Here is a 72,089-nt window from a genome sequence, read left to right as displayed (position 1 = left end):
ATTTAATCATTATTCTAATACAATATCCCTATACATTCCTATTTATTGAACGCACCCCTTAGAAGAATATTCCCCACTCGCAGAAATCACCATAACTTTTTCTTGTAGTCTACTTCCCCTATCAATATTTCTTATTACTTAACACCTACTGCAGAGTGGCCTACAGTAACCATTCTCACCTATATCTAATAGCCTACTTCCCTAACTTCCGTGTTTTGACTAAACATGTGACTGAATGGGACCAATAAAAATAAAGAATAACCTCAGCAGTTGTTGCATTTACCCTCTGGCACACTGTAATCTATCAGTTATTAAATGATATCCACACAAGCTGTACGTAGTACTGTTATTTATTCAGCCATCTTGAAGTCAGACAAAGTCACGTTAACTCTCGCGAGACTTGACACTAAACTACGGTGTCCTGTATAGCACATTCCATTTTAGCTTCGCATGAATCAGGATGTTACACCAGTAACCCCAGAAAGTTGAATTCAGCAGTGTATTATAAACATGTAAATAAGTAAATAAACCCCAACATAAACTGTTGTATACGTGGCCTAACTACACAACTAGACATTAATCAAAAGACTTCAGTTTAAGTCAGAATAACCGCCGCCCACAGAGCTTATGACGGAAACCTCTCTTTTCCCTCTCCTAGCTAAGTGATGTCACAAATTTGTATAGAACTCCAGGCTATCGAGTGGACTACAACTTACACACACTTCTTGATTAGACAACTCATTCAACACCAATCAGGCACCCAATCGACTTTATAAATGAATATTCACGGATCATTGCACACATTCACATCATCATATAGGCTACCACTTCACAGCCTCTCTCTCAAGACACAAACCAGCCATCTCATCCTCCACACACACACGCTATAGCCTATCTGTAAAAAACATCTTTGACCAATATTTATTTAGCTTGATAAATGATTATTCCCCGAAATCTTCATTCACACACTAAAGTCATTCTTTTTCACTAAGACAAACTATAATGCATCTCACACCCGCTCAACTCTCCACAGCCGTCCCATATCCTGCCCAACCTTTCCTAACAATGAATCAACCAAACAAACACACCCACACAAAGTCCTGTAAGTCCCCCGCGTAACTCATCATTTAATAGATTACTCCCATATGCCTATTTTATTCCAATCCACTCTTATTCTTACTTAGACTGGCTATTTGAGGTCTGCTTATTCACGCTTTGTTAAAATAATACACACAGACGCTCCTTCGATCACACAGCCGCGCACGCACCATCACAGCTGTTCCATCCAGAATCACAATAGACACGTCACCACGCTCCACTCTCCACACACCAGTCCCTCATAAAACCATCAGCTCCCCTGCCTATGAATGACAGATATAATGCGCTATTCTATTATATTCATTACCTAGTCGGTTCCATAATCAGTTTCCTATTGGTCCGGTCACCACAAATTATAAAACCCATTTATTATATTCTAGCAAGATCCCCCGCTAAACTTATACTCTTATTGCTTATTTTGAAAATCTCAAAGGAAATACACACTCGTATACTCTCGCCAACTTGCAACCAGCCATAAACAACCAACACTCCCTAATCCCTTTAGCGCTATTCCATCGCTGATCAAATAGCAACATTATATCTATCTATTTACTGATAACATATTATATTTTCTTTACCTATCGACCACACCGTAACGCATTTTCCTCAGACGGAACGTAAATCACCAGCCATCATTTCCACCCGGAGCCTCTCAGAATGATGCACTCCACTAACTTATCTCTGCTCGCTAAACTAAAATTTAATTTATATTCAAATGTACTATTATCTCTATCTCAGCAGTCCTCTTTGATGTGAGGATATCGCGAACTACTACTCTACCCATTAGACTAAAAATATAATTTAATTAGTTATTATTTCGACCAGTATCTTACAAAGTTGCTACTACATGCTAAATGGCTAACAGCTTTAGCATCACGCAAACTGGTCTGGATCCTCTTCAGTTTCTCAAATCAGTCCTATTAAAATATACTAACATTACATGAATAACCCATAATATAGCCATGGGGCAACCTTTTATTGTACGCATTGGACTAACAATCTAGTTTATTTAGCCACTGTTGAGAGACCATTTTCCTATTTATCATTATTCTCTCAGCCATCACCCCCAAACTGGTTGCGTGGCAATCAAAGTACCCAATCTGATCTCATCTGATCTCATCTGATCGCGCTGACATTATAATATTAAACCCATTTAAAACATTGCTTTACTTTCATTTATTCCACCACTCACACGATCTGGCCAGATACACAATCAATCAATCATAGTCAATCATACTACACATAACACATAGCACATAGAACATAACACACAGCACATAACACATAACACAGCCTAAACAATAACACATTATCAAACGCGCGTTTCAATATCTCTAAAATCTCATCTCTTATTTCCATATCTCTTATACTCTGACTATTTGCTTTTGGGCCCAAGATCTATTTACCGTGCGACTTTTTCCAACTTTTTTAGAGTGAAAGACACTCCTTTTTCCATTTTAATCTCCCCAAAACTGCACACGTATTTTTGCCAAACGGTTTGTGTGATCCCACAATCAATCTACTTAAATCTGCGTTTTCTCAGTTGCCTCGCCAAATCGCTTACACACATTTAATTACTCCCTAGGCAACCGACGACTAGGACCGCATTACCTATATAGCCATAATTGATCAATCCTATGTATCCATAAGCAATACCAATCAATAATTCTAATCACGCTTGGAGGGCGGATTCTAATTATTAATTGTTGTCCTAGTTTACATTAGACAAATTTACTAAAAACTAACAAACATTTCTACTAGAGCAAAACTTAATCAAAGCAGTTATTACACAATCACTCCCACACTGACTTCGTTCTAAAAAACAATGTTCAACGTGTTGGTTTCATTATGTGATTCCAAGTCTATATCTGTCTCAGACTCTGTAGCTAGCTAGGCTATCTGGCTTACTTATCAGATCCGACTCTGTGTGCCAGTTAACCCCTGAAAAAGTCTCTCTTATTCTCCCTAAACACTAACAAACATTTCTACTATTCTAAAATCATTGCATTACTATTTAGGCTATTTAAATTTAAACAGTTCCATCTTCACTTCTCTCTCCCTACTAGCGTTCGTGCTGGTCGGCGAGACGGAGCAAACGCACAGCGCATCCCAATATTTTAGAGATAGGCCTACTCACCTGCCGTGCAGTTGCTCCATCCTGGCCGCCGATTAACCATCTCCGTCTGGCTCGCCACTTTGTCGTGTCTTGAATGCATCGAGAGAAGAAGAGATGAACCACAGAGACATGATGTCTAATTAAAGTATTGTTTTATTTGCATGTAATATCTGACATGGCTCTCTAAGAGTCATGGAGAAAGATGGTCTTGAGCGTGTTCTTTCTAACCTCTGAACCTGTGTCCACTGTATTTAAAAACTTTCTAAATTGAGCCTCCTCCTCCTCTCAGCTTGTCATACCCCACTCTCTCATCCAATCAGCTCCTTCCCTAAATGTGTATGTGCTCTCTGGGAAGCTGCTTCAGTGTGTCACCTGTCAATCAAACCCCCATCTGACAGCTGTCTCTTTCATCTTTGAAAGGGCCTGCACAGCTTCTTGCTCTTTCCTGCTTAGATGGCCCCACCAAATGGTGTTATCTGTGTTTACGATGGCTTGCAGGGTTATTGCCCCCCTTCTCCTGTCCTCTCACAAACAAAGCCACTATCTAGTGTCCCAACAGAATGCTGCATGTCACTGCTTGAGTGCCTTTGAGCATGTGTTCTCATCCTCTCATAAACAAGCCTCTGTTTCTTCTGTGTGTGCGTAACCCCCTAAACTGTACTTTTGTGTGTAAATCTCCTAGTCACCCCCTGAGATGCTATCTAATCCTTTTGTTAAAACTCCTGTGTGTGTCTTCAGCTGTCTATTTATTGCTCCTTTCAAATGCTTCAAAGAGGAGCCTGCCTGCCCCTGCCTCACTAACCTCAATTCCCACTGATTTAGTTAACACTACACTTCATAACTGCCCTCCTCTCTTAATGATAAAATATAAGATAATATAAACTATTAAAGGGTCAATGGGCCATATACCACACTCACATGGACACGCCTGCGCAATACGTCACTGAAATGAACGCTGTAATAGACGCAAATGGAACTGGTCCGCCTCATTAAAGTGCGTCTTGGAGAAATTATTTTTGGGAAACCGGAGCTCACAAAGCAATTCAAGTGAAATAAAAATGATATAATTGTTCTTCCTTGTGGTGTTTGCTTGAATAATGGCAGAAATGGAGGAGGGATTGGAAACTGGTGAAGGTGAAATTGATGTAGTGGGGTAGGCTTCCCCTGCAGTGCTGCCACGCCCCCTAATGATCCCTCGTTAGGTGAGCCACACAGATGAGCCACCTTAACACCAATCAACCAGCCCATTTAAAAGGGAGACATGGCTTGACAGTGGCAAGCTTGATGTTGATCGTGATACGGTATGTGCTCTTAAGAATATATTTCTTTTGGGATGTGTGGGCTGGTGGTAATGTTTTGACATTTTGCAGGCGTGTGGCGGGCAGATCTTCACACAGTGGCAGCGCAGGGAGAGGTGCGGCACCGACTGGTGTGTTACTGTAGTGAATGAAGGTACAGCAGTATGACTGCCGGTAATGTCTTTGGTTTTAATGTATTATTTGTAGTAGTGACTGTCTGTTTGTCCTGTTAGGAGGAGCGGGTCACTGCTGTTTTTGTCCTATAGTTTTTGTTCTTTTCAGTTTGTTTATTTGATTTTGATTGTTTATTTTGTCTAAACCAATTGATCAGTATTTTAGTGATTTCATTTTGCCAGTTACAGCATGGAGGGCGCCATGGTTCTGCAGGTGGTTGGTCACTGGGTGTGGGCTTATCCTGGGTCCCCTTAGTGCATGTTATAATTTGCGGTGCTTTGTTTTGTGTGCTCTAACCTGTGTTTTGTGTTGCAGTGTGTGCTTTATTGGTTTATTGGTGGTGGTGCAACCCCCCTGACCCTCTTCCCCCTCACTCACCCCCCCTTCCACCTGTGGACTCCACTGGCACCCCCTGCTGTACTGGTAATTTTAGTCTTATCTTGATCATTTTTAATCTGATTTATAATAAAGACATACTTTTAACTGCTCTTTTCTCTCATCAGCTGCTTGTGAAACACCAACTTGGCATGTTGCCTGAACAAATATGCAGCTGATTTGAAAACATTTCATTGGCAGGTCACCTGAACAACAAAATAAATAAAAACATATTGTTGAACCTGGAAATGCACGTCTCTGCTCCAACCCTTTATGAAACCTGATGTTGGGTATTCTCTGACATGTTGATGTGATATTCTCCGGGTGAAATTCCCAGAGTGGCGTTGTCTGCATACTACTTTTTGTCCGGGCCCTAGTGCCCTGGTTACATTGACATTGCACTGATTGATAAGCTTAAACGGCTGAAAACATTAAGAAGATAAAAGTTGGGATTGTTGACCAGAAAGAAAAATGAAATATTAAAAATGATGGAAAATGTGTGCAATATTGAAGTGGTCAAAACAAAAGTTGAAGTGGAGTTTTTAAAGCTATCTACAGAAATGGAGGAATTAAATGGATCTGTACATGCTTTGATGTCTACTGAGGATGCAGAAAAGGATCAAAATGAATGGTATACTCCCAAAATGGAAGCATATTATGACTTTGTAAAAGAGGTGGGAAAATGGATTAAAGGTGCAACAGTAACTGAAGAGGATGGCATGATTGATGGAGTTAACCCTCAGGACAGTATCTCCAATGTGAAAACTGTTCGCTCACAAAGGACATCTAGAGCATCATCTAATGCCTACCCCACACTACAGGATAATTTGCAAGATTATGGTCAAGATTCCCCCCTCCCGATTTTCTCGGGGGTGCTCCCGATTTGAAGCGCGTCGGGCAGATAATCTTCCCAAATGATCCTGTAGTGTGTGGGGTTCAAAGATTCACAATCGGGAAGACTGCCTCTTCCCGATTGTGAATCGGGCATATCTAACATGTTAGATATTTACAACCCGACAGGCGATTGCATCTTGAGCAGAGAGCCAGTAGTAGCTGCGTTTCCATTACAGTTTTTCGCAAAATAATCTGGTCCGCGTCCGCTCGCAGCCCCGCACAGAAACAAAGAACGAGGAAATTGTCATTGAGGTGAAATACCCGTGCGTCTTTGAACGGGACGGAAAACTAAATGCTATACTGCAAAGCATGTAGCCTACAACAAGCGCTTAGGTCTCAGCTTCCCGCATCGGCGAGTGTCCGCACGGAAAAGTGAGTCAAATCAGCAGATGCGCCCCTCCACAAGACACCTGTGCAGACGGTTTTCGCCTGGCCGTGCACAGTAGGCCTACACCCCGAATGGACGCGGCTGTCCGCGCAAATATTAGTTAAACAAATCCTTTCAGTGCAAATGCATTATAAAAACAAAAAATAAAATTTGTTTAGAAAACGAAATGACACTACTACACCCGGTGCGCAGCCCTGCTTCCAAGGTGAATCTTCGGCATAATCTTCTAGTGTGTGGGGTTGCGTTTGAACAGACGCGATTGTGTGTGTGTCCCAAGATTGAAATGTTAAAACATCGGCTCTCTCTGTCCTGTAGTGTGTGGGCTCTCAAGATTTTTATAATCTTCAAGGATTTGAAAATCCTGTAGTGTGGGGTAGGCATAAGTCTTCTATTTCCTCAGCAAAGCTAAAACTGGAAACCCAACAAGCAGAGTTGATGGCACGAGCTGCCAGACTCAAAAGAAAGCAGGAGCTTGAAAATGAGGAAGCTCTTATCAAAGCAAGGAAAGAGCAACTGGAGTTGGAAACGGACATAGCAGCCAATACTGCTAAGCTGAGCATCCTTAATGAATATGAAGGTGCCTCAATTACTGGTGTACGTGTGCCTCAAACAAGAGATGGGATGAATGAATATTTGGAGGAACAAAGGGAGCGTGTACAGATTAAGGACCATTTTGATGATGACGGGAAAGATGTGTATGCACAAGCTCATGCATTACTCTATTCATTCAAAAATGCTCCAAAACAAAGCTTCAGTCTTAAGCCAACTGGCTACACTGCTCAGAAAACGAGTACAGTACATAAAAGCACAACAAGGCCTATCTCTACAGTAGAATCTGCTATAGATACCCCCTCTGTTCCACTGCTGCAAGATGCCATGGCTGACAGTGGTGATATTCAAGCTACACCACAGCCAAGAAGAAGGTCACAATATCACCAAACATCTCCTAGCCAAGGAAATAATGGCATCAGCAATCTAGCAGACATCATGGAAAAACAAAGCAAAATTGCTGAAGCTCTGGTAAAACAGCAGAGTCTGTCTTCATTACCACCACTCAGTATACCTGTCTTTAAAGGTGATCCACTGGAATATCAGTTTTTCATGAGAGCCTTTGAGCATGGCATTGAGGATAAAACTGAAAACAGTAAAGACAGACTCCACTTTTTGGAACAGTTCACAATGGGCCCACCAAGGGAGCTGGTGCGCAGCTGCCAGTATATGCAACCAAACAGGGGATATGCAGAGGCAAAAAGGCTGTTGAAAAAACACTTTGGAGATGAGTACAGAATTGCTACAGCCTACATTGAAAAGGCGCTCAGCTGGCTATTTATCAAAGTTGAAGACACTGATGCTTTAAAGGGCTTCTCACTGTTTCTCAATGGCTGTCTAAATGCGATGAATACAGTGGAGTATTTGGAGGAATTGGATCATCTGTCTAATATGAAAGCCATTCTCTCAAAGCTTCCCTATAAATTAAAGGAAAGATGGAGGGTTAAAGCTTGTGAGTTACAAGACAGAGCTGGTAGAAGAGCCAGGTTTGCTGATCTGGTGGAATTTGTGGATAATCAAGCCCGAATCCTGACACACCCAGTGTTTGGAAGCTTAAAGGACACCACTCACACTCCCATAAGAGCAACATTTATGCCACAACTGCCTCGCTCCAATCTAGACAAAGACAGAAGGAGCAAAAGTGGGTTTGCCAACTCAAATCACAGACATTTTAAACAACGAGATGGGTCAATGTAAATGTTTTATTGTATCTTAATCTATCTGACCTCTCCTCAGCGACCTCACCTCCCCCATCTTTCTTACTTTACCTTTTATCCCACTCTCCTATCCCTCATCTCTTTTAATCGTGCCTCCTTAATCTATCTTGTACCACGTTGCCTTTAATATTCCTGTCTGTATTTGTGCTTTGCTTATCTGTGTTGTTGTTGTTGTTGTTGTTGTTGTTGTTGTTGTTGTTGTTGTTGTTGTTGTTGTCGTCGTCATTATGTTGTTGTTGTTGGTGGTGCTGTTGTTGTTTTTAGCTGCTGCCATTTTGGCCAGGTCTTGCTCGTAAAAGAGATCTTTGATCTCAAGTGACTACCTGGTAAAGTAAAGGTAAAATAAAATAAAATAAAATAGCAACTCGTCCATCCTGTCCCTACCCGTGCTAGTATGAGCTCCATGGTCGGCCTCTGAGACCCAGTACAGCCCCCTCACCCCACCCACCTTGAATTAATTTGCCCAACTGCATACCCACTATTAGCACCCCTCACCAGGCTACACACAGACCCCCAGGACCTTGTCCTCCAGGGACCTATGTTACCTTGCTGGCCAACAGTGTTGGGGGTAACTCATTACAAAAGTAACATATTACATGTAATATATTACTTTTAGCAGTAACTCAGTAATATAACTTATTACTTATAGGATTTCAGTAATATTATACCAGTTACTTTGTCAAGTAACTCAAGTTACAAATTGAGTTACATTTTATTAAATCAAAGCACATATTTAAAAAAGATGCAATCATTTCCTAATCAAACTGTGTGTTTTTATGCAAATAACCACTACAGATGACAATAACAAAGGAAAATGATAACATTTATAATTTTGGATTGTTTACACTGACTTCAAGGCGGTTGAAATTATTTTTCGGGTTGATTCCGGGGCGGCGATGTCATTCTGCTGCTGCTGTTGTTTTGGTGAAAGTAATGCAAAAGTAGTGTAATAAGTAACAAGTTACTCTACACAGAAAGTAATATTGTAATGTAACTTATTACTTTCAAATGAAAGTAACTAGTAATATGTAGTATATTACATTTTGAAAGTAACTTGCCCAACACTGCTGGCCAAGCACCGCTCCCAGGGTACAGACAGCCAGCCGTCCCCCGGGGGGGTCCGCTCACTATGCCGACCACCTGCAGTGCCGACAGCTAGGGATGCACCGATCCACTTTTTTCACTTCTGATCCGATTCCGATACCTGAATTTGCATATCTGCCGATACCGATATTATGCCGATACCAATATTTTTTCTTGAATATACAGTATAGGCAAAGATTTGGCCAATTACATTTTTTTTAAATATACCTTGCAAAAAGCAGACAAAATTAAGAAAATATACAAGGCAAAGAAGGATACTATTATACATGGGCAGATTATGGCCAGCGCCCGCACTAGAATTGGGAAAAAAAATAAAAAAAAATTGATCGAATTTTTTCTCTCTCAATCCGATCCGATCCGTGAATTAGTGCCAATATCGGCACCCGATACCGATATTGGATCGGCCCCATCCCTACCGACAGCCCGCAATGCCGACAGCCTGGTAAGCTTAGCGGTTAGGGTTAGGGCTGAAGCCCACCACGCTGGAGCTGTGCAGGAGCTCCAGCCGGTCCACCGACACGCTGCACGCCACCTCGCAGCTGCTTCTGCTTGTGGGCTATCGGCATTGCGGCCTGTCGGCACTGTGGGACGCGGCACAGGTATCAAACGTTAGCTTGCGTGCTTGGTACATACTTTGCTATCTAGCTATAGCTAACATCAGTGTTTGGCCGCTGCAGTGCTCGCCTGAATCGCTTGCACTAACTGCTTTTATTTTTGGCTTTTATTTTTGAAGGAAAGTACACTTCCGGATCTGTACGTGTACACTTAAAGGGCCTGAGAACGTACACAGTGGCGGTGGATGATATTGCTCCGCAAGGCTCCTGTGCGGACGGTTTTCGCCTGGCCGTGCGTGCACACCCAGAAATTTGGTAACTACGCGGACGGGGCTGGTTGGACAAAGTGGAGTTTTCAAGACTTCCGCTCACTTCTGCGAACAGAAACCCTCACAGAGTATAAAAGCTCCACACGTTTTCTCGTCAGGATTCCGTGTCTCTCATTTCCGTGCGGCCGGGCCAAACGTCAAGCATATTCCCAGCTTCAAGACGGACAAATAAGTCCAAGAATGGCCTTATAAATAAAAATGTACCAATGACTGAGTCTTCGCAATGTCATTGAATCAGTGAAAGTGACTTTGCAGTCCTCCACAGTTGTGCAAACATCTCTGAGAGCAGGCGAGGAACATAATCCTGATTGAACCAACCATGAAGGTTGAGCACCATCTGACGACATCAGCTACAGGCCAAAGGCTACAGTCACGGCAAGAGTGACTATTATATTTCATGTTGACTGTAATAATGGTGCTATTTTACACATCCCTCATTGCGTCAGTCTTAACCTTTCACTAGGATCCTGGTATGGCAACCTGAATGTCCAACATGAAAAAAAGTGTGGGCAACATTGTTAAGGCAGCCAGCAAGATCAAGCAGCAGCTCTCCTTGTCAAACATCTTTGATCGCCAGGTCCTAAAGAAAGCTCGATTTTAGGGAACGCTCTCCCTTCAGGACAGGTACAGGGTTCCCAGGATAAAGTGCAATATATTTAATGGAGAGGAAAACTTATGACCAAAAGGCACAAAAAGATCCAGGTCCAGACACTCAAGGTTTGAAAGTAAAAGGCCTTTAATTTAATTGGCTAGAATCATTAAAATACACCCAGCATTTCTGGCCTCTAGGGGCATCACCACATTTGGTTGCAGGAAATCCCCAAAAACATTAAAAGTCAACCAAATTACACCATCACTATAAATGCAATAAAAGAATAAAAATACGCTACAACGAATGAGGAGACCACATAAACAATGGGAGTATTTTTGAGGAAACCCCCTTAAGGAGAGAGACTTACGGGCAATGTACACCACCTCTGGAACAGATGTGGTACGGCTCTGGTACGGCTGCAAACAGAACCACACTCATGTACCGTAAATTCCGGACTATAAGCCGCACCGGTGTATAAGCCGCACCTGCAAAGTTGACTATTTTTTTCTTATATAAGCCGCACCGGACTATAAGCCGCGGGTGTTTTAATGGTATTTTTTTTTTTTTTTTTTTTGTGTTTTAATGTTTAATTACCATATGTAAGGGTTCATGCACAGAGGGGATTGTCGGGAAAGAGATGGCTGTTTGAGGAAGCTCCCATTTATTAACATTTCAACAAAACAACATAACACAACACCACCTGTGTTGTTTTTTACAGTGCACACAGTGTCATACAGTGTCATACAGTGTCATACAGTGTGGTGAAAAGAGGGCAAGAGAGGAAATTAAAACTTATTATAGTTATATAGGATTTATAGTTAGAAAGAGTGCTAAAAAAGAGAGTTTTTTTTTTTTTTTTTGAAAAAATCCATAGATAAGCCGCATCGTTATATAAGCCGCAGGGGCCAAAAAAGGCCAAAAAACGGGAAAAAAGGTGCGGCTTATAGTCCGGAATTTACGGTAATCTGTCAGACAGATGCGGGATCTGACAAAAATAGAACAGGTGCGTAATCTTTCTGTACTGCATGTCGCCCATCAATTAACATGGGGGAGAGTCGATCCGGCAGTTTTACCGGATCCGCAACGCAGCCGTAACGCATCTGGTGTACATTGCCTGTTACTTATAGCCATGGCCTTAGTCCTAACATGTAGCCATTGGTTCTCTCTCCTTTGATTCCCAGGGGGTTTTCCTCAAAAATACCCCATTGTTTATGTGGTCTCCTCATTCGTTGTAGCGTATTTTTATTCTTTTATTGCATTTTGATTGATTGATTGATTGACTTTATTTGGTGAATGTCAACAATGAGACAGGGAATACAGACAATCACCGAGGATATAAACACAATAAAGCCATAGGCTTGTTTCCATTGCGGTCCTCTAACAAACAACATAATGAACAAAAACAACACACGAATGGGAATCACCTTCTATACTCAAATTAAGATTTTAACATTATTACTAGATTGAATAGGAATAATGGCACACTTGACTATTATACAATACATAAACATTTGTTGTTACATGTAAGGAATTAACATACACAGAGAAAACAAGAAAAACGAGGGGGGGAGGGAGTGGGTTTGCGGGGGACGGGGGTTAGCAGTGGGAAGTGAGGGAGTAGCTCGTCCACATCAACACTGGAGGCTATATGCATATCGCTCATAGCAGCCTCCATATATCTATGGCACCATTTATAGTGATGGTGTAATTTGGTTGACTTGTTAATGTTTTTGTGGATTTCCTGCAACCAAATGTGGTGATGCCCCCCAAAATGTTGGGTGTGACTAGGCATATCCTTGTGCTTGTGTGCTTGTGTGCTCAGTTCCATTATAGCTTATCATGCATTACCGTAACTAAGGTAACAAAAAAAAAACATTTTGGTCAGATCACGTCAGTCCACTTGACCACACATCAGACCACACACCAGTAAATGAACGCTGTAACCAGACACTTTTGTTGTATTTGTACTGAACCCTACACTGCAAAAAAGTTCCAGTTCCTCTTGAATCAAATTATTAATACACATTCAGCATAATATACTTACTTACTGTAAGCAGCATGCATGCTGCTGCAATACACTTACAGTAGTGTGTTTATTTGTTTATTTGTTTATTTAAACGGATCCCCATTAGCTGACGCCGTAACGTCAGCTAGTCTTCCTGGGGTCCAAGACATTAAAATACATTTAATACAATAATAAAACGTTATCAGTGTATTACAAAGAACTAATAAACATTTGAAAAAAAATCTTTTTTACAAAACTCTAGTATTGCATTAAAAAAAAAGCAACAATAAGAATACAACAGATTAAAATAGCACTATCAAGCTGTTATGTAAGAGAATGTGTTATTGTATATTTTGAGTGTTAAGTATATGAAGTCGAAGTTTCCTTTTAAAACAGGCTTTTTCTCTGGTGTTGCGAATCTCATTTGGAAGACTATTCCAAAGTACAATTGACCTATAACATGCAGCTCTCTTCATGGAATTGGACTGTGGTCGAGGTAAGCTTATCTGTCCATCACTCGCCCACCGAGTGGAATATGTGTGAATATCTGTGCAGCAAGTTATGTTACTATAAAAAATGTAGGAGTCTGGGTGTTAATGACTCTATGAAAAAAAATAAGTAAACTAGCAGAAAGTCTTTCTTTTACACATGGCCAAGTAAGACGTTCATGCATTTCTTTCACACTTGTTCTATACGAACAACCCAGAACCAGTCTGGCAGCCTTATTTTGTGCGACTTGTAATTTGTGAAGCAGAACATTAGACACAGATGACCATACTACTGAGCAGTAATCCAAATGACATAAAACCAGTGAGCATACAACCTGATTAAAGAGCTTTGAGGTTAAAAATGGTAAACACTTTCTTGTTATTGCCACAGCCCTTCCCATTTTGGAAACCACCCTGTCAATATGTTCTGACCATGACAATTTGCAGTCAAGCCAGAGCCCTAGAAGCTTCACAGTTCTTACTTGTTGTATTGTTTGACCTTCTATTTGTAAATGTATTTTAGGATTCACGGATAACCTATAATTAGATCCAAAAATTATACAAATTGTTTTTGAAATATTAAGAATAAGTTTGTTATTTTTTATCCACTCATATATTATGCTAAGCTCACCAGACAGAACACACAGAACTGTGTGTTGCTGCAATGCTGCTGCATAACAATATGCAAGTCACTTAAGTAAGTCACTTACAGTAAGTCACTTACGCAACACAACTTACATCACTTCCAGGATTCTATTTTAAAGTGGGGCATACCACTTCAAAGGCTCAATTGAGACATTTTGATGTGTTGCTTCATTCACCATTGTATCTGTCTGAAATTAGTGAGAGTAAGTACATTTTATTTATAGCCTATAGCACCTCTGAAAACAACGGTTACAACGTGCTTCACAGTAGATAATGAAAATTAATTCATTAGCAAAATTAATTAGCTCCATTATTAATGGAGCTAAAACTAGGGAGCTGGTCATTGCGAGTCACCGCAACGCAGGTTAAGATTTTACATCTGTTTTGATTGATGACCAGCCTGTTGAAACAGTAGAGGAGTTTAAATACTTAGGAACCTTTTTTGACTGCAATCTAAGTTTCACATCCAACACAGAATACATCTTTAAGAAAGCAATGCAGCGTTTGTATCTAATCAGGAAATTGGATTCAAACAAAATAAGCAAAGCTATTCTGGAGACTGTCTACAGGAGCCTTATTGAAAGTATTTTGACCTTTGACATGTGTACATGGTATGGGAATCAAGGAGCTAAGAACAGAATAGACTGTCCCGAATTACAAACGTGGCAAGTAAAATTATTGGGAAAGAACAAGAACAACTTGGATGTATTTATAAAACACGGGTGGCACGAAAAGCTAGACAAATTGTGTGTGACCCTGTACATCCCCTTTTTAATGAGTTCACAAAACTGCCCTCGGGAAGACGCTATAGAGTTCCTGCAGCAACCAAGAACATCGACAAAAAATCTTTCATACCAAACGCAATAAATCTGCTAAATTCATAAACGTCAGACTCATCCACATCAGAACCATGTCCGTTATCGCTGTCTGTAATGTGCTGTTGCCCTGTTGTCTTTATATGTTGTATTATGTACAACATATGTAGGCCTATCATTTCCTGTGCTGTGTACTGTGTCTGTGTACTGTACTTTTCATGTGTGCAAGTGAAGCCGAAGACAAATTTCCATATTGTGGACAACAATAAATTGAATTGAATTGAATTGAATTGAAATTAGTGAGAGGAAGTACATTTTATTTATAGCCTATAGCACCTCTGAAAACAACGGTTACAACGTGCTGCACAGTAGATAATGAAAACCATATAATAGCAGCAAGTAAAATGCAATTATGAAACAGGGACAGATGGACAATAAACTCAATGTAAACATTAAAAAAATCGATAAAAACAATTAGAAGAGCAAAGCAACAACAAACTTCTAAAAACACCATCCTACAAGTGGGTTTTTAAAAGTAAAAAAAAAATGTGGTACTGATTCAGTCTCAGCTAACCTTCCCGGGGGGAACACAGGGCTGTGGGAACATAGACGCGCTCCCACAGTGAGGGGGAGGCGCTTCCAAAAGTGTTGGAGCTAGAACAGTAAACGTTCGATCCCCCTATGTTTTGAACCTGGACCGTGGGACACATGGGCAGTTAGTCATAACAGAAGATCTGAGAAAGCTTGGTGCAGAGTAACGTAATATGTGTTAGTAATGTGTTAGATCAGAAGGGTGCCAAACCATGGGGGGCTTTGAACGCAACCCGTTCTCACTCCGAGCGCGTAGCATATTGACGCTTTGTCCCGTCCCTTGTGCGTCGCTTGTTACTAACATGGTACCCTTGAGCGACCCATGAAACGACTTGGGCTTTCCCACTAAACTCAATGTAAACCCATGGAAGTCATCTTTGACGCTTATGGCAACTGCTCCCCCATTAGCCTAACTGCTCCCCCATTAGTCAACTGCTCCCCCATTAGGGTCTGGAGGAGCTAACCTCTCCCAGACCCAAACCTAACCTCTCCCACCCCCCATGCCTAAACCTAACCTCCCCCAGACCCTAGTCTCGCTAGCCAGCCTCTCTTCCTTTCCGTCAGAGAGTCTGGCGCCATGGAAACAGGCAACAGGGATAAGCCCTCCCCTGCTCTAAAGCTGCTCTCCCATTCGAGCGGCTGTTTCGGTGGCAGTAGGATATCCGCTCCCCCGCTTGCAAGCTCTGTCACACGCTCTGTCATTGGCTCCTACCATGTCAATCAGCTCCCATGTGTGTCGCTGTAATGCTCCCGGCCGCCGAATGTGAAAACGACGCTAACTAGCTAGCGTAGAAAGCTAACGGCAGAAACCTACAGGCTAACTCGTTGCTACACGCTGAAAATGGCAAGTTTTGAAGAAAATTTGGATTGGATGCAATTAGTAGGGTCATCTGTGGCACTTCCGTGACCGTGGAGAGCGAAGGTCCGTTTCTCAATGGATTTGTCATCTAGGAGGGTTAATAAACAAATTTAGCCGGGGTGTATTTTTAAAAAAGGCGGGGAAAATATTTGAGAGACCAAAATCCAAAATGGCTGCTGTGGAAATGAACTTTTTAATGCTTTGACCTACAATGATGCACAATACATGGTTTCAGAGCTTATTCTGGTCAAGGAATACATATTTGGTGTTTATATAATGATTTGACCTATTTTTGACCTTCAAATCCAAGATGGCTGCCAATTTTGAGCTCTAAAAGGCAGTTTTTTCAAAATCGTCATAGAGCCTTCATATTAGGCTTGAATGACAGGTCTTCTCATGATGAGTTGAATAATATACAGTATAAGTACACAGAAGTAATCTCTGAGGTCATTAAAGTCAATGTTTGTGTGTAAACAACAGTTGCTGATTTGCGGTTTCCCATTAAATAGGGTAGGCTACTGAGAATATGGTGTCCAGTTCATCCCATCACATTTTCATAATGAACCAAAAACAATTTTGCACTATAGCCTAACATAAAATAATATTCTGTATGCAAAGCTAGCAAGGTTAGTTGCTTGAGCTGAATTTAAAGGTCAACTCAAAACAAACAATGAAATTAACTTTGAAATGAAAACTGAATCCTAGGCTACTAAATTTCATCAGCACACAGTAAAGGAAACTTGTCTTTGAACTCAGCTGACTGTCTAGTCCTAATCCCTGTTGTGCAATGTCCCTTTTCTGTGAAGTTTTAGTTTTTGTTAAGAGTATGGACTTTTAATCTTGACCTTGTTGGTAGGCAACGGCCCTTTTTCACTCAAGCATTTTCAGATTAGCTCAGTCAGTCTGTGAAGCAGTCAGTGTCAGCACTTGCGCGAGCTCGTTTCTTCTCTAACTAATGTTAACATTACACACTTTAAGACACTTTGTTTGAGGATATCAACGTTATTCACTAGTCTAAAGATAGTTCTACCATCAAGAACATATAAAACAAAAGCAAAAACAATTTTTATTTGCAGAAGTCATCATTGATATTTGGTGTTAGCTAACGTTAGGTAACGTTATTATTTTTAGCTAAAGTTAATGTTATCTGTCTCCACACTTCTGTCAACTGACATATGCATTTGCTTTTGAAAATTGTTTTATATGTTCTTGATGGTAGAACTATCTTTAGACTAGTGAATAACGTTGATATCCTCAAACAAAGTTTTTTTTTTTTTTTAATATATTCCCCCCCCCCCCCCCCCCCCCCCCCCCCCCGATTTTTTATCCCATTTTTATCCCCCATTAGTGCTAACGTAATTTCTTTATCCTGGTTGCTACTCCACCCTCTGCCGATCTGGGGAGAGCCGAAACTGGCTCCATGCTTCCTCCGAGACATGGGCAGTTAGCCAGCCGCTTCTTTTCACCTGACAGGGGAAGCTTCACCGGTAGGACATAGCACGTGGGAGGTAAAAAAAAAAAAAGATAGGTTCACGCTATTCCAACCAGTTCCCCTCCCTCTGAACAGGCGCCCTTAACGACCAGAGGAGGAACCACACTAGCAACCAGGATATTGCATGTTTTTGGTGAAGGGGGTTCCTATATGAAGGAAACCCCCGGGAGGCACGGGGAGAACATGCAAACTCCACACAGAAAGGCCCTTTTGACGACCCCACCCGGGCGGTGGGCACTCGAGGACATGCGGACGGGCACGCATTCCTTCAGCGTTCACATCGTCCCAGGTGGGAATCGAACCCACGACCTTCGAGCTGTGAGGCGATAGTGCTTACCGCTACACCACCATACCTCCTTTTATATCCTCAAACAAAGTGTCTTAAAGTGTGTAATGTTAACATTAGTTAGAGAAAAAGCGAGCTCGCGCAAGTGCTGACATGACACTGACTGCTTCACAGACTGACTGAGCTAATCTGAAAATGCTTGAGTGAAAAAGGGCCGTTGCCTACCAACAAGGTCAAGATTAAAAGTCCATACTCTTAACAAAAACTAAAACTTCACTGAAAAGGGACATTGCACAACAGGGATTAGGACTAGACAGTCAGCTGAGTTCAAAGACAAGTTTCCTTTACTGTGTGCTGATGAAATTTAGTAGCCTAGGATTCAGTTTTCATTTCAAAGTTAATTTCATTGTTTGTTTTGAGTTGACCTTTAAATTCAGCTCAAGCAACTAACCTTGCTAGCTTTGCATACAGAATATTATTTTATGTTAGGCTATAGTGCAAAATTGTTTTTGGTTCATTATGAAAATGTGATGGGATGAACTGGACACTATATTCTCAGTAGCCTACCATATTTAATGGGAAACCGCAAATCAGCAACTGTTGTTTACACACAAACATTGACTTTAATGACCTCAGAGATGACTTCTGTGTACTTATACTGTATATTATTCAACTCATCATGAGAAGACCTGTCATTCAAGCCTAATATGAAGGCTCTATGACGATTTTGAAAAAACTGCCTTTTAGAGCTCAAAATTGGCAGCCATCTTGGATTTGAAGGTCAAAAATAAGTCAAATCATTATATAAACACCAAATATGTATTCCTTGACCAGAATAAGCTCTGAAACCATGTATTGTGCATCATTGTAGGTCAAACCATTAAAAAGTTCATTTCCACGGCAGACATTTTGGATTTTGGTCTCTCAAATATTTTCCCCGCCTTTTTTAAAAATACACCCCGGCTAAATTTGTTTATTAACCCTCCTAGATGACAAATCCATTGAGAAACGGACCTTCGCTCTCCACGGTCACGGAAGTGCCACAGATGACCCTACTAATAAAGAAGGCCTGCTCGGCACAAGTTCCACCCCGAAACTATTTTCCAAGGGCACTAACGCTAAGCACCGCCCAAGACGAGGATGATTGGTTTACCCAAACAGAGCATTTTTTTCGCAATCCCACAATGGAAACCTGCGGTGCCAGACTCTCTGACGGAAAGGAAGAGAGGCTGGCTAGCGAGACTACCCAGACCCCAACCCTAACCCTAACCCTAACCTCTCCCACCCCCCATGCCTAAACCTAACCTCCCCCAGACCCTAACCCTAAACCTAACCTCTCCCACCCCCCACGCCTAAACTTAACCTCCCCCCAGACCCTAATGGGGGAGCAGTTGACTAATGGGGGAGCAGTTAGGCTAATGGGGGAGCAGTTGCCATAAGCGTCAAAGATGACTTCCATGGGTTTGCATTGAGTTTAGTCGGAAAGCCCAAGTCGTTTCATGGGTCGCTTAACCATGTTAGTAACAACAAGTGACGCACAAGGGACGGGACAAAGCGTCAATATGCTACGTGCTCGGAGTGAGAACGTGTTGTTGAACGTTATCAGGTGGATCTTGAACTGGATTGTGAAACGTACAGGAAGCCAAAGTAATTATGAGAAATGGGGGTGATGTGTTCTCTTGTTTTTGTCAGAAGCAACATTCTGAATAAGTTGAAGTTTAGCAACTGCAGACTCACTTAGGGGGAGACCGGGGATAGTTGTAAAACAAACTACACTGAAACAAAAACACAATAGACCCTTCTCACGGGTGCCATTTTGTGTCAAAAAGGCAAGGGTAAACACAGGTGCAAGCAAAACACTAATGAGGGTTTCCAACTTCCATGATTGGAATGTGGAAACCCTCATTAGTGTTTTGCTTGCACCTGTGTTTATTCTGCCTTTTCGACACAAAATGGCCCCCGTGAAAAGGGTCTATTCTACCCTCCCTAGCCTACAAAAAACAGGAGAAAAGGGGGGATGAAAGTAAAGGGCAGCACACCCCTACAGGGCTTCCTGAGTTAACACTAAAGAAACAAAAAGAAAGAACTGGAATCGAACCCAGGGTCAAAAAGTCAGAGTAAAGTAGCTAGTATGAACAGGCCAGAGAAAACAAGCTACAGTGTCAATGCCAGATATGTCAAAAGGCCACTAAGAATATAGGCATTCATTGGAAGGCCAGTAAAGGGGAGTCTCTCCCTGGCTTCTTATGCTGGCTTGATTGAGAACCAGCTCCAGGTGAGGGCTCCTCAAAGCAATCAGTCAATCAGAGGGGGGCATGTCTGGAATGGAGACAGACGTGAGGCAATGCAAAACAATACTGAGCCCAGACCAAGTCAAGTCAAGTCAACTTTATTTATAGAGCACATTTACAACGACAGGCAGCCGACCAAAGTGCTTTACAAGTAGAAACACAAATATAAAGGCAGGTAGAAACAATACAGTACGTACAGGTGCAATAAAGTGCAGAAGAACAAATAATAAAGAGATAAAATAGAGAAGATAGACCAGAATAGCAGTAAGTAATAAAATAGATAAAAGTAATAAGATAAATAAAAGACGCAGAATAGCAGCTAACTAGTGTCGAAGGCCAGGGAGAAAAAGTGGATCTTGAGCAGGGACTTGAAGGCCTCTAGGCTCTGGGCTGATCAGATAGGGAGGGGCAGGGCGTTCCCGAGCCTGGGGGCAGCTGCAGCAAATGCTTGATCTCCTCTGGTCTTAAGTTTGGTCTTGGGTACCAGCAGCAGCAACTGGTCGGCAGACCTTAAGGCTCTGGATGGGGTGTGGTGGACAAGGAGCTCCGCGACGTATGATGGAGCTAGCCCATTAAGAGGTTTAAAAACAATCAGCAACAGTTTAAAATCAATGCGGTAACGGATGGGGAGCCAATGGAGAGAGGCCAGGACAGGTGTGATGTGTTCACGCTTTTTAGTTGTGGTGAGAAGGCGGGCGGCCGCATTTTGGACCAGCTGGAGTCGACGAAGCAGCGACTGGTCCATGCCGACATGAAGTGCATTGCAATAGTCTAGCCTAGTAGTAATAAAAGCATGGATAGCCCTCTCCAGATCCTTCTGGGAGAGGTAGGGTTTGGTTTTCGCTAAAAGATGGAGCTGAAAAAAACTGGTTTTGACGACGGAGCTATCCTGTTTATCAAATTTAAAATTATTGTCAAAAACCACTCCAAGGTTCCTGACGGAGGAGCGGATGTTTGAGGCCAGAGGGCCTATAGGGCATCGACAGCAGGGGAACTACTAAATAAAATTACCTCAGTTTTGCCCTCGTTTAGGTTTAAAATGTTTTCGCTCAACCAGGTTTTGACATCGACCAAACAGTCTAAAAGTGGCTGTAGTGCAGTCTTACCTTTAGGCTTTAGGGGGAGGTAGATCTGTACATCATCGGCGAAGCAGTGGAAGAACATGTTGTGGTTTGCCAGGATGTGACCTAGGGGCAATAAATACAGTAAAAAGAGGGCGTGGCCTAAAATCAAACCTTGGGGCACCCCACAGGTTAGAGGGGCAATAGAGGAGAAAACGTTTCCTAACTGGACAGAAAAGCCCCTGCGCGTCAGGTAAGACCTGAACCAGCTAAGGGCAGCGCCTGAAATACCGACAAAATGTTCAAGCCGTGCTAGGAGGATTTTGTGATCCACGGTGTCGAAAGCGGCTGTAAGATCTAACAGCACCAGGAGAGCAGGACTACCAGTCAGCGGTTACGAGCAGGTCATTTAGCACCCTCAGGAGGGCCGTCTCGGTGCTGTGGCGAGGTTTAAAGCCAGATTTAGATTTTTCATGGATATTATGTTGTTCTAAAAATGATTGAAGCTGAGTGTAGACTACTCGCTCCAGAACTTTGGACAAGAAGGGTAATTGGGAGATGGGCCTGAAGTTGGAGAGAATAGTGGGATCAATGTTTTTCTTTTTTATTAGGGGCTGTACCACAGCATGTTTGAAGGCAGCTGGGACACAACCAGAGCTGAGACTGGTGTTGATTAGCAGTAGGATAATGGACAAGACCGACTCAAGTACTTCTTTGAGAGGGCGAGAGGGAAGACTATCGGAGGGGCAGTTTATGGGCCGCAGGTGCTTTACAATGTCAGAAAGGGAGGAGAGAGAGACCAGCACAAACTGCTCAAAGACAGCAGACAGGGGGAGCAGGGCGCCTGACCAAGGCCAAGGCCAGGCTCTGACCAAGGCCGTAACAACATAACATAATACAGATTCTTTTTTTTAACCTTTATTTAACCAGTTAAAATCCCATTGAGGCCGAGGCCTCTTTTACAAGAGAGAACTGGCCAAGAAGGCGGAAAAGTTACACATCAGAAATACATGAGTGCATGTAAATAGAAAAGCACAGAATCAACAAAGAGAATCAATAAAGACACAGACCAATAATTCACCGTAGGAGAATATAAAATACAGCAGCACACTTAAAATAAATAAAACCAATGATCAATTCCAGGTAAAAGTACAAAAACATCCAGATTACAGAAAAATGTAACTGTGTACACATGAAAAAAACTGTATGCAAAGGACCTAAATATAAGATTTATGCAGCAAAACAAGAGCAGGTAGAGGCTAGGGATTCAGAAAGGTATTGTTTGAAAACTGATAAAGGAACCAGAGAAGCCAATTTAAGACTGGACTGCAGGTCATTCCAGGAACAGGGGCCAAAATAAGAGAAGTTTCTTTTACCAGATTCAGTCCGCACTGGGGGTAATTCAAGACGCAAGCAGGTGTTGGATCTAAGATTGAGGTTGTTTTCTATCAGATTTAGCTTGGAGCGGATGTAGCAGGGAAGCTTACCAAGCAACGCCTTGTAAATCAGGACGTACCAGTGATGTAGCCTACGCGTAGTGAGTGAGGACCAACCAACTAAAGTGTACAGAATGCAATGGTGGGTCCTGAAGGCTGAGTTAGATATATATCGCAATGCAGATATTTACTACAGTATTACTACACAAACACACCATAGCCTATCTTCGGACTGTGGGAGTAAACCAGAGCACCCAGAGGAAACCCACGCAAACATGGGGAGGTGGAGGTTCAAGCCCACAACCTTCTCACTAGGTAACAGTGCTAACCACTGCATCCAGGCCGCCCGCATGGTGTGTGTGTGTGTGTGTATGTGTGAGATAAATTACATGCGCATATGTATTCATTCAATCTCTTTTTTCTCTCTCAATTCTGTCTCTCACATATATTTGCTTTGCTGCTTATAAATCAATAAAAAAGTGCACTGTCACACGAACAAACAGTGCATTTCAAGGTTTTTGTTTCCATGTAAACAGTAACTGTCGTCGGGGTGTACTGGTTTTGGTGTGTGTGTCCATGCTCAGTTCCATTATAGCTTATCATGCATTACTGTAACTAACGTAATCACTGCAAAAAAAGTTCCAGTTCCTCTTGAATCAAATTATTAATACACATTCAGCATAATATGCTTACTTACTGTAAGCAGCATGCATGCTGCTGCAATACACTTACAGTAAGTGTGTTGCTGCTGCATACAATATACAGTAAGTCACTTAGGCTACAGTAGGTCACTTACACAACACAACTTACATCCCTTCCAGGGTTCTATTCTAAAGTGGGGAATACCACTTCAAAAGGCTCAATTGAGACATTTTGATGTGTTGCTTCATTGACTTCTGTCTGAAATTTGTGAGAGTAAGTACATTTTATTTATAGCCTATAGCACTTCTGAAAACAACTGTTACAACGTGCTTCACAGTAGATAATGAAAACCATATAATAGCAGCAAGCAAAATGCAATTATAAAACAGGGACAGACACACAATAACAGCAATGTAAACAATAATAAATAAATAAAAACAATGAGAAGAGCAAAGCAACAACAAACTTCTAAAAATGCCATCCTTCAAGTGGGTTTTTAAAAGTATTAGAAAATGTGGTACTGACTCAGCTAACCTTCCTGGGGGGAACACAGGGCTGTGGGAACATAGACACGCTTCCACAGTGAGGGGGAGGCGCTTCCAAAAGTGTTGGAGCTAGAACAGTAAACGTTCGATCCTTTGAACCTGGACCGTGGGACACATGGGCAGTTAGTCATAACAGAAGATCTGAGAAAGCTTGGTGCAGAGTAACGTAATAATATGTGTTAGTAATGTGTTAGATCAGAAATATACGAGGGTGCGGGCTTTGAACGTTATCAGGTGGATCTTGAACTGGATTGTGAAACGTACAGGAAGCCAAAGTAATTATGATAAATGTTGGTGATGTCACTGCATGAAATTCCTACTTTCCGGGACTTTGTAAAATCGGAAAAATCTCCTCTTTGTGGGTCTTTGTAGCACTTTGGCGCCATCACAGAAAAACTCCACATTTTTACCACAAATAGGTCGGCAGTTGACCCCCCCAGCCCCCTAGCCTGTGGGAGGCTTTCACATGCAAATGACAATCCTGGTCCTGGATGGGGGGGGTGGGCTATTGACTTAATAGGTAACACCTCAGGACAATGGCTGCGAGCAGGGGTGGACTGGGATCCTAATTCAGGCCGGGCATTATATACCAAGCAGGCCAGGCCGATACGGGCCGACATGCGTGCCGGCGTCCGAAAAATTGGGGGCTTTTGAAGCCCAATTTGGGCCATTTGAAGCCAGATTTGGGCCGTTTGAAGCCCAATTTGGGTCGTTTGTAGCCAGATTTGGGCCGTTTGAAGCCCAATTTGGGCCGTTTGAAGCCCAATTTGGGCCGAGTCCAATTTTACAATGAGATGCACCCACTTTAACCCTGAATAAAGTAATAAAACCACTAGTAAACCAGTAGGCGGTGCCTGGCCTGCTGTTCAGTGAGTGGCCTGACTGCGAGCACCAATGTTTTTTTTTTTTTTTTTTTTTCAGGCCAGGCCAGGCCAGGCCACCGGGCATTTGTCCGACGTGCCCGATTATGCAGTCCGCGCCTGGCTGCGAGTGCCTTCTTCCAGTCAGTCCCTCAGCCAGAGACATTGCCCTGGAGAAGAGATTGCTATTGCAATTCAGTGAACTTTCACGCAAAGTTACACTTCAGTCTGAAGAGCTAACCAGCAAGAACAACAAGCCTTGCGTCGGTTGCGATTCTCTGGAGGAGTAAAGGCGCTGGAAGCCAGTTGCATTGTCCGTGGGGATAAAGAGAATCCAAGGAAAAGACGACATCCTCACAACACCAAACTTTCGGTAAGAATATAATATAATAATGATGATTAAGTAAAATAAATTAAGTAATGGTTGTACATTCAAATAGGCTATGGCATGGCTTCACAGCACCCTATGTTGCTTCTCTCTCTCTCTCTCTCTCTCTCTCTCTCTCTCTCTCTCTCTCTCGGCAAGAGTGCGCTTGTTGCACAACACAGAAGCAAACTGCAAGAAGTATGATGCACAGCATGGGTACGATTTCAATCCACTCTCTCTCTCTATGTTCTTCATAACAAAAGTGTGCTATATGTGGCGCAATGGGTTGAATAATAGGTTGAATGAATGTTGTTTGTTATATCAGAATGTATACATGTTAAGTAGGCCTGGTTTTGAAAAGCTCTAAGCGCTAAATTAACGCCAGGGGGGAAGATAGCGTTAGGCCGGTATTTAAGGACGAAACGCCCATTCTGGTACTGCGCCACGCCTCTTCGGCGTAAAGCGCATTTCGGGGCCTAAAAACATGATGCTATCTTCCCGAGTCAGGCACAGCACGTTTAACGCCAGTTTAGAGCCTAAGGCCAGTGGGAAGATAGGGGCCATACAGTATAGTGTCCTCAACGGGGAATTTCAAGGTGAAGGTTCATACTGGAACTTGCATTGCAAGCCTATAGTCGTAGTTACAATTCAGTTTCAAACTGATTCCAACCAATGAGATATTTTATATGGTGTACGATAATGTAACAGACTATTATTTTAACTGTGCGTGCATCTACTCTTTACGTCGTGTGTACCTTTTGTGCTTCGGGAGATCAAGTGTTTATCCTGAGGTCTTTTAACCTCACCTGTATAACAGATTCACCTTATGTAGCCCCGCCCACTTGACCCAGTTGTGTTATGACTTCCTGTTGAAAACACTCCTATTTTACCTGGTCACTAGTACTTTACTGTCACAGGAAGTGTAAACACAATAGGAAGTAACTGGCTGATCCCTGTGTTGGAACATAAGGTGAGGTTACTCGGACCATTTATTTTAGCAGACAGCACAACATCCATGTGGCCCAGATTACCCAGAACACACTGTATACACATACTATACTATATATGACATAAACATGTTTTCATCATTTAAAAAAATGGCGTTAAGTAATAGTCATTTCATGTGCTACACGTCACACACTATCTGATCACACAACCAAATACATTGTAAATCAAATGTCTTTTTATTAATCAAAAACACACCAGACACCTAGATGTGGTGTTTTCTGAGCAATATATGATCAATATCTCTTGTTTTGTAAGAGACAGTCTAGACTGTTACTTTGGGGGAACTTGGAGATGACGTCACCTTGTGGCCGGCGGCGGTCGACCGACAGAAATTAGCTTGTCTGGTGATGTTGCGGTCTAGACAATGTTTTCTGGGAAGGTCTGTGGTTAACAAAAGTTTATGGGAGTGGTAATCTGTGTTCAGCAGGATAATCTTCACAAACGGGAATCACTTTTCTGACTTCAACAAAAACATCCAACTTCTAGGTTAAATCAAGCTTTTTTCAGTTGAGGCAGCTGGCCAAAATTAAGCCAATTTTTCAGAGGCAGCACTTTGAAGCAGTAATCCATGCCTTTGTTAGCATGCGGCTGGATTACTCTAATGCACTTTAAAAAAAAAAGTCATTTACTTTTTATTATTATTATTTTCATTAACAAACAAAACAATACAGAACAAACTAGTACAAAATAAACAAACATAAATGACAGGGGAGGATCTTCTAACATTCAATTCTACACACATCTACAGTACATTCACATAATCATTCGCACCCACATACAATTCTCATTTATAAACATGTCCCCACACCACCATGTCCAAGCTCCTCCCCACCTCTCATTTATAAACATGTCCCCACACCACCATGTCCAAGCTCCTCCCCACCTCTCCGTCTGGTTTCATGTATTTTGACCATGGTGCTATAATAAACTATGGTGCAGGCTGACTGATATCCCTCCAAAATACCACATTAAGACCTCGAGGGACACCATAGAGCAATTCATGCTCCGATTTCATATCAAAAACGGTTGGCATTTGGAGATTGCACTAAATGAATAACATCTGTAGCATGACATGGTTGGGACCAATGGAGGCTGTAGGTCTTCTAGTTTCATATGATATAAGTTCTTCACTATACTTTTTAAAATTAGCCTGCTAGAGCCTCTGAAAGACAGTAATGTTGGCTGTGGACGAGGAGTAGACAATCGGGGACATTCTCGGGGACAACTCCCAGCCGGGGACAGGTCCCCAAAAATGGGGACTGTCCCCGGAAATCGGGGACGTCTGATCACCCTATTTTACATTGAAGTGTACGTTCTCTACAGCTTCTTCTCAGCTATACAAAGTCAGGCCTTATAGCCGACACATAGGCAAGCCACCATCTTCAAAGGAATCATCAAGCATATTGTAACGAAATGGGTATTCGTCCAAGGAACTGGAGACTTGAAGTTGGTACAGGCTTTTTATTCTTGTCTTCACAATACACGCTCCTAGCAGCTAGCTTCGCTGCTAGCTCTAAACCACCCGGTCAGCTCGCCCACCCTGGCCTGACTGGCCTCCGCCCCGGCCGCTGGTCACATATATCCCCTTCCCCCTAGGAACACACCCACACATATCAGTTCCTAGCCAAGCACGGAAACACCCCAATACCCGTAATTACCCGATACGCTACATATCCCCCACACAAATTTAATGTCGCTTCCACGCGACATGCACAACCCACACACATCCCCCTGTACCAAAACACACCCAACACAATATTTTTCCCATCACCACATCAAATTATAATTCCCCAACAACAGTCTTTTCTTTTCAGCACCCCCGTCATAATGTCCAGTTTTTCATTAGGTACTCCGTAATGTCTAGTTTTCCATTAGGTACCCCCATAATGTCTAGTTTCCCATTAGGCACTCCATAATGTCTAGTTTTTCATTATTTCCTTCTTTTTCACACATTTCAATTCAAACACAAGCCCCCCACATTTTCCTTAGCTTTTCTTTTAAACCCCATTTCCATCCCCCCTTTTCCCAGCTTCACCAATTCCCCTGAAGCACTCTTTTCGGTCCCCCCTTTTTGTTTGTTCCAGTAGCAAATGCACGAACGAGCACCGGATCGACATCCTCGTCCTCCGGTCTCCACTCGCGCCCGTCGACTCTCCAGCTGACCCTGGCGTCGTCCTCCCGGCCTCGCACTCGCTCGTTTTTCCGTCCCCCTCCTCCAGGGTTGAGGACAGCAGAGCGAACACCACCGGCGTCGATCTTCCCCTCGGCTCTCCGCAGTGCAACGTTAGGGGGTGTATAGCGGTTAGGCTGGGCCGGTTCCCCCGGCGGTAACCCCTCTCGCTCACTCGGAGACACGAGCGTCGCTCTCCCGACTGTAACAACGCTGCAGACGATGTCCCTCTCTTCCCTCTGGCTGTTCACGCTCTTCCCAGCCTGCGTCTCACCTCCGGCCTCCACACTCTCAGTGCAGTCCCTGGCCAAGTGCTCCGGTGACTGGCAAGTCCAGCAGAGTCTCACCTGTCTGCCGCCTGCACGTCTCTCTTCTCCCGCTGCCCCCCGATCTCCGACAGCCTCTGGACACTCTCTGGCTAGATGTCCGATCGCGCTACATGCCCAGCAGGCTCCCTGCTGTCCATGTCGTTGTCCCGCATACCCGGTCCGTCTCCCGGAACCGCATCGGCACCACCTCGCCACGTGGCCCGGCTCTCTGCAGGTCCAACACAGTCTCTTCCGTGGCTCTTCTGGCCGCTCTCCCCGCTGCATTATCTCCGCGCTCATCAAGTCCACCCGCTGCATGACTTCTCGCAGCGCCCGCATCACCTCTACTGCCCAGGCAGGAGTCTCTTGCACCAGCCGTCCGACCTCTCTCAACACACGGGCCTCCATGCCCGCCAGCATCGAGCTGATCCCCGCCGTCAGCTCTCCTTTCCTCCCGTTCACCGATGGCCATTCTCCGGAGATACTTGATTCTCCGCGCACCATCGCACGTGGTTTTAGCAGCTAGCAGTTAGCAGTTAGCACCTCTGGTAGCTAACTTACTAGCGCTAGTTTCTAGAGCCAAAAAGCCGCACCACCCGTCTCTTTTGCCGTTCCTTCTCACCCTCTCCCCTCTCGGCCGAATCAGAGGCGTTACCGCTTTACTGTCTGGCACCAATGTAACGAAGTGGGTATTCGTCCAAGGAACTGGAGACTTGAAGTTGGTACAGGCTTTTTATTCTTGTCTTCACAATACACGCTCCTAGCAGCTAGCTTCGCTGCTAGCTCTAAACCACCCGGTCAGCTCGCCCACCCTGGCCTGACTGGCCTCCGCCCCGGCCGCTGGTCACATATATCCCCTTCCCCCTAGGAACACACCCACACATATCAGTTCCTAGCCAAGCACGGAAACACCCCAATACCCGTAATTACCCGATACGCTACAATATCAAGCCACCTCGACCACTTATCTTCGAAGGAATCAACTTGAGCTCTTAATCTAAATGTTACTCTCTCCATTACATATATCGAGTGGATTAGATCTATCCATTCATTTACAGTTGGTACATCTTGTTTTAGCCATTTTCTCACCGCCTTTTTGCTGGCCACTAGCATCACTCTCAACATGTATTCGTCTGGCTTCGCACAATGCACTGACGTATGTATGGGGGTCCCTTTGCCTTTCCGACATGCTGCCACTCCGAACGTTAACTTCCATTATTCGGACTGGCGGTCGTTCACCTTAGAAGCCGCAATGCCGACCTTAGGTTTAGGCGTGGGGGTCGGAGAGGTTAGGTTTTGGGTTAGGGTCTGGGGGAGGTTAGGTTTAGGCATGGGGGGAGGTTAGGTTTGGCGTGGGGGCTGGGAGAGGTTAGTGAAAAACGGGGAATATAGACCCCCTTTCTGAGTGCCGATATTTCGGAGTCGCAGAACGTCGGAGTGGCAGCACGCCGATGCAGCTTCCTGCAGGGCAGGGGGAAGGAATGTGGAAACCACAGCCGTGGCTTACCCACTATACAGCAGAACAGAGAGCACAGCAATGTTATATTACCTATGGGCCAAATATAAGCCAATTAAAGGTACAATAAACCAGCTTACCCGACAAAGCGAGCTGCCTCACGCAAGGCTCGCCCAGGTAATTCACCGGGTTTCGAGGTTGAGGAAAACCAGGCACCTGTCCCGCTCTAGAGGCAGGGCTTGACGGACGGCCGCTTCCTCTTAACAGCCCTGCCGCGCTGGACGGGGGGTGACGGTAGAAGCCGCTGTAAAGTGCGGACCAAAGGCAGACTGCCACCATGCCAGGCAGGGCCGCCCAGAGAGATGGCAGTGCCCCTGGAAGGGTCCAGCCACTATGACCCCCCCTCCCCCGCACGCGCTTTACTCATATCAACGCTGCAGCTTTCGGAGCTGACTGAAAAAAGTTTGTTAACAGATTATTATTTGGGTCTAAAGCCCTTGCCTGCTCCCACTTTTTTTTTGCCTTGCGATTTTGGCATCCTGACTTTTGTTTTGCTCCTGGCATTTGCTATCACCGGTCTTGTTTTCACCTGTCTGTGTTGTGTGTTACACCATAAATGGTCCCTCTAGCTGCTGCTGCCCCAAGCAAAATGGTCCGCCCCAAGCCTGCCTTGTTCTTCTTCTTCTTCTTTTGGCTTTCCGGCAGACTAGATGCCTTTCGGCACATTGTTGCCTCTCACTGCACTGGTCGGATGGGGGATCAGAATGCCACTATTTTCCACAGGAGCACTCCTGCCCAAGCATGCCTTGTTACTGCTGCTGTGTTTTGGGTATTTGTTCGACTCCTTGCAAAAAATAAATTAGTTGCTGCATTTTCAGGATGGGAGATACATTTTAGTGTTAAAAAAAATAAAAAATAAAAATTGCCTGGCTCCAGCGCCCCCCCCTAGTGGCGACACCCCTGGAAGCTTACCTCTTTACCCCCCTTATGGGCGGACCTGATGCCAGGTAGAGAACGAGTGTGTGTTGGCCGCGCAGCCGACACACCTGATATGCATGAGCCCCACTCAGCTGATTAGGACTCCGAACGGCTGGGGCCAATTGGCAGGGGGACGGAGGGAAGACCTAGATCTGCCACAATAATACAAAAAAAGGCATTAATATTCCTCTAAATCTGTCTTGAAAAGGCTCAAATTGTTTTGGTGGTGGCCTGGCGGCCAGCACCAAATAGTTTGCACCCTGGCACACCCTGTCTTTCTGTGGCACACCCAATGTGGCAAGTCTGCATGGCTACGCCAGTGCAGTCTGGTGAGAGAAGTTAGCTTTTTGCGCTGGAGTACAGAAATATCTAGTCACGTTTTTCCAACTGAATTCCCTCCAGGACAGTGAACTCGTCATTTTCCATTGCTGACCAGTGACCACATATTCTGATCCATTCCCTCTGCTTCCCATCTTTCCTTAATATTCATAGTATGGTCACCTTTTATATTTTGAAGAGCCTGATACAACCTAGATATCACCTTCTGGTAAATACCATCCTTATATGTGTTCTGGAAAAATATCAAGGATTTCCATTCCCATTGGATCAATTTTTGGGAATGTCTTGTCAATAAAATTCCTAATTTGTATATACCTAAAATGATCCTGGTCCTGCAGGTTGAATTTTCCTTTGAGGTCCTGGAAGCTATACACTCTACCTTGGTTCAAGAGAGTACAATGTGCTGTAAGACCATTAGGAGCCCAATTTTTAAAAGTTGAGTCATATCTACTGGGGATGAAATTCGAGTCATATGCAAACCACTTGAATATTGCAGCCCTATCCTTCAAATGATGCTTTCTAATTATTTCTTTCCATGTTTTAAGGGAGCTAATTACCCAAGGGTTATTGGGATCCGATAGAAAATCAGTCGATGAAGGGTCCCCTGTCAATGTGTTAACTGGGATTCCCTTGCTCATTGAGCCTTCAATCTCCTTCCACCTGGTTGGAACTATAGAGGGTATGCATGTGATGTCACAGAGGCAGAAGTCACTGTGGGGTCACGCCCACTGAGTCACAGCAAGACTGAGCTTGAATGCAGTAATCAGCCTAGATAACTGACACCTGCTGCTCAGGGAGGAACTTGACACTCATTTTGACACTCATTCCTGATTGAGGGGGCATGTTCCAGTGGGTGTGCATACCCTCTATAGCTTGGTTTACACCAGCCCACTAGTGGCTGCATCTGGGCTGCTCTATAATAATCCCTCAAGCATGAAAGGCCCAAACCCCCATTCTCCTTTGCCAATTGCATTGTTTTATATCTGATCCTCGGCTTCTTCCCAGCCCAAATAAATCGTGATATAACTTTATCTAGTCAAGAAAGTATTGTTCGGTTTTTTCAATGGGTATCGATTGGAAAAAATATAAGAATCTTGGGAGGATATTCATCTTCACTGAGTCAATCCTTGAGACAATACATTAGATACAGGATTAAATTCCATCTACTTAGGTCTGCCAGAATTTCCTTTTTGAGGGGGCTATAATTAATTTCTTCAAATTTGGATAAATCTGTAGGCAAGCAAATCCCCAGATATTTAATTGATGCCTTATCCCAGCACATTTGGTATTTGGATCGGAGACTATGAGGAGGGTTATAATGGATATTAAGAATCTGAGTTTTTCGTTCATTGACTTATAACCTGAGTATGACCCATATTATTTAAGCACCGACATCAGGGCAGGGAGAGAGTCTGTTGGGCTTGAGAGGTACGCAAGAATATCGCCTACAAATAGAACTAGTTTTTGTTCCCCGGCAGCCATTTCTATTCCCTTAATCGAGTTATTCTGTCTAATCCATTGTGCCAACGGTTCAATAAAAATTGAGAATAAAATAGGACTAACCGCACAGCCCTGTCTCGTAGACCTCTCAAGCAGAAAAGAGTCAGTTAGCTCACCATTGATCTTTAATCTGGCCGATGGCTTATTATACAGAGCTTCTAATGTCTTAATAATGACCTGATCAAAACCAAACCTCTCCATAACTTTAAATACAAATTTCCATCTAACCAAGTCAAAGGCCTTTTCAGCATCTAAACTTATAAGCATAGCTTGTATTTTATTTTGGTCTATATGTCTAATAACCTGTAGGGACCTCCTAATACTATCATGAGTCTGACGTGACAGAATAAACCCAGTTTGATCCAAATTGATTATTTCTGGTAGAATTTTTTCTGGCCTAACCCTCTTTTAGCCTATTGGCTAATCTTCCAAGAGTCCACATTAAAACATTACAAGATACAATAATCATGAATACAACATACATTATTACATTACAGCATGCAATAATCATACAAAACAACACACACACACACACACACACACACACACACACACACACACACAGGATGCGCCTGCATATACAATGCACATACCCATATACATAAGATCACAATACTACCAGCACACTATAACCATTGACAACACAATATGGTAAGTCATTGGTTCCCAAACTGTGATCCGCGGATCACTGGTGTTCCGTGGGGCTCCGCCTGGTGGTCCGCCAGAGAATTGCTTCTTTTTGGGGCCGGTGTGCAGCATGCACAGCAGGGCCCTTACATTCCACTCTGTCGCCCGCATTTGAGCACGGATCCAGGGCGAGGTAATGTCTTTCCACTTTCCAGTCCGGTAGGTGGCGGTAATGCACCTCTGGCTAATAAACACATCGTTGCCTTGAACCAATGGTGACTCAAAGCTCTCTCTGACTCTGTCTGCTTCATGTGTGGGCGTGCCGACTTTCCCCCCTTCCCTCTCTGCTCGCTCTATGGCCAGTCCTTCAGTCCTCACCGCAGCACCCGACACACAGGAGGACAGACACAGCGAAAATGGCAGCGGCTTCGTCTTGCAAGCCGCCAACGCTTGTAGAAAAAGCAGATGCACGAAGCGAAATATGGAAATATTTTGTATACGTTGCCGACAGCGAAGGCAAGCCCGTGGACACATAGAAACCAGTGTGTAAAAGGTGCTTCAACGCGACCAAAGCGAAAGGCTCAAACACATCGAATCTGGCTAAACATCTTGCCGACAGGCACCCCGACCTGTTCAAAGAGAATACACTGGGAATACACCACATAATAAGCCTACATTTCAATAGCCTACATTTATGTGTGAAAATAATATATATTACTAGATTAACCATAAATCTGGCACTTCATGTTAATGAAGCTTAAACCCAGGATTATTAACCCACATATAGGCTACACTACAGCACAGGCACACTACAGTTGATGTGCACTTAAGTAGACTGAACACAAATGACTCAATACACCTTGGCAGAGTTCTGCACTTTACTGAGCACACCGGCCCTATGCCAGGTTTCGACCTAGCCTTGTTTTTTTAGATTTTACATACACATTAACCCTGAGGAGTAGCCGGATTGGGCTGATTTTCGGAAATATCACAATTTTGAACATTTACTTTCACAGGCTGCAGCAGGCTCAGTTTTAAAGCCAGAGTGAAGTTTCTGGTATCATGAAACTAGTAGACCTAAGGAATCGATTTCTACCAACCATGTCATGCTAGTTTGTCAGGAAGGTAGCTAAATAACACTCCAAAGTTAAGCAAAATGTTGGCGAGGGGAAAAAAAACATTTTCAAAGGGGTGCTCTTTTTCACAGCCTAATGTTGGCAGGTGTGTGTGTCCGTGTGTGTCCGTTTTGAACCAGCTAGTATAGCCTTATATTGCCATTTAGCCTTTCTGCTGCTATTGCATGGTTAAATCAGCAAATTGTATGTTATTGGGGGGCGGCGGGAGTGTGTGTGTGTGTGTGTGGGGGGGGGGGGGGCGTTGGTATACGCAGTGGAAGTGGTCCCTGGGAAATTTGGTTTGGTACGTAGTGGTACTTGGACGGAAAAGTTTGGGAACCCCTGGGTTAGAAGATTATTAGTTTCCATATATTTCCAAATGTGGTCACTAACTACTTTTTCCAAAATTGTACTTGAGAGTAGGCTAATTGGGCGACTGTTTGCGGCAGTAAAAGCAAGTTTAGCATCCTTAGGAATAGGGCAGATTTTTGCATGTTTCCATTCTGTGGGAAACCTATTATTGCAATAATTGATGTGAACAATTTGTAATCAAGATTCAGTACACTTCTTCAGGTGCCTTGCATGTTGCACGCTTGGGCGGTCATGGCTTCCCACATCGAACGATCCCCGCAGCGTCAGTGATGTCTCGTATGTTTAGGGCTGTTAGGTCTTTCACATCGTCCAGATACTTTCTTTGTCTTCCTCTTCCACGTTTCCCAGGCATACAGCCTTGTATTGTGAGGCATTCTATCTCTCCCTTCCTGATAACATGGCCCAGGAATTTATGTTTTCTCTCATTTAGTGTTTTCATGATAGATCTTTCTGTGTGGGCGCGTTGAAGTACTGTCTCGTTGGTTAATCTATCTTTGTATGATATCTTCAACATTCGACGAAGAAACCACATTTCTGCTGCTAACATTGCCACATTTCACTACACTAATTGGTCTATAATTTGCACATTCCGATTTGTCCTTCCCCCCTTTAGGTATAACCGAGATAACCACTTTTCTCCATGAAGGTGGAGTTTCCCCTTCTGTCAGAACCCAATTAAAAGTTTTCAACAGAGTAGGTGTCAGAGCCCCCTTCAGGCCCTTGTACCACTCTCTAGTGAATCCGTCCGTGCCTGGGGATTTGTTTGCCTTCAGTCTAGCTAATATAGCGGAATACATTTCCTCTTGTGTTATCTGCTGGGTCAGTGACACATTTTGGGCTTCCGTAAGGGTTGGCAAGTGTAGTAACAGAGTAGTAATAATATGCCTGACAACGCCACCTCCCGCTTGTGGAGGGGGCAGGAGGAACCCCTAGACCTTAGACTGTTCAACTTCCCTTGTACAGGAACAATTAGTTTACTAGAGGCAGTTTGTGGAAAAATATAACAACTTTATTACCATGTAATTACAAAACACATCACTGTTGAAAATACCACTAGCAAGACAATAAGGTCCTTAAGGCAAGATCTTTAGTATAAAGAAATGGCAATCTAAAAGCTACCTCTCCAGATCTAAGGAAGGGCGGGTCGGCCCGTGCACACAGTGAATGCCAAAATAACTAGGGTGTAACCAAGTGGGGTATCTCTCAATAAAATGGCATAGTAGCTTAAGAGACAATACACCAATGAGCCCCACACAAGTTGTTCTTATGAAGGAACCAAACAGAGACGTGTTGCTTTCCAATATGAAAATAGGTTTATTCTATTAAAATTAGTCAATGCTTCATAGAACGCTAATTAGCCTCAAGGGGGGGGGGGGGGGGGGGAGGTAGGAAACAGGCCCACCGGGCCAAGGGGTTCTAGCACCACTGGATATATATGCCACTGTATAGGCTATAGAACAAAAACACACTGCAAAACAATACACATGACTTTGTGAGTGCACCGCAAACAAAATAAGAAAACGTGAGTAAAGGTGGGCCTGTACCCAATTACACTTGGTATAAAACAGTGAGGCAAAAGAACACTAGGTTATTGTTGTTGCAGTGTTGCAGTGCCAGGGTCTATCAAATGACGTAACGTAATGTAATGTTGTTGCAACCCAAAACAATCCTAAAACTAAATATGGACAAAGCAGCGACTGACAGACAGCCACAACGCCACAACAAGCACTCCTGTAACACAAAGTACAGATTTAAACAAATTAATGCACAGATATAATTACATACCTCGGGGAGGCCACTCCCCTACAATTACCCCTAACAATGTAGGTTACCTTTAATGTACGGGGACTGGCCGCCCACACCAGGCAAACACCACAGGAGACGCGTCGTCTGATCCTACTGGTTGGCCTAAACACAACACAAGTTTAAATCATTTGTTCCCCAACAAGATAAACTGAGTTATGAAGAGAATGACCGGTACCTCAATTGGGTTCATCTGCTAACCTGGCTGCCACACTACACAACTTGGAGCACTGCCCGACCACCTAAAATGTGTGTACACATTATAATCACAAAAGAAACAATAACAAATAAACAATTATATGAGTTTCGACATACCGAATGATTTAGGGCCACTCAAGTCAGTTGCTGGTTCCAGTACTGCGCTTGGCTTTACACAAGCAGCCAATGCCCAACACACCCAAACACAGGGAGCATATGCTCTCAGCAGCTCACAGGTGATAGTGATTAGCAATCGGCCCAGTCTGACCTGTCAATCAAATAGTGGGCAGGTCCTACCTGTCACAAGGGGAAAAGAAAAGGGGACAGGCCTGGACTCAAAGAAATCATGCAATATAAATACAAAATTCAAATACAAAACATGCAGTGCCAGGGTCTATCAATCCACACCAATAAAACCAAAGGGGGTCCCCAGTGCAGTCCCAAGCAGAAAGGAAGGCTGTGTGCAACAGGGCGGACCCGGGCCTTGAACAGGGTTACACGCATAAACTGTAACGGAACAGAGGAGAGAAAACCAGTTAAAATATGCCAGTATGAATCAATCTTAAAATCTATGCCTATAGTGTACCTTGAATAAATGGCTCAAATAAACAAAACAAAAATAGTAAATTAACAGTGGGAAAACAGTGGCTGGACTGGTCCCTTTAAGGAAACAAACAAAACGCATTAGTTGCCAGCCCTAGTATCAGACTCTAAATAAAACACTATTCAAATCATTAAAAGAACAAAACAGCTTAAAACCTACTTTGTGTTGCAGTAACTGTGTACACAAGGCAAGGCCAAGGCAAGGGGGGGCAACCTCAACACCAGAGCTGCTGTATAAAAGAAGACCGTGATGTTACAAAACTAAAATACATTAAAATACACAAAGAGGCAACGCATCAAATGTATACTGCTTTACCCGTGTCTCCAGGTAGGGCAGACAGAGCAGACACCACAGGAGGTCACTTCATTTGTAAAACTGAAATAATAAAATAAATGCATTAAAATAAGATAATAAAACACAATGATGTTGGCTAAATTAAAGTGCTAAAGAGCATGGGAAGCCTCCATGTGCTCACACAATAGGCTAACAGTAGCATTAGCTGCAACAAACAAAAGCGTGGCACAAAAGTAGCAGATCTACAAGGTTCAGTTTTGGCCTACCATGTGTTCTCCTTCTCCCTGCATGAACCAACAACACAGCAGAGACCAAAAGGCTCTCTACTGGGAGGAGCTAGGCTTTTATACTTCCTGGTCATGTGACTAGGTCAGGTGCAGTGGGTGCACCATTCACCTGGATTCCCACACAAGTTTAAAGATTCAAGCATAGACTCTATTTTCTGGTCGTTATCAACCTGAGGTTGTGTATACAGCTCTTCATAATATTCTTTAAAACAGTTTTTAATTTCCTTCATCTGATAGTGAAGAACATTAGTTCTGGGGTCCTTCATCTTGTATATCGTGTTATCTGCCTGTTGTTTTCTAAGTTTGTAAGCCAACAATTTAGAATATTTGCTACCACCTTCATAGTATTTCTGTTTAGTGTATAACATCCTCTTTTGAATTTCCTGTGTACATATTTCTTCAATTTGTTTTTTTTTCTTCGTTATCTCTACTTTAATTTTAGGGTCAATTGTTGTCTTAAAATTCTAATACTTTTAATTCAGCCTGCAAGGTGTTAAGTTTTTCAGCTCTCACCTTCTTAAGAAGTGATGTTACTGCAATCACCTTTCCCCTCATTACCACCTTACAGGCGTCCCAGAGCACGGGCGGGCTCACCTCTCCATTGTCATTCAATTCTAAATAATCTGATATCTCCTTCGTAAACCTTTCGATACTCTGTTCATTCAATATGTTAGAGTTAAATCTCCAATATGTAAGCTTCCTCTCAGATGCTGTTGATAAGGACAAATACACTGGGCAGTGATCCGAGAGATCCATCGTTATATGACATTTTTGCACCTTACTGCTATCTGACCCAAACAATAGGAAATAGTCGATTCTCGAATATGTTGAGTGTGGAGATGAGAAAAAAGTATAATCCTTAACTGATGCATTACGTTGCCTCCAGACATCAATCAGCCCCAACTCAGATATTGTTGAATTTATTTTCCTTGTAGTTTTTTTGGATTGGCCTAATCTCGGTCCTGATGAGTCAAGGTGAGGATTCAGAGTAATGTTGAAGTCGCCTCCACACACAAGAGTTCCCTGTGCTTCTGCTGCAATCTTATCCAATATTTGTAAATAGAAATCTGACTCTTGAGCCAGGTGGAATATACACATTATAGAATGTAAAGAAATTACCCTAAACTTTACCCCTTATCAATATGAACCTTCTTTGTCCTTGATAGTAGATATATGTTTGTACATTACTCTACCAGAGATCAGTATTGCTACCCCTCTTGTGTGCCTATCTATATGGGGGTTAGTGGGTCCTCTGTTGCTCATCTGCAGCTGGTACAGAACGCCGCAGCGCGTCTTTTAACTGGCACACGTAAGCATGAGCACATTTCACCCATTTTAGCCTCCCTCCACTGGCTGCCCGTACATTTTAGGATTCATTTTGAAATTATTTTATTTGCTTTTGAAGCCTTAAACGGTCTTGCCCCACTACCTCTCTGATCTGTTACACTTGTACGCACCTACCCATTCTCTCAGGTCAGCTGATCAACTGCTCCTGACTGTGCTTAAAACGAGACTTAAGCTCAGAGGGGAGCGTGCTTTTTCTGTGCTAGCTCCAAAACTGTGGAATGATCTGCCGCTGCAGATTAGACAGGCCCCTTCACTGTCGCACTTTAAAACCCTTCTCAAAACCCACCTTTTCTCCGTGGCCTTCGTCACCATGTAGGATGCTGATTTTATGACTCGTGTGAGTTGTTTTATTTATTTTTATGTTTTTTACGTATTTTATCTATTTTATTGCGTTGCTTATGTTTTTATGTATTTTACATTATTTTTTATCTATTTTATTGTGGTGTTTATTTTTTCTTCTGTACAGCACTTTGGTCCTCTGTGGCTGTTTTAAAGCGCTTTATAAATAAAGTTGGATTGGATACTTTGGAAGAAAAATAACTGCTTTCATTAATGGAGACAGGGAACAATATAATATTGCCAAATATACGAACACAGGTCTGCGATCAGAAAGCCAAATCAAATTATGCCATAAAAATTGAACAATTGTAATAGAAAATACCTAGGCCTACACATATCGACTGTGGGTGCTGGGCTAGGTGCAGCACATGATGAAATTGATATAGAGCCTGCACACCGTATGGCTACTTTAGACTTCTTTATTGATTAAAAAGACAACGTTTCGATCAGAAGTGGATGTTCGTATAGGGTCAGATTTGTCTGGTTTACCAGACACAGCCCAAGTAGGGGACCTCCTCCTTGGCTGAGACCTCCACGTCATCACCCACCATTACACTGAACCCAGGGGACCTCCTCAGTCTGAAGATGGAGCAAAAGATTATCGCTTCAGTTTTCCCCTTGTCTCAGAGTTGTGTGTGTGTGTGTGGGTGTGCAATATTTCATCATATGCCAGATGGGAAAGCCCAATCCATAGTCTTTGGCTCCAAAGTCAGAATGAGGAGGTCCCCTGGATTCACTGTAATGGTGGGTGACGTGGAGGTCTCAGCCAAGGAGGAGGTCACGGGTCGCCTACTTGGGCTGTGTTCCAGACAGTAAGTTATCAGGAGAGAGCATGGCTCTAAAAGTGGTTTCCAGGGTAAACCAGAGAGTTACATTTCTCACTAGAATTGAACCTTGAACTGGATCCTGAAATTAACAGGAAGCCAGTGCAGAGAGGCCAGGACAGGGGTAATGTGACTAGACCTACTTGTCCTGGTCAGCAATCTGGCCGCAGCATTCTGGAGCAGTTGGAGGTGGTCCAGAGATGCCTTTTTGAGGCAAGTAAACAAAGAATTACAATAATCTAAATGAGACTAAACAAAAGCATGTATAATCATTTCTAGCTCGTCGTGTGAAACGACAGACCTGAGCTTAGCTATATTTCTAAGGTGGAAGAAACATGTACGGGAGAGGGACTTGATGTGGAAATAGTCTCTCCCTCTCTCCGAGCTCTGTGTATGAACACCTTGGCCCGAGGACGGAGTGCGCTCCCGGTTTGCGGAGCGATTTAAACACAGCGACAGAGTGATTCCAAAAGGTTGAATCGAGCGACAGGGAGAAAAATTAATATCTTGGTGTGAACAAAGCTTTAGAGTTCACCGGTCTACCTCAGTTAGTAGTGTCCTCCCCTGGCTGTTCCCAGAAGTCAAGATCGACATGAATAGGCTATTCAGGAAAAGACAAGAGAATGGCAAATGAATGAATTGGGAGTCAAAACTAGTGTGTATCTGAGAAATAGATATAACAACTGTTTTGAAGCAACCACACGCACCCGATGATCAGAAACAGAATCAGAATCAGCTTGTGGACATACAAGGAATTTGACTCTGGTATACATTACTCTCAATGTACTTACAAGGGGGGGGAAAGGGTATGCAAACCAACTAAAACAACAAAACAAGGACATCAATCAAAGGTACATAAAGCAAGTTAGCTGCTATTTACATTATATACATTATAAATATGTATGATGTAGGGTGACCGTTAAAAAATGTATGTAGGAGAAATAATAAATTATTAATATTATAATAATAGTTGAAAAATAGTTGAATACCTGTGTAAAAACAAAGTATATGTAAACCACACTGGGACTTTTGGGACAAAATGTTTTTTCGTTTCATTCATTCAATGATTCAGTTCTGATTCATTCATGATTCATCAAAAGCAACTTTACTACTTGGAACACAAAGGTTTCGAGCAGCTGTCCGGGAACATGGTGGGCGAAGAGGAGAGCGAGGCGACCAGACGGAGGAACATTGAGGAAGGGGTGGACCCCCGAGTCTGGAATTGGTATAATATTCTGTGAGAGGCAGCAATGTGCATCCATCCAGTCTGCTGGAAAGCCATTAGAAGAAGAATCACAAATCGTGACTTACACCGAGCCCAGAGACAGACACCGCCCATTTAGCCAATTTTAACGAATGCAAGTTGAGGAAAATGTGAAGGGATGCTGATGATTGATGTGCCATTGTGACATCATCCATATCATCAATAATCATCATCATCATCATCAGCATAATAAATCACTGATGATGTCACAATGTCCGCCGGGGGCAACACCACAATCCTTCAACTGAGCATGCTCAGAATGCCGCCCTAGCATTACTGTAATTGCTCAAGTGACATCACTGGTGTGAATCTCTCGGCAGGGAAACAGTGGATGGATGGATCCAGAAGAAGGTGGTAATGCAACATTAAGGATGCCAACTGCCATAAAACACCAAAAAGAAGAAGACATCACTGGTGACATCAACACTCGTGACATGGTGCTGTGTTATTGTCTGTTTGACATAATCTTCTTCTAATGGCTTTCCGGCAGACATGGCTTGCGGCACATTGCTTGTGTTTCTCACACCTCCCCAATCAGTCTGCTTGAAAGACTAACAGTAAGTGTAAACACAATAAACCTAGTCTAACTCATATGTGAGTCAAACTAGGTTTGACCAGGTGAGTCTGACTAGTTGACTGAGCAGGTAAAACAGCCGGTGTTTTGAACAGGAAGTCGTTACACAATTGATCAAGTGGGCGGGGCTACATAAGGTGAATTGCTACATACCGGTCCCACATAAATTTAGTAATGCAATGTGGTCTCCAACCTGCACCAGGTAGGGAATTTAGAGTTAAGGTTGGAGCAGAAGTGTCGAAGGATTATGATATAGAAAATGGTATTCCTCAGGGGAGAGCAATCAGTCATGTATTATTTAATATTTTTATTTTTATTTTATTTAGCCTTTATTTATACAGGGAAGCACTTGAGAGCGAGCTCTCATTTCCAAGAGCGCCCTGTTACAAAAGAACATATACAGAAGTTACAGACAGACAAGATTACAAAATTCACAATCAAAAACACGAGCATTCCTCCTGAAGAGTGCTCTGTGAGAGCGCTTTGAAGGCTTCAAAGGAGACAAAGTGGTCCAATTTCAATATGTTCTGAAGACTGTTCCATTTGTCTGGGGCATAATAAGAAAAGGCAGTCTTACCTTGCTCCGACCTCACACGCGGAGTAAACAGTCTGATGTGAGAACGTGAGCGTGTTTGATGACTTATGTTGATATGGGTGAGGAGTGAGGACAGGTACAAGGGGAGCTTTCCGGTTAGAGCTTTATAGATGAACAATAAGCAGTGTTGCTCTCTTCGAACCGTCAGGGAGGGCCAGCCCACCTTATTATATAAAGTGCAATGATGAGTACGAAAGCCGTCACCTGTGATGAAACGCAGAGCACTGTGATATACTGCGTCTAGCGGCTTCAAAATGGAGGGTGAGGCGTGCATATATAAAATGACTCCATAATCGAAAACCGACATTATTAGTGAATGTACTAAAGATTTTCTAGTGGAAAGTGAGAAACAGGATTTGTTCCTATACAGAAAACCTATTTTTATCCTCAGCTTTTTTGTAAGGTATTCTATATGAGTGTGAAAAGAAAGTTTTGAGTCCAGCCAGATGCCGAGGTATTTATAGGAGTTAACTTGATCTATCTGTTCGCCCTGAAGTGTACGGATGTAAATGTTGTTGCTGGGAGTAGGGGATCTTGAGAATGACATCCATTTTGTTTTCTTTGAATTTAGGACTAGTTTGAGGTCAAGCAGAGACCGTTGGAAGGTGTCAAAGGCAGTCTGTAGACTTGCAGCGGCCTGTGCAGGAGTGGGCCCGAAGCAATATAGAATTGTATCGTCGGCGTAATAGTGGACAAAACTGTGACCGGAGGGGGAGTAAATATTGTTTATGTATAGGGTGAACAGGATTGGGCCGGAGATAGATCCTTGCGGGACGCCAATATCAATTAAGAGAGGACTGGATTTATTGTTACCGACAACAACAGCCTGCTTTCTCCCAGAGAGGTAGCTGGAGAACCACCTGATGGAAAGATCGTCCAGGCCGATGGAGGACAGTTTATTTAATAAAATTCCATGATTCACTGTATCAAAGGCTTTGGAGAGGTCGATGAATAGGGCAGCGCAATGCTGGCGGCTGTCGAGGCAATTCAGAATGTTGTTTATAACTAATGATGTGGCCGTAATGGTGCTATGACCGGGTCTAAACCCTGATTGATGGGGATGAAGGATGTTATATGTGTCTAATGGCTCAATTCCACCACATTTAACAGCCCTGCACAGCTCGTCCCCACTCGGCTCTAATCGTTTCGGCTCGATGGACGTTTTGCTTCCACCGCAGATCATCTGCCCCCACCCACCCCCGCCCCCGCATAGTAGGCTATAACATAACGTTACAATTAAATCCATCCACAGAACTTTTAAACTGAAATACTGGTGCCTCTAAATGACCTACAGTGTACATGGGCGAATCTGACAATCGGCCAGGAGAATGGATATCACTTTGTAGTTAGTCAAACTCAGGCATGCGCTGCGCTGCGCGCGGAGGGAAGAGGCGCAACAGAGTGAAGCCTGCCCTGTACCCCGCGGCCTCTCACCAGGCAAGACCGCGGCTTCACCAAACACCCGCTGCGGCCTAGCGGAGCGCTGCAGCTCAACTAACGACAGGAGCTTGCTGAGCAGCGGACTTTTTTCACTCTGAAAACAATTGAAACCACCGCCACGACTTTATTTCACCAGAGGCGAAGGCAGCAACACAAAGACTGATGGAAATAACATAACAGAAGAGAATGTAAGCCCACTAAACTGGTATGCAGCGCATTGACAGTCAGTAGATAGAGTAAACACGATTCTGCCTGGCCAATCAGTCGTCTACAATGTTTTCACGTCACCGTATGAACCCGGGTTGACAGAATAGAACCTCGACGAAGCAGGTACGAAAAGTAGCACGACTCGACCCCAATACAACCCGGGCTGGGACAGTTTAAACCGGTGGGATGAGACAATTTATCGAGTCGAGCGGAGCGGGATCGCGCTACTACCTGCGGTGGAAATGAGCCATATGTAGTCCCGAAGTTGTTGATTCGCCAAGGTTTCCAGAACCTTGGCTAAGCAGCACAGCCTAGAAATGGGACGATAGTTATCCAGGTCGCTGGGGTCACCTCCTTTAAGCAGGGGTGTGACCTGAGCAGTTTTCCAAATAGATGGAATTTCACCGGAAGTGAATGTCAAGTTGAAGATGTGGGCAAGCGGAGCGGAGATCAACTGAGCACTAAGGCGTAGGAGAGATGGGGCTATGTCATCCTCACCTTTAGATTTCTTAATGTTCAGATGTGAGAGGGTTTTGAGGACTTCATGGTTATCTAATTGTCTAAATGAGAAACTATCAATGAGGGTGGAGGGGGTGGTGTGATTGCGTGCATTCGCGTTTGGTCATGGGTATGAGTCACGGGAGCAGAACTGGCAGAATGCCTGTCAAATAAATGACTAGCAGATGCAAAGAGTTTAAAGTGATTAAATGTATGACATATCTGCGATTTGTCCGAGATGACTCCATTCTCACCGTTGATCTGAGGAGGGAGAGCGGAGGTGGGCGTGGTTTTCATTGATTTAATGGTTTTCCAAAAACTGGCTGTGTTTCCTTGAGTGTTAGTGAAAGAGGTTAAGTAATAATTGGATTTGGCTTTCCTGATTATACTGATGCAATTGTTCCGTAGCTTCCTAAAATGTGACCAATCTGTCGGGGTGCCGGTGGATCTGGCAATGGACCAGGCGGAATCTCGAAGTCGCAAGGCAGATGAAACTTCATCTGTGAACCAGGGACTCGTGCGATTTTTTACTCTAAAGTTTTTATAGGGGGCGTGTTTATCAGTGATAGTGGTGAAAATATGAGAAAAATGTTTCAAAGCTAATTCTGGGTCGGGGATTAAGGATAATCGATTTAGGTCTGAAATAGATCATGTACAAAACCCTGTTCCGAGAAGTCTTTGAAATTGCGTTTTTTGGTGACATGGCCTTTGGGTATGGACATTTTTGATGTCCTGACACAAGCTATGGGGCAGTGATCACTGACGCTCTGGGAGAAAACGCCGCTCTGGGGGTATTTGAGGGGTCTATTGGTTAATATCATATCAATCAAAGTAGATTTCGAAGGGTTTTTTACGTTTGGTCGTGTGGGGTGATGAATGAGTTGAGAGAGGTTTAGTTCCAGGCAAAGCTGTTTTAAACTGGTGGAGGTCTCTGAGATCCAGTCCAAATTCAAGTCACCCAAGACTACTAATTCAGAGGAGACGAAGTTAGACAATATATTCCCAAGGTCGTTTAGAGCTGATTTTGGTGCAGAGGGTGGGCGGTAAACGCCAGTGACAATGATATGGGCGTCGCCTCCTACACAGATATCCAGTACAATACACTCAAAACATTTTGGGATGGAGGAGGCTGAGAGAGCACAGGTGACTAAGTGTTCTCTAGTGTAAATACCACCTGGTACGGGAACTGTACCACCATGGACCGCAGGGCGCTACGGAGAGTGAGACGCGCGGCACAGCACGTAACAGAATGTGAGTTGCCAGATCTGCATGAACTGTATAAACAGCGGTGCCTCAGGAGGTCCCTGAAGATCATCAAAGACACAAACCATCCCCACAACAGCCTGTTCTCCCTGCTACCCTCAGGGAGAAGATACAGGGTTCCGAAAGCACGCACAAATCGCTTGAGGAACAGTTTCTTCCCGCAGGCCACGAGACTCCTTAACATACACAAATAGTGTAGTAGCCGCACTGTACCGTACTGTAGCTGCTACCATTACGTATGTCTAACGTTTAATTGTATGTTTAATAAGGAATATGCTATTTGCACCTGTATGTCAAATACGCCGAATTTAAAATGCCGAGTTTAATTGTATGTTTAATAAGGAATATGTTATTTGCACCCGTATGTCAAATACGCAGAATTTAAAATGTTTAAGCATGTCTAAAGTATGCACCCGACACGTGCACCTATGTGCAGTGAATATGCCACTGTCTCTGACTTGTCTTATCACTATACTGCCTTATTGCTTGTTGTGTCTCTTGTTGTTTTTGCACCCATATGCCCTGTTATATTTGTACTATTTGCACTATGTTGTAAACGGAGTCCACAGCACAAGAATTTCACACGTGATACTTGTACCATGGAGTGACAATAAAAATCTTGAATCTTGAATCTTGAATCCTATCAATTCTGAAGAGATTGAAACCGGATAAGGCAACATCAGAATCCAGAACTTTGCTACTCAACCATGTTTCTGAGATGACAAGAATGTCTGGGGTGGTGTCATTAACTAAAACAGAAATGAAGTCCATTTTGGGGAGAAGGCTCCTGATATTTAAATGTAAGAGCTTCAAGCCACAAGAAGCCCGAAACTCCTGTGGCGAATTCAAATCATATAACATGTCAGGCCTGGGGGCACAGGGAGCAGGATTTGCCGGGATGAGTCTCAGATTATCCTCTGTAACGCCCCTTGGTCTCGAAACATGTCGAGGAAGACGCATAACACTGGGGGATAAGACAACAATAGCATGGAAGTCGGGATCATGAACACAAGGACCTGAGGTATGCTGTGAAATGGCTACAGATTGGAGGGAGAGATGGGCTGTAGGCTGTGGTACCAGGGGTGGGCAATAGGTATAATATATATTGATATATATAACGATGACAAACTTAGATGGAGGTATTACATCAGCACTTTATGCAGATGATGGATGAGAGGGAAGAATGTGCCATATGTGTTAGGGAATATAAGAAAAGCAATTGAGAATGTGGAGAAGTGGTCATATGAGTGGGGGTTTAAATGATCAACAAGAAAGTCTTAATGTTTACTAATAAGCGCAAGATTTTTGATGAGAACTTAACATTATATGCCCAGCCGATGGAGAGGGTGGCTGAATTGAAGTACCTGTGTCTATAGCTTGTTAGTAAATATACACGGAAAGTTCATATTACACACTTAAAAACAAAATGCAAAAAAGTAATCAATTTATTACGAGCTGTGGCCAGATGTAATGGGGGCAGATAAACAGTAATTCATTTACTTTTGCTGTATAGGGCAATTACTGTATGAAATCAACAATAGATTATGGTTGTATGGTATATGGAGCGGCAGCAAAGACATAATTGCAAAAAGTGGATTGATTACAGTATAGAGCACTACCAATATAGGAGCTATTAGGTCAACCACCAATAATGCAGTATAGAAGCACGAGAAACACCACTGGAATTAACTTAAGAAGAGAGAAAATTGTACACCAGTCTAGAGCGCCCTCCATAGGCAGTTGCAGTTTGATTTGGTTCACACAGGACTAAATGGAACTCTGGATATCATGGGGAAAAGGAACAATACGTGTGGGTGTGAGAACTGAGTTAAAGAAAACTGGCATATTTTATTGCATTGTACCATGTATGAGGAGGAAAGAGAGGAATTGCAGGATAAAGTCCAACAGGCAGGAAGGGAGTGCATCTGATGGGGATACTGAGAACAGATCAAAGGGGGTAGGGCCTATAGGAATCACCAGGAAGGCCTGTTTAGGTTCTAAGTGACACAAGGTTGGTGGGTATGATTTAATGACCAGAAATAGGATACAATGACACGTGAGGGGAATCATGATGCCGGTGTTATGCCGAGAAATGCCCCCGCGGCGGCAAATGCCCCCCCTGTTCAATTTCCTTTCAGAGACTCTAGTGATGCTCAGTGTCCGATAAGAAAGAAAGAAAGAAAGAAAGAAAGAAAGAAAGAAAGAAAGAAAGAAAGAAAGAAAGAAAGGGAAGTGAATAAGAGTAAGATCAGAGAAGAACAGGGGTTGTCATATGCCGTGGCTGCTAAGAGGTGGAGAGAGGAAAGGAACGAGGACAGCAGAAGCGTCATGCCCATTGTAACTGAGGGGGCAATTGCCCCCTCAGATTTTTGAGAGGTAAAATTTTTTTTTTTTTTTAATAAACATAGGCTATAATATTATAGGCTGTTTATGGTAGTTGAAACATAGTTTCAAGTTTACGTTTATGTATGTTTGTAGTTAAAACAAAAACATAAATACTGTATAGCAGGGGTAGGCAACTATTTTTCATCGGGGGCCACATGAGAAACCCAGATTGTTGCCGGGGGCCGAACAAATATTGTCAGGCCGTAACCCATGGATGGGCAACTTTGATGATAGAGAGGGCCACAAAAAATGTCCTCGCTACCAGGTTTTGCTGAGGGGCCGAACGGCGCCAGCGCGGAAAATTTGGGGCATTTGAATAAGCCAGGTTTAGAGGAATATTTATTTTAAATTAACAGTTGTGATGTCATTATTCTCAAAGCCTGTGTTGAGGGTCACACAAACAAAAATGCACTCTTGAAGCTAAATAAATCCAAAACCAATGAGTTTATTATTTAAATTTCTACTTCAATGTAGCCTTTTAGTCATAAAGATTATTGAAAGATATTCCATATTCCAGACTGAAATGCTATAACAGAAGTGGAGTATTGGCCAGAATGACATGAATACTTGGACACTTATTCAGCGGGTATCTTGTATGTTGCGTTCAGGTGCACTGTAAAAAAAAAAAAAATTTTTTTTGCAAAATCATCTGGCGGGCCAGATATTATCGGAGGCGGGCCAATTTTGGCCCGCGGGCCGCCTGTTGCCGACCCCTGCTGTATAGGCTACATACAGTACAACACAAAAGGCTGTTATTTACCCTTTGTCACCACCTGGTGAGTAAATATATATAACTAAAACCATTAGAATTGACAACCGGTCCGCAACTTTTTTTCCCATGTATCTACCAGTCCTTGGCACAAAAAAGGTTGGGAACCCCTGCTCTAGAGGAAAGATTTCTACCTTCTGAAAAGGCAATACCAGCCAAAATAAACATTGTGTTACATTGCTTTGAAACATGTGGTCTCCCTTTTTTGTCAAGTCCATTGAGCCTGGGCAGTGGCAATGTACTTAACTTAGTCTGGTGATTATAGATATTTCCAGGAGGCTGAGCAGTTTGGAAAATAGCCTTATGGTTACACCTGCTCAGTCTGTTAATTTAAAATTAGATATTCCTCTAAATCTGGCTTCCAACCCCCAAAAATTTTTGGCGCCCTTTGGGCGGCGCCAGAATTCGCCCCCTCAGATTGTTGGCTTGCATGACGCCCCTGGAGGACAGGGTGGTTGTACCAAAAGATCCGGTGAAGGAAAAGGATAGATCAAGACAGAGTAACGTTATTTGCATGGACAAGAAACGATTCCTGGCCTTCATTGCTATATGGTCATAAACTGTGCTGTATAACTGGGAAGACGGAGAGGACTGAAATGCGCGTGGTTGACGCCGCTAAGAGGTTCCTGGATGTGGTGGACGTATCTGGGACAGAGATAAATAAAATACTGAGGGATGCATTTGCGCAAACTCAGACAATTGTGTCTAAGTGATAGTATGGACAATGATTATGAATTCGAGCGCTTTGGGTGGACACTTACTTTTTCACTGTAAATAACTGAATTGTGAAAACTACTGGTTGACAAATGACCAGAAATTAGAAAACGTGTTCAACTTTGATGTATTTATGTGTGCTAATTTCATTTCAAAAGCCTGGAAAAGAAGGCAAGATACTTTATTTAATCAACATTTATGTTTTTCATTTTCTACCCAACCGCCCCCCCCCCCCAGTCACATTCAAACCAAGAGCTCTACTCTAGATGGCCTGAGGTATCAAATATAATGGCTGTATGTTTTATTTCCTTTTCTTTATTTCCTTGTTGCTGTCGATGCTCTTAGTGGTGGTGATGATGAGAATGTTGTCGCTCATGTTGTTGATGGTCATTTTGATTTTGTCATTTTAATACTAATGTATAGTCTATAATTAGGCCTATGTAAGCCTATGTGCTGCACTATGGTGTCTTGTAAGCCCATGCGCGCTGGGCATACAAAAGTATGCATGACACAATAATACAAACAAACTCTAAACTCTAAACTAAATTACAATAGGTGGCGGTATCCACCTTAATTGTTGGATTGCAATCTGCAAAAAAAAACGCAAAGAAGAAGAAGATACAACGACATCAAAGAGCATGGAAGGAAAGAGACGAAACTCCAGCCATTTTTGGAAACAGAATGCGCCTCGCAGTGGTCAGCTGCGGTAGCGCGGGCCCCTATAATCAGCCTCTCTAAACAGTAACTCAACGGGAGAACACTCTAAATTTCGTGGATTCACATCTTTTCTGGGCGTACTGCAAATCTTGATTGAAGTGGTGTAGTGCAGGGATGTAAAACAACAACCATATTGTGGAAACTAAGCAAAATTTTTCGTTTTTTTCTTTTAGTTTTTTCAAGATAAATAGTAAATGCAAAGGACCCGAGGTTAAAACCACGGCAACACACTTCTGACGGAGTGGACGACAGCCGCATTAGCTATTTATCTTGAAAAAACTAAACAAAGAAAACGAAACATTTTGCTTAGTTTCCACAATATGGTTGTTGTTTTACATCCCTGCACTACACCACTTCAGTCAAGATTTGCAGTACGCCCAGAAAAGATGTGAATCCACGAAATTTAGAGTGTTCTCCCGTTGAGTTACTGTTTAGAGAGGCTGATTATAGGGGCCCGCGCTACCGCAGCTGACCACTGCGTGCCTGTGCGAGGTTCTTTTGGCGCTGTCACGCTTCCAAAAATAAAAAATGGCGGAGGCTGCTGGGCGCTGATGTTGCAATGGGGCAATATGGAGCTTTCAGTTCTTTCCATAAAAGTTCTTTGACGACATGATGTTACACACTCTTGTACAGTAGGTGGCGGTATGCACCTAAAAGTTGTTTGAGATCCGACATTAAATCGAGAGAAGAAGAAGATGCCTGATGATGGCCACTAAACATTTGAATCTACCAAACCCATTCACCACGTTTACCGTTAAATCAGATTCAGATGTAATTCAAGAGTTTACGAGGAATAACAGTTAGTACCACACGTAGGCGCTTGGCGTTTCAGAAGAAGGTAAGAAGAATTAACTTGCTGCGTTGCCTTTATCGCGTTAAAAACATGCTCTTGCACGGTGCAAGGCAAGCTAGCATGTACCAAAAGTTAGCAACTTGGCTGCCAAGATAGCCTCGGTGCAGCACCGAGGCTATTTTGGTAACGTGTCGTACAGTAACGAAATCTCAAACATTACGTTACCCTTAACCCGGGACGTTTGGATGGTATGTTAGCCAATGTAGTTCTGCTGGACATGAGTACAATGTTTTTGTAGCTGGAACGTTACGTTACCTGCAATGGGAGGGGACATCATGTAACGTTACTGTGCAGTACAAGTCCGTGATCCGACAAAACGGTGTTCTGTAAACTCGGACTATTGTTTAATCACTGTTGTTTCTTCTCGCATCTAAAGCAGTACGTTACCTGTATATTCCCATGTCACGTGCATTTCCTGCCAATAATGTGCTTTACAGCTAATTGGTTGTGTTTTGATCTCTTTTTACAGGATATTGTTTTGATTGTAATCACCTGTTAATTTATTACAATCACCTGTTATTTTCCTACCAAGATGGCTGTGTGATGATGTAACAGAATGCTATAAATAGAGCCAAAACATCACACAATGCTATTGAAATACCTATGGAGCTCATCTATAATATTACATTTTCCTTTTTTTTGACTACCCCATGATTTCCCCCCTATAAAATGTGTTGACAGAAAGAATCAGCATGGCAACACCAGTGCCTGTGCTTCGCCTACCAAGAGGACCTGACCCCAACAGCCGGGGATTTGACCCCACATCACCCCGTTTCATCGCCCTCTGTCCTACCTCCATCCCTACGTCCACGGCATCAGAGACAGATGCGGCCCAGCTGCAGGAAGAGCAGCGTGCACGGTCTGTGTTGAGGGAGACATTTCTCAGATGTCTCATTTCCATGACCAACAAGAAGGTCCAGTTCCACATGTATGAGAAGGTGAAGGTGGAGGCCACGTTCGGAGCATCTGATATTGATGTCTTAAACTTTCAGGTGTCGGACTTGCAGACTCCCATCGGGGTGCAAAAAGAGGCGCTTATCAGGTGTCAGGATGTGATTTCATGCTCTTTTGATGTATAATGTTGGGAACACATGAGGTTTGTTTCCTGATTGAAAGGAACATTTCATTCCATGTAAAATACACCAAGGAATTTAATGTTGCTTTTAAGCAGCTCTGTTCTGCAGCCATGTAGTTTACTGTAATTTTCATGCTCTGCGAGTTAGTTTGTTTATAAATATTTAATATGAAGTCAGTTCTGTTTATATAGGGTGATGTGGCAGCACATGGTGTGTTTTTGATGTAGCTTGTCTTAAGGATAGTTCAGTTGATCATACTGCCATCTGTGAAAGAACCAACATTCTGGCAAGCAATCCCTTTTTCGAGCACTGGAGGGCGTTGTATACCTTGTATTACTTTCAAAGCAAATACCAAAGCCTCACCACGCTGTAAGGTTCTTGAGGCTTACAGGCCTTCTATAGACCACCAGCGCTGCTGCCCCCAAATGGGGTTGAAAACAAATTCAGCCTGAATTCTAAAAATGTTAACATATTTGTGCTTGTGTTAACTTGTTCTTTGCTCTCTCAGATTTAGTTCTGTAACAGACAAATGGAATTCTGCACTTGGAATGTTTTCTTTTGAATAAACTTTTTTTTGTATTTGAATATTAATTATGTATTCAGTCTGGAAAAATGAAACCACGGTGGGCGAACATTTGGTGGCAATTTGTTTCTCTTTATCCAAATTATAAAATGGATACAAAATACAAAGTCATTCCTAATCCATTGTTGGGGTCCCCATTATGCGTCTGACTACAGTAAAGCAGAAATGAGTCCGGAAGTAGCATGTTTGATCATAAGGGGAAAAGTGAATGGGTTTTTAGAATGGGGTTTTCACTTAAATGCATGAAATAAGGTCATTTAAGTGAATTGCCCATTCTAAATACTCTTAGCCTTTCCCCTTCAGATCCAACATGGCGGCGATTTCTAGTTAAGCCTACAAAAATACGTCATCCCATCGGTACTCTATTCTATTACCTACAAGCTGCCCCCCCCCCCCCCATCTTTAGTTTTAAAGCTGAAGGATGTTATTCCCATCACAACTGAGGTTACCTATTATATGCATCAGTTTGGGATAAACAGTACTACTACAGAATATAGCCTACAGTAGTTAATTTATATTGCAGAAGAGTTGTCTATAGCCTACCTCTAATACCCTAGATACATTTCTCAAGAGTCAGTAATTTTTCGATGCATCAGCACATTGTAATTTAATTCCACCCTAAAACAGCAAGTTTGTTGAAAGATGTTGACGCAACACTCCTGTAGAATTAGTGTACATGTAATAATGCTGCATTCAAGACACATGGGAATCTTAATACTTCCAAATATCTTATTGGCTGTCTTAGCACCACCCGTAAGATACAGTTGGATACTTTTGGAAGATGTTCTAACTTTTGTGTAACAGGAATGTTGAAACTGTACTGCGACAGTTTAGCCCTGGCATCGTATCTGCTGTTTTGCTTATTTCAGGCGTCCATATTGTCCCCAATTCAATGCTCTTTAGGTGGGAAGTAGGAAATCCAAAGTGTGCAGTTTCCCAGTTTCCACTTGTCTTCATTGTGGCATGATACAAGATTGTGGATATCACAAGGTGGAGCAGCCCTATAGTGATTGGGGAGACCGCCGTTCACCCAGACGACCCGTGTTCATGCACCTGTGTCCTTGAGCAAGGCACTAGTGAATTCCATCCAGCTCTAGAGGTGCTGCTGAGGCTGACTTCTGACCGACTTCCGGGAGCTTCAGGGCCCCATTAGCTACATGATTTCAGAACTAACTCAAATATTGTATGGGTGCAAAATCTATATTGGTGAACTTGTTGCTGGTTGAACTGTTCTAATGTTCAGGCTGATGGAGCTGCACACACCATCTTCACTTTGACAAATCATCAGTCTGAGCTCCTGAACACCGTAAGGATTCTTTGGAAAATGATCCTAGGTCAAACAAAACTAATGGTTGAATCAAAATCGGTCAAATTTGTCAACCATCTCTGTGAACATTAAAAAATAAAACAGAAGGCCCTTCTTGCATTGATCAATTATCAATCCGTGGGTATTTAGGATGATTTCGAATGTCCATACACCCTAGAAATGAAGCTGATACTGTGTTTTGAGCAGCAATGTAGAACATTTGTCCATGAAAAAAGAACACTACGTTTTTCACAAATATCAACTGTTACTATCTACGAATTGGTAATAATTTGTATTTTAATCTGGTGCTTTTGAATATATCTCCAAAACAGTTCTTGACTGAAATATTAACATCCACCTGACACAAATTATTATCGCATAGTGCCACATATTTTAGGCCCTCAAATGTACTGATATCTATCTAAGTATGAGGTGTGCATCAGATTGTTACTCTGAGAAAATCGAACCGCGACAGCCAACATTAAGGCCATGTCTAGACTCGTAGCTCTGAAATTATTTGAATCCATCGTCGTAAATACCATCATACAGAAGAGCAGGATTCATCATTGTTTAGAACCAGCCTGCAGGGGGGGGGGGGGCATCCGTACTATTTAATCTTCCTAAAAGGTGTATTTTGTGAGTTCCCAATAAGTCATTTTATTTGAGTGCCATTAAGCGGTCGCGCTGTGCCTGTGTCTCTTTTTGTACCTGAATTATCTGACCACTCAGTGGAGACAGTCATCAATGAGGCGGTGACTCATCCTCTCTCTCTTTCCCTCCCTCTCTTTCCCTCTCTCTCTCTCTCTCCCCCTCCCTCCCTCCCTGCCTGCTCCGAGGTATGACTTAACCGCGTGTGACGTCATCGAGCCTCTGTGATTCAATCAGGAAGTCCTCAAGGACAAGCAATGTTAATTTCATATATCCAGGCACGCTGTTGTTGTGCGACCGACCGGGAGCCCTCAACTAACTCCCTCATCTCACATTCTCTCCTCTGTGATACGTGTCTGCATCCGTCTTCACGAAAACATCACATCACACACACATCTCATGTTTTTGCGGCGGTCACCTGCGTTGCAAGCCGTTATCGGCACAATTAGTGGGTGCAAGACTTGTGTTTTGAAAGTGAGCTGCTGGCTATAAAAATGGTATATTTTCAAAGACTGGAGTTGGATTCATGTTCCGTAATTTGTCGCGGTGCACGGGGGCAAACTGTCTCAATGTTATCTACTCTGACTGTTTCTCTTTCCTGCCAGTCTGCTTCTCCCTGATTCCAGTGGAAAAACATTCTTGCCTCTTAGTATGCATGTGCAGTTGTGTGCGTGTGTGCGAGTGCCTGGGTACATCGGTCATGATGGTACAAGGAATCTGCCCCGTCTAACACCGCTGGCCAACAGGAAGCACATTCCACTCCTTCCTGTTTGTGGCCTTCTCTCACTTCCTGTCAAGTGTCTGTGATAACTTACAAAAATAACACGGCCGCGGCCACTTTATCACCCTTTGCCCTTGCCCAAAACTCCTGCAGGGAGGCTGGAAGGCCTGCGTGGTCACCTCTGGACCACCTCTGGACCATGCATTTGCAGTCTTTTCCCTTATTGGTCTGTTTCATTATAGGCACTTTGCTTTAGATACAGCTGAGTGAAGATTCACCTGATATGTAATCATCAGCCTGATCTCAAATCTATTGCCACAAAAGATGAGATTGATCCACACGTTCATATCTTCTGTGTGGTCACACGTGCACGATCGGTCTGCATGAAATACATCTGCCGGTCAGTCAGACGGCGAGCGTGCAGTCCAGCAGAGATGTGTTAGAATTCACACAGCCAATTGAAGAGTCAATGAAACCTAAAACAGCCTCTGGTTCCTCTCTGCTGGCTCGTTGCAAAACTGCAGGGACGAAAGCAAATTAAAACAGTGCCAGGATGTCACTCTATGGCAGTGGTTCTCAAATGGGGGTCCTTAAGGGCTTTCAGGGGTCCCCAGCCAAAAGGGGTATAATTCGCTATAATTCCATTCATAAGTAACACAATGACTATTTTGGTCATGGGTTTTATACACTTTCAATCGTATTATCATATGGGGGACCGTGGGACAAAATCCTATCAAATGGGGGTCCGTGGTCTAATCTTTGTCAGTTTAGGGGTCCCTCATGTGAATTTTTTTTGAGAACTACTGCTCTATAGTGTCTCCAGTGGGAGTTGTGTGAATATGGGGATACTTTTTATTCTTTTACAGCACGTCTTAAAATACGCTTTCATAGACTTGTTGTTACAGGGTTGTTGTTGTTGTCGTTGTTTTGCACCCACTTTTAATCTTGTGTTTCTTACATTTTCTTTTATTGGACCGCATTGACATATTTACCAGCCGCCACAGCGTGTGGCTGGCATTTTCACCTTGTGAGTTTGAGAGAGAGAGTGTGTGTGTGTGTGTGTGTGTGTGTGTGTGTGTGTGTGTGTGTGTGTGTGTGTGTGTGTGTGTGTGTGTGTGTGTGTGTGTGTGTGTGTGTGTGTGTGTGTGTGTGTCTGTGTCTCTGTGTGTGTGTGTGTGTGTGTGTGTGTGTGTGTGTGTGTGTGTGTGTGTGTGTGTGTGTGTGTGTGTGAGTGTGTGTGTTTAGATACTTTTTTGAGGCATTTTTGCCTTTATTGGATACAACAGTACAGTAGGCAGACAGGAAAGGTAGGGAGAGAGAGAGGGGATGACATGTGGCAAAGCACGGGTTGGATTCGAACCCGGGTCTGCCTTTGTGGTACGTGCTCTATGAGCCACCAGGACGCCCCTGTGTGTGTTCTTATATGTCTGTGGACACATCACAGTGAAGGCCGAGTTCGAAGATGGGTGTGGTCCGAGCAAGGGGGCCTGAAGTATGGCTGGTGTGATCGCATCATAAGATGGTCCCGAGTTATACAGTTATACTGTATATTCTTTACATGTATTTACTCTTGCCTGTGTTTCTTATTTGTACCTCATCATTATGTTTAAAAAATATATACTATTCTTGTTTTTATGCCTGCACACTTAGTACTTTTACACTATGTTTAGAGAAGTGCTATAGAGATTATTACTGTAACTCTCTCTCTCTCTCTCTCTCTCTCTCTCTCTCTCTCTCTCTCTCTCTCTCTCTCTCTCTCTGGCCTCAACAAAATTCAAATTACAGTAACATTACATGTCTTCTTGATGCTAATATTAGTAAAAATTTGTAAAGCAAGATAATGCATAACTTAATGTCCTTTTATCAAATATATTATATTGCTCAACCCCAACTACAAATATACGTATCAATTAAGTTGTACTAGTACGACTATATGGTGATGTTTACTGGTAAGTGCCCATTGTGTTATGGAGGTGTTGATGAGCCAGGCAGGCACACACAGGAGGAATGGCTGAGTCACAGTCGGTCCCCAGGTTTGTTTGACTTGCACTGGGGGAATGTTGGAGGAGCTCCAGTGATTGTGAGGCCAGGCGCTGCATGGCAGCCTCACTTCCCCGGCTCAAGTGGCCAGGGAGATAAAGAGGCAGGCAGGGGAGCGTGCCAGCTAGGGACCCCAGCCCCCGAACCGAAACAACCCCTCCGTGTTACACTGCAGCACATTTCAAAGCAAGAGAAAATAAGAGTCCACACAGTATTTTCAATTAATTTGCCATTACATTAAGCTGTAAATTCTACGTTTTAAATCAGGAAAAGTTTTACAATTGTTTCCTACATTAGCAACTATCTGAGACATGAAAACTTGACTTTCTGTTCTTTGTCAAATATGTCAGTAACTCATTGGAGACAATGTATCCCCATGAAGTCAGGGAATGCCAGTGTGAATGGTGCAGAGGTCCTAGACAAGTGATCAAGATGGCATAGTTTGGGAAGAGGGTCACACACACACACACACACACACACACACAACTGTAGTCTAGACAGGAAGACATACGAGGGGGTGGGAGGAGAAGGGAAGTGCCAATTAGTGTGAGATTAAAGTTATCTTCATTTATCTACATCAAAGTCCAGAGAGCCCATCGTGGCCCACTCCCTTTCCCACAGGAGTAAACACAGGAAGATGCTGCTGATGAGTGTCTATGAGGCTGAGACCCACCAACGTAAAATGCTGATTGGACAGATTCACCATCTGTGTGACCAACCATCCTGGCCAATCAGAAGAGCACATGTGCCCATGCTCTGCCATTTTGGCGAGTGCTTTGTAAATGAGTGCTATGTGTACTGTAAGTATATGTTAGCGAATCTTTGATGGTATGGGTCAAGTGCCAGTAGTGTAGTGTAGTGTAGTATTTTATTTTGTATTTTACTTTTTTGCACATTACTTAATATTATCCCCTTGCTTCATATTCTCTTAGTCTCATCATGATATAATGCACATAATGTTTTTATAATGTTGCTATGTATTTTATACTGCATACAATGGCCAAGTGTTGCTGTTATTTTACACTAAGAAAGTATTTTCCCTGACTTTTGTCATGTCAGTTCCTAACATGTTTTAGTGCTGGAATTCTTGATTGCACCCCTATTTCACTCCTATGTGCTATATCTTCTATCTGTGTTTTTGTATTCTATTTTTTCTTCAATGTATATTATTGACGTTTTCTGCTGCAATGACCCAGTTTCACCACAGGGACCATTAAAGTTTGCTCCTATTTCATCTCATGAACAGCAGTGAGTCATGCTGTATATGAGCCGCTCCAGAGGACTGATCCAGTCTCAGCTTTTGAAAGTAGACCGTTGTTGTTTTCAAAGTCCAAACAGGGCCTGCCTCACCTCTCAGCGCTGTGATTTGTTTCACAGCTTACACACAGGCATTGAAGAGAGCTAACTGGTCAAACAGCGCAGTAGTGCCTGCCTGCCATGGAAGCCGTTTCCATTTCAACGCAACAATCCTTTAATTAGACAAAAATAGGAAGTAGTCAAGCGGTATTTGAGAAGTGGTTTCCTGTTGGACCTCGCCGCGGGCACAGACGCAGTCCTGACTTCTGCTGTGTGTGCCCACTCTCAAAAAGCATATTATTATTATCAGCTTCTTATGTGGGGACAGCTGAAATGTCTCCGCAGCCTCAAAGGACTACAATAACTTGAAGAAATGTTTGTGAGGGATTTATGTGGTTGCTTGGATGATGGTGCTTTAGAGACCCTGGCAGAGAAGGGCGGTTGTCTGGCTCACAGATATTGAATCAGGGGGAAGATCACATACTTGAGAAAGTTGGTCTTCCTGTGGTCATTAGCTGAGTCTGTGTGACAGAGCAACAAACTTTAGCTGCTTCCCACAAGGATGGAGAAGAGGATGAGGAACACTCAGGCGTAGGGCGATCTCCCTCCTCCTTCTGTCTCTGCATCTATGTAGCTCTGTCTGTCTGCTCTGCACCCGACCCAGAACCGCTCAGCCCTGCACACCTTCAACTTTAGCACTACAGCCGAATCATTTCACCCACTTTGGCGTCCTTCCATCTTTTCATCTGCGATCCAATATTTAGTCGACATTAGGGCCACGGGCCACATTTGATGAAGTTTTTATCTTTTGGGCCCAAATCTGATATTTTTAGTGTTAGATAATAGGGATGTCACAATATCGTCCCACGATATATCGCGATATCAAAATGTGACAATATGTATCGTTGAGATGAAATCTCATATCGCAAGAAAAAGAAGCTGAACATGGTAGCACTGATCTGCATCTGATTGCATGCTCGCTCTCCTTTTCATTGCTTTGTTTGAACAGACGAGGGACGTTACAGACACGGAGGATGAAAATGGTGAAATTACTCAAATTAGCTTGGAGGATGCCCCCTCAACTTACAAATCGATCGCAAAAAAATATTGTTAAAATATCGTATCGTATCGTTATCGTGAACCCAATATCGTGTATCGTATCATATCGTGAACTGAGTGTATCGTGACCCCCCTATTAGATAATGATTTCGTCCAGAATCTCATTATCTGCGTTGTAGGCAGAGAGAGCAGTGAAACTATAATGAAAATAGCAATTCTTTCGACATGCAATAATGGTATTAACTTATTGTAAATGAAATAATGCTGAAGTTTAATAATATACATCCGTTTGCTGGGGACCCCCTGGGAACCCCCTCAGGAACCGCTGGTGGTCCCCCAGGTTGAGAACCACCATTTCACGTCATCAAAAGGTCATTTTCAGGGTGGGCTTAGATTAGAAGCTGAGCTAATTGCTTCTAATTTAACTCACACACGCATTCACGTCTGACCCAGCCCCTCACTCACATCTGACCCAGCCCCTCACTCACACTGACCCAGCCCCTCACTCACATCTGACCCAGCCCCTCACTCACACTGACCCAGCCCCTCATTCACACTGACCCAGCCCCTCATTCACACTGACCCAGCCCCTCATTCACACTGACCCAGCCCCTCATTCACACTGACCCAGCCCCTCACTCACACTGACCCAGCCCCTCACTCACACTGACCCAGCCCCTCACTCACATCTGACCCAGCCCCTCACTCACATCTGACCCAGCCCCTCACTCACACTGACCCAGCCCCTCACTCACTCTGACCCACTGACACTGACCCAGCCCCTCACTCACATCTGACCCAGCCCCTCACTCACGTCTGACCCAGCCCCTCACTCACGTCTGACCCAGCCCCTCACTCCTTCACCAGACGGCCATCTCAATCTCTGCCTTCCTTGTTCCACCCCCCCCCCCCCCGCCCCCATCCTCAAGAGACTTGATTTACTTGTGTCAGGGACAAGGACATCTGCCTATTAGCAAGTGCCACTGACGTAGGTATGGCCATCCCCTCCTCCTTATTATCCCCCTTTTCTCATCCGCCTTCTCCCACTCCTCCTCCTCCTGCCTCACTCAAATTGGGGTCGGCAACCTCCGTCGTGCCGGCTGGTGAATCATCAGCGGGCCTCGGGCCGGACCGGGGGAGGGACGCCGCGCACCGCCCAGGATACTTCCGTCCTCCTTCCCAAATGACCAGGGTAGCCCGACATTGTCTGCTCTCTACTGTCACATCACTCTGTCGCACAAAGAGAGCGAGAGAGGAGTAGAGAGAGTGGTGGAATATGAATGAGGGACGTGGTATATGAGGGAGAAAAGGGGGTTCAGATAATGAAAGGTATGATGCAATGCTCATATGGTAATATTGGAGTTCACAGCTTTTTGTTTCTCACTTCATCACAGAGCCGTTGTGGTGTTAATAATACAGTTGCCCAGTGAGCAGCCACCCACTGAATGGACACTCAAGAAATGTCCAGAGGGGGCGGTAGTGTGCGGTAGATTCCCTGCCTAACAACACGAGGGTCGCAGGTTCACGCCCCCGTGTTACCTCCAGCTTGGTTGGGCATCCATACAGGAAACGATTGGCTGTGTCTGCGGTTGGGAAGCCGGATTAGGGGTATGTGCCCTGGTCGCTGCACCAGCGCCTCCCCTGGTCGGTCGGGGTGCCTGTTCGGGGCGGAAGAGAACTGGTGGGCATAGCGTGATCCTCCCACGTGCTACGTCCTGCCGGTGAAGCTCCCTGCTGTCAAGTGAAAAGAAGCGGCTGGCAACTGCGCATGTGTCAGAGGAAGCATGGTGCTAGTCTACGGCTCTCCCCAGATAGGCAGAGGGGGTAGTGACCGGGGCAGCGACCCCCATTTCCTCATGATTGTTTCAATTTGTTGACTCTAATCAGACTATGTTCTCATGTTGGTAATGTTGACCACAGTGGTTCCCAAATCGGGGTCCTGGCCCGCCGGGGGCCCTTGAGGAAATTCTAGGGGGTCCCCAGAAAAATTTGCAATAGTTTAATGTCAGAGTTATTTCACACTCTAGAAGTTAGCATACGGACGTCTGTTTTGAAGGTTTCACTCTCCACCCTGTTGGTCTTACTTCGCATATACAGTTACAGTATAATAGCCTATAATTCTGTACCAAGTCATATCTACCAACGAAATCTTCTTCCATGGAGAGCTAGAGCCAGACGACAAAATTTTAAATATTCGGTGGGTCTAATGGTCAGTTTGGGGGTGTGTGTGTGTGTGTGTGTGTGTGTGTCTGTGTGTGTGTGTGTGTGTGTGTGTGTGTGTGCGTGCGTGCGTGCGTGCGTGCGTGCGTGCGTGGGTGCGTGCGTGCGTGTGTGTGTGTGTGCGTGTGTGTGTGTGTGAGAGAGAGAGAGAGAGTGTGAGTGTGTGTGTGTGTTTGGTGTTTGAGAGAGAGAGAGAGAGTCCATCCAGCCAAGGGGTCAGTTTTGGCTCAGTCCCACAGCACGTCTGCTTGGCCAGGGCTTATTAGCTGATGCTATCTGGGAGTAGGAATCTGGCTAAACCGTGAGGCTAGATAACGAGGAGAGAACATCTTCCTCCGCCCCTCTCTCTCTCTCTCCATCTGCTCTCCACCCTATACTCTTAACGCACCCCATGTCCGAGTCCTTACAGTGGACGAATATACCCCAACCTGTTCCTGCCATCCATCTCCCTCGCACTGCAAAGTCTTCAGTCAAAATGTCTCTCAACCAGAAACCCCCTCTTTCTGTCTCCCTGTCTCATCTCATGCTTTCTGTCTGTCCCCTGTCTCATCTCATGCTTTCTGTCTGTCCCCTGTCTCATCTCATGCTTTCTGTCTGTCCCCTGTCTCATCTCATGCTTTCTGTCTGTCCCCTGTCTCATCTCATGCTTTCTGTCTGTCTCCCTGTCTCATCTCATGCTTTCTGTCTGTCCCCTGTCTCATCTCATGCTTTCTGTCTGTCCCCTGTCTCATCTCATGCTTTCTGTCTGTCCCTTGCACCAGAGAATGCATGATTTGAGTGCCCCTTTCCTGTTGTAAAATGTCCAGATCTCTGTCCTTTAGCTTGGTCCCCCTCTCCTTGCTGGAGATAATCTTCAATGGACACAGCTGTCCTGATTGGATAGACAACCACATCCTGCCAAAGATAGTAACAGATAGATGAACCGCTAGATTACTTTATTCAAGCCAGGAATGTTCATTCATTTTAGCCAAGCATGACAACAAAAAATATCATAAGCCCGTCCATCAACAAGGCGTGTCCATGCACTGGATGTAATTCATGCAGTAAAAAGTAAATGACTGAGACGGTCACCGCGGAAAGCAGAAAATCATCTGTGACCTATTCTGTTGCGCTGTCAGCCTGTGCATATAAATCAGAGGTTATGAGCCTATATCACATGTTATATTCTGTTATATATTCCTGTTTACTACCGGTATTATTATTATTATTTCTCCGCCACTGACTTGAACATCTTCTCACCAATGACATCAGTCAGGTTCCAATAAATAGAGAACCATGTGCATATTGTAAATAATATTATTTATTAAATCTCTACACTACTTTTTACTTTTCTATAGTGTATGCTTCTTATGTACTGCAATGCTTGCGTATTACTTCTTTATACTACATTGTCGAGAGACCTCTTCTGATTGTAATTGTTTATTAAAAAATCTTCTCTTTACTTTGACTGTTTCTGATGTGTGTGTTGTTCTCTTCTTTTGTCTGGAGCCGTCTCTCTGACCTGCTGGCTGACGCTCTTTGCTGTGGACAGAGGAGCGTCTGGGCCGGGTGGCGTGACACTCTGCGCGGGCCGCACCTGGACACATCTGGACCGGGGAGAGCAGCCCTGACCCCGGCACATCTGGAGCCAACACTCTCTGACGCATAAATAACACTCACACACATACACACACCCTTAGTGGGAAATACACAAACACAGAGAGGCATGCACGCTTACACAAAAGAACAAACACACACGTACACATGCACATACATGTACACATTTTAGTGCATATTGGATGCACAAACGCAGCAAGTCAGAATGTGATGTACGTTAAATCACGTAATCACACACACACACACACAGACGCGCACGCACGCACGCACACGCACACACACACACACACACACACACACACACACACACACACACACAGCTGGCCTGTCCTGCCACCTCGTGAGTTGTGAGCCCTTTCATTTTATGTATCAGAGGAGACTTGTGTTTTATCCCACTGTCTCAGAGAGAAATACGATCAGGTGCAGCGGCTGTTTGAGGGCATTTTACCTCCCAGAAGAGCCCACTAACACGCTGGACAAGCCAAAGCCAGTGAGCCTCCCTCAGGGAGGGTCCCAGACATCCACAATCATCTGTGCCCCAAACGACTACAGTGGAATGTGTTCAGATGATTCACTGATCAGGTACCAGACAATCCAATCCATGCATGCCTGCCGTAAAGCCTTGTGGTATTAGTGCTGCACAGCCACCTGCTGTGTACTAGTCAGACATGGGACCAAGTCACTTTCTCAAGTAAGTCCCAAGTAATTTTGTTTTTTGGAAAGTCATGTCACAGCCTAAGTCAAGTCAAGTCCTTAGTTAAGGCAAGTCAAGTCGCAAGTCAAGTCACTTTTTCCCCTGCCCAATAAAGATACTGCAGTCTTAACTTCGTTTATAAAGAAAAAATACAAGGTATTCAAGATTCAAGATTCAAGATTCAAGATTTTTATTGTCACTCCGTAGTACAAGTATCACGTGTGAAATTCTTGTGCTGTGAACTCCGTTTACAACATAGTACAAATTTTAGTACAAATATTAGTACCTAATAGTGATGCCATGATGATGATCTGATCCATAGACTGTATTAAGATCGGATGATAATACTGTGTATTTATGTGTAAATATACAAAATAGTCTAATGTTGGAGTGAGAAGTTGTAACGTTAACATTAACGACTCGAGTAACGACGAGTAACTACTAACGTAAGTGCCTCCTCCTTGAAAAAACAAAAACCACCCAGTGGGAGGAGCGTGACTGACAGCCAGTCATCCAAGACTATGCCATAAGAAACATGAGTGAGCCATCTCCAGCTTGCACTCACATACCGGATAACTTTATACAGACACTTGACAACGTTGAACATCTTAATATTTAAACTGATGAACACAAACAAGTCATCCAAGTCATCGCATCTCAAGTCAAGGCAAGTCATGATCATGAGTCTTTAACTTCCAAGTCCAAGTCAGGTCGCAACTCATCAAAACACCCGAGTCGACTCGAGTCCAATTGTCACCAAGTCTCAAGTCCCCATCTCTGGTAGTGCCAGTCCCACTACTACTCTCTCGCTGTCTCTCCCTTTGTGTCATCTCAGACTCATTTCAATCATCTAGACTACTTAGCCACGCCCCGTCCATTCACATTCCTGCCTATTCATTCAGCTATCCACGCCCCGTCTCATTCATACCCTTCCTATCCAATCACAGTTATCCACGCTCTCCCACGCTATCAATAGCCAATGGGTTCAAGCCATCTCCTTCCCTCGCTTTGCCGGTGAACCAATAATCTAAAGCGGTCGAGAGTATTTGTAGTGCTGTATTTTATTATGGGTTGGCTTCTTACCGATATGTTCTCCTCTGCAGTCATTGTCATTCCTGTGTTCCGGTTGTTTTACCCCACCTCCTCCCCTGCCACCACCAATGTCATGGCTCCAGAGCGATTCCCCATGGGGGGATTTCTATTCTATGCATTCCTGACGCCCTCCCCTCATCATCGCTGGAGGAGCGTCATCATGGAGCCATACGCCAAACCTTAATCTGATTTTGTTGTATCATTAAAGTTTATTGTGAACTTTCATTCTAGTCTCTCATGATTGAAGAGCTTTTCATCCCTCACAAAATTACCATTTCCTCCCATTTGTTCACCTCTCATTCTCCTGCTCCTCTCATTCATCTAACTCACTCATCCCTTCTTGATGCAGTGGTAAGCGCTGTCGCCTCACAGCAGGAAGGTCCTGGGTTCGATTCCCACCTGTGGGCACTGATGGTGTGTTCCCATTCCCATGTCCTCAGTGCCTACTGCTAGGTGCGCTAGCTTGTCAAAAGGGCATTTCTGTGCGGAGTTTGCATGTTCTCCTCGTGTTCCCCCGGGTTTTCCGATAAGAACCCGCTGCTAAAAACATTTAAAAAAAATTATCCCTTGACCTTTATCAATCTAACTTCAGCAGTCTATGTGTCATTCCAGCAATGGTCCGCTGTCTTTACTCAAGCCTTCTGGCATCCACAAACCTCTCCCACCCACCCGTACTCTACTGTAAACTGTTTACATGCAATGCAATCGGTTGTCATGGCAACGGCCCGGGCGGAGGGGTTGATCTGCAGGTGTTCCTGTTTGGGTTTGAGGGGAGCGCTCAGCGCTTCGTATTTTTAGTCTTACGGCAAATTCTGCTGCCTTTTGGGTCGTGTGGGTCCTCGTTTGTTTATTTATTTCAGATCGCCACTCGCCCAGACAGGTTTGTGTCAACACAGAAGACCAGCTTCCTGTTATTACTCCCCCCCCCCCCCATTACTCCCCCCCCCCCCCCACACACACACACACACACACAGAAACCTGCACTATATGTAGTGTGCAGCACGCAAACATAGAACCATGTATATGCATCCATACAGTACATTCATAAACACCGAAGCATATACTTAACCAACATGCACACGAAGAGGGTCTGTGCAGACTGCGAGACGCTCGCACAAACATCCTCTCCTCCTCTCTGCTTGCCTGTTAAATTCAGTCATTTTTTATCGTTTGTGTTCTTGGCAGTACGACCGCAGCTAAACAGGCGGCGAGGTCGTGGCGGCAGTGGCTGATTTACCGAAGCGCGAGCGGCGGGGGGAAAGAACACTGGCCCGAGAAAGTCACAATAAAAGCACAGCTGATTCCACAGGTATACGCTAAAGTGAGCTTGAAACACCCTTTTGCAGATGGTCAAGGCAGTTCTAGCTATAGTGCATTTCACCACCCGTTTGATAATGGTGCAACATCTTCATCAGTGAACTCCTCCTTAATTGGGACATCTCTCAAGTTCAAAAGAGAGTAACAATCCCTGGAGAAACCCATGTTCCAATGATGAGTATGATTCTTTGCTGTTTGAGAATATCAGAGCTCCAGCCATTTCTATGTGACTCTCATTTGGAGAGAGCAATTTGAGTTGAGCTTTCGTCTCTGCTGATGTCTCCTCTTTGCTGCACACTTTAGGATCAAGCGACCGTTGCTAATCGAGGCTGACTGCAGCTTGACACTGTACATGACCCTCTGTGGAGCGTATGACCGCCGAGACCCAGTCTGGCATCTGTGGTTGTTGGCACCTGCTTTCTAAAAATAAACACTGACCATTAATAGCTCATCAACCAGAGCTGTGGCTGGCTGGCACCTCTTTACGCAGCTGCTCCACGCACCCAGGAGGCCAAAAGTACTCCACCCCACCTATAGGAGCAGACAGAGTACTCCACCTCACCTGTATAGGACCAGACAGAGTACTCCACCTCACCTGTAGGCAGGGCCGTAGCCAGGGATTTCGGGCCCCATGAAAGGATATCAGATCGGGCCCACGGATGCCGCCGTCCGAAGGGCGGCAGCGGGAAATTTTGGCCATTTGGGGCCCCTGTCAGTCAAGGGCCCTTGGAATCGTCCACACTCCCCCCCCCCCCCTGGCTACGGCCCTGCCTGTAGGACCAGACAGAGTACTACACCTCACCTATAGGACCAGACAGAGCTGTACTCCACCACACCTATAGGACCAGACAGAGCTGGACACAGATGGAATTTGTGTGTGTGTGTGTGTGTGTGTGTGTGTGTGTGTGTGTGTGTGTGTGTGTGTGTGTGTGTGTGTGTGTGTGTGTGTGTGTGTGTGTGTGTGTGTGTGTGTGTTGCAAAGGAATGGAAATGACTGTGTGTGCACTGTATAGTTGCACCATATCCTCCTTGACCAACTATGGGGTGAGATTGATCCCACTCATTTTGGAAGTACTCCATACTTTATTTAATGTGATATTTTGTTGGTTCAATGAAAAAGAGGAAACCGCACACTCTGGCTCAGATGCAAAAATCTAATAAAGAAACAGACAACGTCTCAGCCTGGTGGCCTGTTGTGGCCTCATGTTGACTTGACAAAGGCCACCAGGCTGAGACGTTGTCTGTTTCTTTATTAGATTTTAGCATCTGAGCCAGAGTGTGCGGTTTCCTCTTTTTCATCGAATCTTTGCCCGTCACCAGCATCTCACTGAGACTTCACTGTGTGCATTTCCTTCGCTTTGATAAATATTTTGTTGGTTCAACATTTCCATTTCTCAACACACTTATCAGGGCGATCTCCAAAACAGTGACCTCAGGAGAATGGAATGCCATGTTCTCGTTGCAGAAATGCACTTTGGGATTCCTCACCAGTTAGCCCCCGTTCACACAGGACGCTGAAGCAACGCTCAACCGAAGCTGTAGGCCTACCTACGCTGAACCCACAAGTTTCATTTAGGCGTCCTTGTTAACAGGCGAAGCCACGCTGACGCCTTGCGGAAGCCACGCTCACGCCACGCCGAAGCGATCACTCAGGACTGACGCCGAATTTCCAAGCGTGACGCTGAAGCCGTGAAGCCGTGAGGCATGAAGTCAGTGGGAGTTGTGGGCGGGTTCAAGGCGCGAGAGTAGGCGCTGAGAGGAAAAGAGAAGGCAAGCTTCAGTTCTGCTTACGTTCGGCGTCCTGTGTGAACGAGGGCTTAGTCTGACTGAAAATGGCAAGTTTTGACGAAGATTTGGATTGTGCAATAAAGCAGGCCTGCTTGGTACTTTAGGTGGATGGTTGTAAAGAAATAGGGCATTTTTCCCTGCAAGACGAGAGTGAGAGTAAGAGGAGCCAGACTCTCTCCTGCGCTGGTACAGCGGGAAACGGAGATAGTCTGACAAGCGAGACACGCCAGTGAATGCAAAGCATCAGACCCTGTTTGTGTGTCTGTGGATAGTCTATTGTGTGTGTGTGTGTGTGTGTGTGTGTGTGTGTGTGTGTGTGTGTGTGTGTGTGTGTGTGTGTGTGTGTGTGTGTGTGTGTGTGTGTGCGTGCGTGCGTGCGTGCGTGTGTGTTCATGTTGGTGTGGGACGTGTGGTCCATCAGTGGAGTGAATTGCTTCATGTGAACATAATGAAACTCAGTCTTTGTCCCCCTCTCCTCTCTCCTCTTTCTGACATCAACATCCAATTGTCCTTCCCAGCACGCAACACTCACAAATCATCCTCTTCACTTTCTTTTCCGCAGTGTCATTCCCCTCTAAGGCCAAACTCAATGTCTAAGAGGAGTGGAGAGTCTCTACGTGCGCACATACTAATATTAATCCCATCCATAATATCATCCATAATAAAAAAAAAAAATCCTTTTTTAGGTTTTAGGTTTTTTTTAGGTTGTCACACCACAGAAGCATGTGTTATTAACCACCCTGCCAAATCTGAACAATTAAAAATGTTGCCAACTATATCAAATTAGGTTTAAAAATCATGAAAAAAATAAGCAATATTCTCTGCTCTGAAATTGTGGGGGCGTGTCTGCTGAAGTGTCCCCAGTGCTTCCCCCCTCACCCCCTCATCACATCCCCCGTGCTGCACAACTTGATAGACTGATGCCTTTTTTTATTACAGGGTAGAGGTAGCCTGGTAAACCAGCCGGTCACGTGAACTCACATTTCATTTCATTCTACCAGACCGTCTGGCCTTACGCTTTCACGCAGTGTTTGCAGTGGGCGAAAGTTGGGCAGGTGTACTTGCCTTGACAGACAACTCCTTCAGCCAATCAGCGTCATATCCAGTCAAACCCAAATCCACTCGGGAGAACGGCAAAAACATTTTCTGCTGAGAAACTCTGCTGTTGCATACTCCTGTACTTGTTTAATTGTTGTTATTGAGTCTATCCGCCTTCTGCCATGGGGGAGGACTCTTAAAAGTTTATGACCTGGATGGGTGGGGTCAGTCATAATTTTCTGAGACCGCTTTAGTATCCTGGCAGTGTGTAGGTCCTGAATGGATGGCAGGCTGCACCCGATCACCTTTTCATCACAGCGCTGCAGACTGGAGATGTCCTTGCAGTCAGCAGCAACACCAGGCGGTGATGGAGGAGGTGAGGATGGACTGGACGGTGGAGGTGTAGAAAAGTGTCAATGCTGCCTTTAGTACCTTGAACTTCCTCAGCCGCTGAAGAAAGTACATCTTCTGTTGCCTTCTTGGTGAGAGGCGAGCTTTGATGTTCGACTCCCATTCCGGTTCCCGGCTGATTGCTGAGCCAGGAAGCGGGGAACATAGAGGGGAACATAGAACCCTCTTAGTAAAAAGCGGGGAACATAGAACCCTCTTAGTGAAAAGCGGGGAACATAGAACCTGGGGAACATAGAACCCTCTTAGTGAAAAGCGGGGAACATAGAACCTGGGGAACATAGAACCCTCTTAGTGAAAAATGGGGAATATAGAACCCGGGGAACATAGACATGATCCCAAGTGAAAGGACTCCACAGTGTTCACTGGGGAGTCACCATGGGTGATGGGGGAAGTCAGGTGGGGCTGCGTTCTTCCTGTAGTCCACAACCATCTCCACTGCATTAAGCTCCAGGTTGTTTTGACTGCACCAGGTCGGCAGGTGGTCGATCTCCTGCCTTTATGCAGACTCGGCACAGAGAGCCAAAGTCTACGTCACTTCCTGCTTCAGCATGCGCACCAAGATATTTCATCCGCCATTTATTATCCCATAGACATTTTGTAAAATGCTTATAAAAAATAGTTTTAAATGATCAAACCAATGATTCAGTTATATTTATAATCAGGAGAGACCATAGAACATTTCACTTCGACCAAAACTGTATAAATAAATGTTGGAAATTTTTATTTTTTAAATCAGCAATTTTTTTGTTTGGGTCTGAGTAAAATGTTCTATGATCTCTTCTGTTTTAAAATATAGCTGAATTGTTTGGTTTGACCAAGTAAAACTATTTTTTATAAGCGTTTTACCTTAATGTCTAGGGAAAATAAATGGCGGATGAAATCTCTTGGTGTGCATGCTGAAGCAGGAAGTGATGTCCACTTTGGCTCTCTATTAGAGATGAGCCCTATGAGGTGGTGTCATCTGCGAATTTCAGGAGCTTGACAGACTGATGGCTGGAGGTGGACAGGGAGATACAGCATGCATTGCAAAAATAATTGGGGGGAATGTAAATTTGTTGTCGACAGTAAATGGGGAATAACTCTAAATGGCATTTTCCTTTAAAGTCTCTGCAAAGTGTTGCAGTATAACATCATTTTAATTTCAATTTATTTCAATCTCAAAGTTTCTAACGAGGCAAACAATGTAACTACATTCCGTAATACACAACTGAGGTAGCAGCCATTTATATTTGTCCATCAGGCTCTCAACTGTGAGCCAGGAGAGCATCTATCATGTTAAGTGTAT

The 72,089-nt window shown here is 43.9% G+C and overlaps 1 protein-coding gene across 1 annotated transcript; it reads left to right on the top strand.

Annotated features, from left to right (window-relative positions):
• Positions 1-51,764: 51,764 nt before the first annotated feature.
• Positions 51,765-53,496, top strand: gemin7 (gem (nuclear organelle) associated protein 7). The gene is made up of 2 exons (XM_083637917.1): positions 51,765-51,904; positions 52,601-53,496. Exon 2 carries the CDS (start codon positions 52,612-52,614, stop codon positions 52,996-52,998), a length of 387 nt encoding a protein of 128 aa, XP_083494043.1. The 5' UTR covers positions 51,765-51,904; positions 52,601-52,611; the 3' UTR covers positions 52,999-53,496.
• The last annotated feature ends 18,593 nt before the right edge of the window (positions 53,497-72,089 follow it).

Source organism: Poromitra crassiceps, assembly GCF_964638095.1.
Source record: "Poromitra crassiceps genome assembly, chromosome: 5".
In the NCBI taxonomy this organism is placed as follows: domain Eukaryota; kingdom Metazoa; phylum Chordata; class Actinopteri; order Beryciformes; family Melamphaidae; genus Poromitra; species Poromitra crassiceps.
The sequence above is the reverse complement of the archived record's forward strand: the minus strand, read 5'-3'. Positions and strand labels throughout refer to the sequence as shown.

Coding starts and splice junctions, on each gene's coding strand:
- gemin7 (XM_083637917.1), top strand. CDS start 52,612: ATGGCAACACCAGTGCCTGTGCTTCGCCTACCAAGAGGACCTGACCCC.